At 34.3% G+C, this 72089-nt stretch overlaps 3 protein-coding genes and 1 long non-coding RNA gene across 4 annotated transcripts in view; 3 read left to right on the forward strand and 1 right to left on the reverse strand.

Annotated features, from left to right (window-relative positions):
* The window catches only part of LOC128885681 (larval cuticle protein A3A-like), a 3572-nt gene extending 1117 nt beyond the window's left edge, over positions 1-2455 (forward strand). Inside the window, exon 2 of the mRNA XM_054139866.1 lies at positions 1810-2455. Within this exon, the coding sequence (XP_053995841.1) occupies positions 1810-2400 (591 nt within the window). The 3' untranslated portion in view covers positions 2401-2455. The remainder of the gene's footprint in view (positions 1-1809) is intronic.
* Positions 2456-4168: 1713 nt separating this feature from the next.
* LOC128885695 (uncharacterized) lies at positions 4169-4853 on the forward strand. Its single transcript, XR_008459643.1, has 2 exons — positions 4169-4357; positions 4442-4853. It is a non-coding gene; the product is annotated as an uncharacterized LOC128885695 (long non-coding RNA).
* A 1700-nt stretch (positions 4854-6553) lies between these two features.
* LOC128885660 (structural maintenance of chromosomes protein 6) lies at positions 6554-12570 on the reverse strand. The gene is made up of 20 exons (XM_054139820.1): positions 12401-12570; positions 12166-12295; positions 11897-12089; positions 11646-11798; positions 11311-11555; positions 11117-11236; positions 10901-11031; positions 10385-10585; positions 10104-10300; positions 9857-10003; positions 9599-9783; positions 9214-9524; positions 8890-9109; positions 8645-8815; positions 8395-8582; positions 8006-8171; positions 7744-7857; positions 7466-7663; positions 7253-7386; positions 6554-7145 (listed from the first exon to the last, which is right to left on the reverse strand). The coding sequence occupies exons 2-20, from the start codon at positions 12271-12273 to the stop codon at positions 7118-7120; spliced, it is 3210 nt and encodes a 1069-aa protein (XP_053995795.1). The 5' UTR covers positions 12274-12295; positions 12401-12570; the 3' UTR covers positions 6554-7117.
* Positions 12571-26707: 14137 nt separating this feature from the next.
* LOC128885674 (hepatocyte nuclear factor 3-beta-like) lies at positions 26708-56005 on the forward strand. Its single transcript, XM_054139851.1, has 3 exons — positions 26708-26964; positions 44147-44624; positions 55127-56005. The coding sequence occupies exons 2-3, from the start codon at positions 44406-44408 to the stop codon at positions 56003-56005; spliced, it is 1098 nt and encodes a 365-aa protein (XP_053995826.1). The 5' UTR covers positions 26708-26964; positions 44147-44405.
* Positions 56006-72089: the final 16084 nt, after the last annotated feature.

Genomic DNA, 72089 nt, shown 5'->3' on the forward strand with positions numbered 1-72089 from the left:
CAGTCGTAGCAGGTTTAGTGTCAATATTTATACATAATAATATTTCATGTAACGATGGAAGCGTATAATAGATAACAAAGTTATAACGGATAGATAACTACCGGTTGATAAAGTGTTAAATACGTTACCAACGGAGTGTTAACCCTTAAATATTCGTCAAATTCGTTTCTTTCCATTCATAAATAGTACTGTTGTCTTATTTTTCTCCTACTAATAGTGCGTTTAATTACAATTAAAAAATAGTAAATCTACATTATCGCGCAGTGTATTCCAATAGTAGTCTGCTAAAGTTATTCGCGCGTGTCTACTTAACCTATTAACACGACCCATCAAATTTGACTACTTTGTATCGAACCTCAAAAAAAGTTAATTAATCTGTCATTTTGCATTTCTGAATTCAATAATGCGATAATCCATATCGCGTAAACCCGTATTAGGTGGTAAATTTTTGAATTACATTATTACCCAACTGGAATCTACGCTTTCTAAACTAAAATCGAGATTATATCAACGATAATTCGATATTCATTTGTTCAAAGTTGTCGATATATCGTCATCCAGTCCCATCTAAACATAACCTAGAAAACTTAAGCGTATACGTAATAACTAGACTGCAGACCTTTATGCAAAATAAAATCTTCGCGAACGTGCCTACAAAAAATGAACCTAAATAGGAATTTATTTTATTCTTCAAATATTATAACCCGAACTTCACTTTCAATCTTTTTTATATTCTCGTATATTGTATATACAGGGTGTCCCAAAAAGGTTAGCGATCATTGAAAGGGATGGTTCGGGAGGTGATTTGAAACAACTCTTTCCTTAGCGAAAATGTTGTACGAGGCTTCGTTGCGGATATATTAACGGAAAACACTGACCAATCAGAGCGCGACTATGCCGATGGAGCGTAGGCTACGCGCACTCTGATTGGTCGGGCTTTTCTGTTAATATCTCCTTAACGAAGCCTTGGATAACATTTTCGCTAAGGAAAAAGTTGTAAAATCACCTCCACTCTGTATATACAGGGTGTCCTAAAAATGTTGTAACACCTTGAAAGGGGTGGTTCGGGAAGTGATTTGAAACAACTTTTTCCTTAGCGAAAACGTTGTCCGAGGTTTCGTTGAGGAGATATTAACGGAAAACAGTGACCAATCAGAGCGCGAGTATGCCGGTGGAGCGCCAGCAGTAGGCGTGGCTACGCGCTATGCGGCCGCGCTCATACGCTCCTGCGAGCGCTCCAACGGTATACGCGCGCTCTGATTGGTCGGGGTTTTCCGTTACTATCTCCTTAACGAAGCCTCGGACAACATTTTCGCTAAGGAAAAAGTTGTTTCAAATCACCTCCCGAACCACCCTTTTCAAGGACCTCCAACATTTTTGGGACACCCTGTATATCGTTATCCAGTGCCATCTGAATATAACCTAGAAAACTTGAGCGTATACCTAATAACTAGACTGCGGACCTTTACGCAAAATAAAATCTTCGCGAACGTGCCTACAAAACTTGAACCTAAACAAGAATATATTTTATTCTTCAAATATTATTACATGAACTTTACTTTCGATCTTTTTTATATTCTTGCATATTGTTTTCATTTTTGTAGGTTCTTGCACATTCAAATTTCTTATAAATGCATAAAAATCCGCAGTCTACTAATAACGAATCAACGTTATTATTAGTGTAGAACCAGGGGCAAAGCAATTCCATTTAACGGAACGAAACAGAGTTCACAGAGTTAAACAGAGTTTTCCCGTTTGCATTTTGTCATTTTGTATATTTTTAACGAAGAACAACAATTGTGTCCATAGTTCGTCGCCTTCGCCGCCCTCGTAGCAGCAGCCAATGCTGGAGTGCTGGCTCCAGCACCGCTGGCCTACGCTCCCGCCGCTCCGCTGACTTACACCGCGGCAGCTCCATTGGCAGTCGCACCTGTGGCGAAGACGCTCGCCGTCGCCCCCGTGGCCAAGGCAGTGGACGCCGACTTCGACCCCCATCCTCAGTACAGCTATGCCTACGACGTCCGCGACAGCCTGACCGGTGACGACAAGAGCCAACAGGAAACCCGCGACGGAGACATCGTCCAAGGCAGCTACTCCCTCCTCGAGTCCGACGGAACCAGGCGCATCGTCGACTACGTCGCCGACCCAGTCAACGGATTCAACGCCGTAGTCCGTAAAGAACCAGCCGCCGCTTCCATCGTCGCTGCTGCTCCAGTAGCTAAAATCGCTGCTCCAGTTGCCTACGCGGCACCCATCGCCAAGTACGCCGCTGCTCCGGTCGCCTACGCAGCACCCATTGCAAAGTACGCCGCTGCTCCGGTCGCCTATGCTGCACCAGTCGCCAAAATCGCCGCTTCGCCCTTCGCCTATGCTGCCCCAGCCCAAGCTTACCTCCACTGAACCGATCTGTCATCCATAGGAATAATGCTCCACGAATAAAGTCATTTTTTAGCAATTACATGGAACGATTGTACTTTGTTTACTTTAATCGTGTTTATCCTTAATCCATGTTTTCATAGAATACGTAATTTTTTCATTTTTCCGTGATGTTTGATGAAATCGTGAATGAGAAGTGAAATATTTTTCACTCGATTGAAAAAAGTGTCGTTAATATTTTATTTACCGGGAGCCTATTTATAGGCTTTTCAATTGCAGTATTTAGCTATTCGAATTTATTTACTGTGTTGATGGTTGTTTACTTACAATGATCAGTGTTTGGAAACAGACTTAGCTTTCAATATACCCAGTAACGGTATAGAGGAATTATTGTTAGCCTAGATTGGCATATGCAACTGTAGAAAATTCTTTTTTGAATTAATACGTTGATCGCCACGTCACCCATATATGGGTGACAATGCTTTTCACTGAAAAACTACGAAAATTAATTCTAAAAGTTAAGTGTCACAGAAAATGAATTTAAATAAAATACTTGAACTTTGATGAAGTTACAAAACTAAATACCACAATAAATGTTTCATTACGCAGTTTCCAATAGTCTGTAAACAAAGTTTAATCACAGTAGAAATTTTCAAGAGTATTAGTCTGGCAGTGAACGTGTTAAAGACTGTTTCTTTATAGCCCGGAGGATAAAGTGTTAAGAGTAGTTATTTGTATGGTCTCGCGATTGATAGAAATAAGAGCAAATGACACCGAGATAGGTTTAGGCTGATCGCACACGGGCGCAACCGATTTGAAATTAGTGTTAGGCCGATCGTACACGGGCGCAACCGATCAGTTTCAAACCACTCTGAAACTAGTTGCATGCAACCGTGGATCTAGGTAAAACAAAGATAGTGGAGTAGGTAAAACAAAGAGCGCAAACGGTTTGGAACACTAATTTCGAATCGGTTGCGCCCGTGTGCGTTCGCCCTTACAAACTGTTTGCACTCTTTCTTTTACCTACTCCGCTATTTTTGTTTTACCTAGATCCACGGTCGCATGCAACTACAGTTTCAGAGTGATTTGAAACTAATCAGTTGCGGCCCGTGTGCGAACTGCCTTAGTGTTAATCATGAAGACTGTATAAGGAGTCCTAACCGTGTAGTGTAGAAGTGTATCGAAATCCTAAGTTTGAAGTTATGAATATTTCTACCACTCGCGGCGCAAGTGAGCACAGACTACGATATACATTTGTATACAATTTATCTACAGATAATCTTCAGATTGCCCTGCACTTGACCGGCTGTCCATTTGTTACTGAAAAATACATAAATACTATAAATCACTTCAGATGATTTTGGAATACCTATGTAGATAATATATACACATATGGCATACATACAGGGTGTCCCAAAAATGTTGTAACACCTTGAAAGGGGAGATTCAGGAGGTGATTTGAAACAACTTTTTCCTTAGCGAAAATATTGTCCGAAGCTTCGTTGAGGAGATATTAAGCGAAAATCTCGACCAATCAGAGCGTGAGTATGCCGGTGGAGCGCCAGCAGTAGGCGTGGCTCCGCGCTATGCGGCCGCGCTCATACGCTCCTGCGAGCGCTCCAACGGTATACGCGCGCTCTGATTGGTCGGGGTTTTCCGTTACTATCTCCTTAACGAAGCCTCGGACAACATTTTCGCTAAGGAAAAAGTTGTTTCAAATCACCTCCCAAACCATCCTTTTCAAAGACCTCCAACATTTTTGGGACACCCTGTATACACAAAGTTGGCAATACTGCGCATGTCCAATATGGCGTAGTTGACAATGGCACTTCACACTTGATTACTTTCGTATTCTGTTTCTTGTTTTACATATTATTCTTCTCTTGACATCTTGTACTCTGACATAGTCACCAGAAGTCAGGATAAATATTGGTTATTTTTTAACCGACTTCGAAAAGGAGCAGCTTACTCAATTCGATATGTATATTTTTTTCGCATTGTAATCGCCATTGTTTTACACTCCTTTCAACAGGCTCAACAGTTATGCGCATTGAAAATTTTATAGAGAGCTTCCTGTGAAAACGAAATTATGAAATTGAGCGTCTCTAACCCCGAGCTGAAGAATCAAATCATTTCGATGTTCTCTTAGAAGGAATAAGACGCTTGTTCCGTAGAAGTTGAGACTAATGATGTATTCTACTTAGTCTTAAAATTTAAAAAAGAAAAAGAGTCAAAACGACTGACAAAATTATTGTTTCTCATATTCCACGTGATTCGCAAAGATACGGAAGGGTTGAAAAATTTTTGTGAAGAATCACATAAAAAAGCATAGAGAAAGAACATGCTCCTAACATGTTTTTTGTATTTATAACGAGTTCCTCTAGAAATACTATTCTAACGCTACGCAATGTTTATTTCTGATTCTTTAACTTTGTCTACAATAAGAAATAAAGTAATAAATGTAATAGTAGAAAGAACACGCTCCTAACATGTTTTTTGTATTTATAGCGAGTTCCTACAGAAATACTATTCTAATGCTACGCAATGTTTATTTCTGATTCTTTAACTTTGTCTATAATATGAAGTAAAGTAATAGATGTAATTGTTATATTAAAACATACGAGTGTAATTAATAACATTATAAACTTTATTTCTTTAATTTATAATGTTTCTTATAGAATAAATCTCAAACGAAATAATGTCTAACTTTGATGTTACTCTTAGTTAAAGAGGCCGCTTTTTATTAACAATTCACGAACAGGCGTCGCGTTCTTCAATACTTTCTCCGCTATAAAGTGCCGGTGTCGCCAGTTACACAATACAACCACGCCTCGTACGCATCACGCGTAATGCGAGTCGTTGCGTTAATCGGAAACTCCGGGCAAACCAGATTCGTGCAATGGAACAAACCTTGATCCACTTACAATCCAGTATACACTCCTTCGTAACTGCGGTTATATCTTTACTGTTCATAATTGATTGTAAGGTCGTAGATGATGTACACACGTTCAAGAAAAGTTTAATCGACATTCACCATTACAAAACTTGAACATTTTTACGACTTTCTATGAGTTATCAAAAGTAAAATAATAATTACACACATACAGATAGTAAACGTAGATTCGTTTTATATTTTCTATATATGTATGTTGTATGAGTTCTTAGGATTTATTAGGAAAATAATTTGTATTCGACATTTATATTTTATAAGAAAAATAGAAGTTGCACAATCTTTATTTAAAGACGGTATCGTTATAAATATATTATTCTTACTTACAAGGGAACATATCCAACTGTCCGTCTCCGATTTTGATGAAACTTGGTGGGTACATTAAGCAGGTGAAAATAAGGGATACGTATTTTTTAATAGCTGCCCCCCAATCGCAAGTTTAGGGGTTGAAATCACCCCATGAAGTTTCAGCAGAAAAATGAAATCTTCTTAGGGAAAAGATTCATGGTTTCATGAGGTAAAACAAAAAGTGGTCACAGATTTTGTAAAATGTAATTTGTTTATAACAAAAAATTTTTTATTACATTATTTTAAGAGATACAAAAATTTATATAACGACAAAAATGAACGGAAATTTCTTTCCGAATCCATTGATATATAATACGATACATTTGCCTCCTACAGTTTTGTAAATTTTTGTATAATATTGTACGTGGCTATTAATATGAGATACATATTTGTTAAAAATTACACGATTATTTAAAATTAACAATAATAATGTTAATTATATTTCTATGCATTGCAGTATGATATTGTTAGGAAATAATTTATTGCAAAGTATACAAATATCGTAAGGGCATAAAATATCAATTTGTGGTAATACGGTTTTGTGGAAATGCTGCCATCATTACTTGTGCGTGGTGTCAGAATTTTTTTATTAATAGATATTAATTTTCAAGCATCAAATTATTTCCTAACAATATCATACTGCAATGCATAGAAATATAATTAGCATTGTTATTGTTAATTTTAAATGATCGTGTAATTTATAATAAATATGTATCTCATACTGATAGCCACCCGTATGTCTATACATGAACATACGCATTTCACGTGCGGCCGCTGCTCGGTGGGCTTGCGCGGCCAGCGTACAATATTATACGAAAATTTACAAAACTGTAGGAGGAAAATGTATCGTATTATATATCAATGGATTCGGAAAAAAATTTTTTTGTTATAAACAAATTACATTTTACAAAATCTGTGACCACTTTTTGTTTTACCTCATGAAACCATGAATCTTTTCCCTAAGAAGATTTCTTATATCTATTGTAGTTTTCGAGATAGCATTTTTCTGCTGAAACTTCATGGGGTGATTTCAACCCCTAAACTTGCGATTGGGGGGCAGCTATTAAAAAATACGTATCCCTTATTTTCACCTGCTTAATGTACCCACCAAGTTTCATCAATATCGGAGACGGACAGTTGGATATGTTCCCTTTTTAGAAAAATATACTTTACACGCCTCTCATACGCGTTATACTCTGACCAATATAGTACATATCTCCTACGAATCGACCAAGAATAGTTTTTTGTCAAATTACTAATGTTACTATTTATGAAATTTAATACTCATGAATAACACTTTTTAGTGTTATTACCATTACACTAACATAAATATATTATTTTTACTCGACGTTACTCATAAACTCTCCATTTTCTACCGAATCTTAAGAAAAATAGTGGACGCTGTCTTAGAAAATATATTAACCTAAATTATATTTGTTGGCCCTAACTCCCCCTTTCTGGCGGTGCTAGTCTGAAAAATGCCATGCACAGTATTTCATTAGAAGTATTTATTAGAAATTACTGTGATATTGACTAAATTTTTAAATTATAATTTCATTTGAAATAAACTATACTTACTGATGAATTGTCACATAGTCTTCTGCAAGGACATTAGACGTATCTAAAGGAGTTAAAAACGTGAACTGACTCTCCGGATGTGTTTTGGTATGATCCAAAAGAATATTCATTATAATCTGTCGGTTTACTTTATCCTAATTAAAATTAGTCATTAGTCGTAAAATACATTTTATATTCGTGGAAATAAATTTTAACTTTGTAAAAAATATGTACCATGAATACATCAAATTCGTCAAGGAAATAAAAAGGCAAACCGACACAATCCCAAAGTGCTAAAATAAAAGCAACGGTCGCATAAGACCTTTCACCGCCTGATAACGATTTTGCATCATTGCTTGACTTTTTGCTGTTTCTGTTTGGGTTCACTTCAAGTTCAAGTATTTTTCTCCCGTGGTCAATATTTATAGTACCCTAAGCAAAATATTTCATGTGAAATAATAGTATGTAAATATAAATATTTGTTTCGATCGAGTAAAGTCGATAATACATACTGTTTTGTCTCGTACAGCGAGTAGGTTTGAAAATGAATCTTGTATCCTTATCCCGTAAGTTTGTTTCAATTCAAGAAACAATTTTTTTCGTTGTTGTAATCGCTGACGATGTTGCTGTAACATAAGTATGTAAATCTGAATAAACATTTCAACGGTTATTTAAGTAGTAAAACATCGGATGATTCGCATACTTCGATTACTTTAAATATCATTATAGTGTTTACGGATAGTAAAATATATATAATGAGATTTTATAACTTACTTGATAGCTCTTGTCAATTTTAGAAGCTAAGTGCAAATCTTTACCATATCTCGCTTCCTTCTCTTTTAAGTCTTTCCGTAATTGTTCTATAGAACCGAAAAGTCGCTCTATTTCGTGAATTTTTCCTTTCAAATCTTTGGATAATCTTTCAAGTTCTTTGGCCGACCTGTAAAAACAATTTAACTTTATCCTGTTTACGTAATACACATTTAAACAAGTAATACAATACATTTTTTAAGAACATACTTTAGGTATCATCTATAAGTACAAAACTTATGTAAGACGAAATATTTTAAATTAGAATAATGTGGCAATCGAGTGTAATGAAAAAGCGCTTTAAATATTCAATTTATGTTTGCAATTATGTTTGTTACACTTAAATTAATAACCTTGTTGTTTCTATTCTATCACATTGATTTGTAGCTTTGGACACAGCATTTTCAGTGACTCTTTGCTGCATTTCAAATTCCGCTGTTGCAGTTTGCAGAGCTTGGCGAATTGCCTGTAATCTTCTTGCAGCGTGTCGACTTTGTGCGTGTATCGCTTCCTTTTCATCTTGCAAGCTTTTAATACTTTCCTATACAAGAAACAGAAATATATAAGCACAAAACAAAAACAAAGTTTAACGTTAAAAAATACCTTCAGTGGGTTAATTTTTGTATCTAGATTTCGACACAATTCTCTCTGATGTTTCATTTCTGTCTCTAAACTGTCTATCTTCTTTTGAAGTTCGAGAACAGTTTCATTCAAACGGGATTCTTCACATTTTTCTTTATCTAATTTCGTTTCCAACTCATTTAATTCGTTTTTCTATTCAAAGAAATATATATATACATAGATTTTTTATATACATGAACTTTAATAGTTTTGGATGCCACACTTACAAATACAGTAACGGATATAGCTTCGTTAGCTTCAATTTTATCCTTTAAGTCATTAATTTGGACTTTATATCGATTATGAGTATCATAAAGCTTTGTGATTTCTCCATTGACGGATTGTAACTCTAAATTCATACGATTTTCTTTTTCAGATGCCGTCTTGCATGATTGCATGGCTGCAGTTTTCTCAATCTCCATACTATGAAGCTCTTCTTCTAATGCGCTAATAAAAAAAAAATAGAACATGAGTTTTATGACATTAAAAAACTCTTCTAGAAAAAGAAAAAGAAAAAAAAGAAAAAAAAAAAAAGAAAGAAATAATCATACTTAATTGCATCGGTAACAGAAACTTGGAGAAATCTAGCTCTTAAACCGCGTGGTCCACCGTAACTTCTATAATGGGGGTCTGGATAGAATGTATCCCCTTGTTGAGTGAAAGCTCTTCTGCAATTCGGGGGAACTTTTGAAGCGTTACACATAATATCAGCTGCTTCCTTGCTAGTTGGAATCAGCAAAACGCATTCAACTTCGCGCTGATCGATTAGACAATTGGCAACAACGGGATCTGATATCTCCATTGCGTTTAAGAGATTAGAATAATGTGGTGATCGAGCGCAATAAGCATGAACATCGTGAACCTAGAAATACGAGGAATATACCATTACGCAATGCACTATAATATAATACAAATAGTACAACCCAATTGTCTTACTCTATCATAGAATTTGCTACATATTATCTGCGGGCTCCTTTCATTTAAATAAATCTCACTCATGATTGCATTTAATACTTTGGCATCTCCACTATTATCTACGCAAAATGTACTAAAAGTGCTAGAACCTAAATAATTTTCAATAGCAGCAGACCATGCTGAATCTTTCACTTTTATATACGCTCCTAGATACAGATAAGAATATATAGTACATTTCACAAAATTATCAGTATGAAGAGAAATAAATTGATTTCATACCAAGCGGACCACGAGGCTTCTTACTAAAATGTCCATTATTACATGCCTCTTCAATTCTTCTAAGTAGACGTGGTATATTTCGTCCAAATACAGTCAATGCATTATCAGAATGTAGTTTCCGTGCATTTACTTCCCGTTTGATTTTTTCTTAAACAAAGATAAATTATTTAATATTATTAAATTACATCCGTTAAATGTGAATACATTACAATGTTTAATTACTACATAAGCAATTGAATATACTCACGCATATGGTTTTCGCATTCGTTAATTTTCATTTTGGAAGTTCGAATTTCATTTACCAATCGCATTTTATCAGTTTCCAAGTGTGTTTGATGAGTTCGTTTTGTTCGCAATAGTGCCTCAATTTCGTTCAACTTATGTTCAAAAGTTGTTAACTGCTGCTTTATCTTATTTCTTTCAACTTGTTCTGCATTGTCACCGCTAATATATATATTGTAACAAATATATAGTTATATTACTTGGTTACTTACATACAAATTATGCAAACAAGAATTTGTAGCGAACCTTTCTAGTTTGTGTACTTCTTTTCGAATCATACTTATATCATCTTCCAATCTCTTAATTTTACTTTGAGCAGAACGCCACTCTCTTGCTTTGATAGAATGTGCATCTTTATTTATGCTATATTCTTGTTTTATTTTATTATATGTTTCAAAACTACCGGCAGCTTCCTGTTCCACACCTTTAATTTCCTGTTCTAATTTTCTATTTAAACAATCAATAATAATATTTATTATACTTACGCTAGAGTGAAAAGAATGTAGTGAATCACCTAATGTTTCCAGTACTCTCTTTAAGACAAATTTAGGTATCTTTTACAATCCATATATTTAACAAAAAACACACAATGTAGCAGCGTGGATTCATTTCATACCACATATTTCTTTAAAGAAAACATTTCTGGTCTTACTTTACATTATTGCAAAAATAAAACGGATGTGTACAATTTCAGTTTTAGGTGACTCACTCATACATATACATATACAAGTATTAATGGTAATACTTATTAATAATTCGTACAGAATGTTTGTATTTATTTCTTCATCTTTTGATTCTGCAGATGATTCCGTGTCCTGAAGTTCTTTAGCATGATTCTCACATTTTTTAAGAGTATCTTCGATTGTGCGTAACTTGATTTCTTCTGTTATGGCCTTTATGGTAAAATGTAAAATTTACGCTATAAGAAGAACGATGTATTGTGTCATAAGATGTCCATACATGAAATTTGTTACTTACAACTGCCCAAACTAATTCCATTTCAAGATCATTTACTTCATGGCGTAACGTATCAATTTCTTCTGCTCTCTTTATATTTGTTTTAAGTTGCTCTACTTGTTTTCTTTCCTCAGATAAAATCTATACAAATTTTTATTGACATGTACAAAATAAAGTAATCACTATAAAAAAACAAAATTATAACGTAAACATACTTCGTTATAATGTTTCAATTTTTCATATTCTTGCTCGCATGTTAATGCAGCCTCTTTGTAATTATTACCAATTACATCTAAAAGAGTTGCTTTCATAAACAACTCATACTTTTCTTCTGGCTTTGAGGATATCAAAAATGTTCTTGATATGTCTTGATTGAGGATAGAAATAGGATTATCTATTTGAATATTCATTGTTCTTAGTATGTTATCAAGTTCACTTCGCTTTGTTGAAATTATTTCTCCTATTAAACATTAATCCATACATATTTATCTCAAATATTTTAAAACACATGTACAACTTAAATTAAAATGTAGTAATAAAAGATGAAAACCTTTCCAATTCTTAATTTTGTACGACGATGAATTTCCAATATTGCGAATAACTGTTATCGATTCTCCATAGATATCTGGTTTGTATGCCATGGGTCCTTTATTAAATAATGATACTTCAACCATTGCCGAATTTTTTCCTTTCTTTATGAAACCTGTATAAGAAAGAATTGTATTACAAAATGTATGAAAACTTGTATTGTGTAATATGTTACCTCTGTAAGTAACCTTGCATTGTATAATATGTTTATACCTTTTACAGATATTCCACGACTAGTGATGTTTGCCCTAGCACCAAGACCGACCGTTAAAGCTGTTAATATTGCACTTTTACCACTTCCATTACGGCCGACAATGAAATTTACATTTGGATTTAATATTACTTCCATGGCATCGTGACACATAAAATTTCTCATTAGAATTTTTTCTATTTTACCTGCCTTACACTGAAATACAATACATAATGACATATCAATCAATGACAAGCTTTCACTACTTCAATAATTGTAACTGATCGCTTACCCCTTTCGAAAAGACAAAAGAATTTTCCTTCCCTCTCGACCGTTTCGATTGAAATTCCACTGCATCTCCGGACAGCCTTTTTCTTCTATTCTTCGTATCGTTCTCCATAATTTCCAAAAACAGTCACGATCTACTCACATACAAATTGTATATTCATTCAAATAACCGCGCAATGTTAACCGGTGCGAACACCATTCTTTCCCGAAAATATTTATTCGATTTTATTATGAATTACCTCGAATCATTAGATAAGATTTATAGTTAACAATAGATCAAAGTTCAACAACTTTATCAATAATTAACTTTATCTATAGATGATTTTTTCAAGCTCATCATACACTGCAATAGTTATTTATTAGAAACACATGCTGATCTTTCCCGCCAGAGTTACATTTTATTGATGTTCTCTGACCACTGTATACAAAACATATAGACTTCTTGGTAACTATACTTTTATTTTCCATGTTAACCAATAGTATTACAGTATCGTGAAAAGGAGAAATACATTATCCAATCACAGGATAGAATTCGAAAAAATTCGGTATATGAGGGTACATGCTCATAGACGTCTCTATGGGTACTTTTCAACAGAGACGGGCAAAACCCTAGACTTCGAATAAATCTGAAGTTTGCCGATATGTTTGTCTCTTTTCCTTCTTTGGAAAATGTTCTAAAGAGGAAAGAAGATAGACATATCGGCAAACTTCAGATTTATTCGAGGCCTAGGGTTTTGGCCATTACTGCTTTTCAATTGCAATATCCTTAGACAGTTTCATATACACGGTGACAAAAGTTCAGTTTCAATTGTCGCAATCTTCGAGTATATACAGGGTGTCCCAAAAATGTTGTAACACCTTGAAAGGGGAGATTCAGGAGGTGATTTGAAACAACTTTTTCCTTAGTGAAAATGTTGTCCGAAGCTTCGTTGAGGAGATATTAAGCGAAAATCCTGACCAATCAGAGCGCGAGTATGCCGGTTGAGCGTAGGCTACGCACTAGGCGGTCGCGCTCATACGCTACCGCGAGCGCTCCATCGGCATACTCGCGCTCTGATTGGTCAGTGTTTTCCGTTAATATCTCCTCAACGAAGCCTCGGACAATATTTTCGCTAAGGAAAACGTTGTTTTAAATCACCTCCCGAATCACCCCTTTCACGGTGTTATAACATTTTTGAGACACCCTGTAGTTTTCAATTGCAATATCCCTAGACACTTTCATTCGCACAGACTACGATATATACATCGATATATATATCAGCCTCCCGAGTGGACGAAATATTCATAACTTCAAGTTCGGGATTTTGATAACAGTTTTCTAGTAACTTTCGTATGGAGTTGGATCTCCTTATACAGTCTTCATAGTAGCAGTTTATGCTCGGTCTATGTTTTCATATGTCTATGACATAAATAAACGCGTTGCGACATCTAACGATTAAAGTGGAAACTAATTCACTACAAACTTGGGCGTTTCGCCGTTCATGGCGCTGATTATGTGTTTTAAAATTAGATATGTTACAATAATTCTTGGATTATTTATTTATACATGGTAGATACTCTTATGTAGACGAAAATTCGACATTTCGTAGGTACTGTTGCTGAATGCGTATGCATCTTCTATAGAATATCACCGTGAATGTACCTATGTACTTCGACAATTAGCGTAGTTCTGTGCAAAGCTAATGCTTCGATGATATTCGACTATGCCAAACCACTGAGGTCTGAGGATTACCATATTGATTTAATTCAACCTCTCTAATTATCCCATTCTAACTTCAATCACATGCTTTGCAAGGATGATTATTCTCCTGTATTTCATTTTAACAATGCCATACAAGGGCAAGTAGCTCATCATTTTCCAATTTCAAAAATAATTTATAACTTTTTAACGGTCTGACCGATTTCCACCAATAAAATATATGTTGTAGATACAATAAGGCATATTTATTTAAAAAATTAGAAAAGTTATCCCACGATGAAAATATTACAACAAAAATATCCGTCTACAATTTTTTAAATACACATCTACTTCTGGCACAGTCGCCATATTTTTCTTGAATCTAACATACTCGAAATATACAGGGTGTTCCGTAACTTGTACAAGCAAAAAGTGTGCGATGCTATTTCACGATAAGCATATATTTGTTTTCGAGTCTAATATACTCGAAATATATACAAATTAATTTCCAGTCTAGTCTATCTCAACAAGTTAAGGTTTCTTTGCATGTATACAGCCCTGGATCCGTGCTTTTTAGCATCTTGACCAAACTCTTGTGCGAGAGAAAGTCGATAGCACGGACAAGGCCTCTCGCGAACCGTCGATCCGGTTCTCTGGAGCGTGACACCAGCTTCGCAAACACCTCGCAACCACGTTCAGCTTAACCACGCCCTGCGGCGTGACCGTCACGCCCACAGGCCAATAGCATGTGGACCCCTGACGCTCTTCACTCGTTCGACCGTTATGGAAGGGGCAGAGGCCAGAAGGAGAAAGGTTGTCGGGTGGTTGCTCGTTGAACGAGGGACAGCGGAGTTATTGAATTCGTTGTATTGGCCGCTGGAGATGGTAAAAAGAAGAACGGGCAAACAGATCTGTGGGTAAACGACTCGTAAGTATGGGTGGCGTTGCGCGATATATATTTACATATTCAACAAGCGCAGGGACGAAGAAACGCATCAGGGGAACTCGAAACCTGAAAATTTTGGTATTTTGTATCCGTAGGATTAAGTTGATGGATGTCGATGATATTATATTATATTTGTAAGGAAGAGTGAGGTGATTTGAAATAGTAGTATTGCTTGTACGTGAATTAATTGTTTATGAGTGAATTTGCACAGATGGGTGAAATCCTAGGCTTTGAATAAATCTGAAGTTTGCTGATATGTTTGTCTCGTTTGGACATTTTCCACTAGAAGGAAACGAGACAAACACATCGGCAAACTTCAGATTTATTCGAATCCTAGGATTTTGCCCATCACTGCATTTAACGATATATTTTCTATAGCTTGTCTAGTTATTTTTGTAATATATAGGTATATATGACAGAATTGTTCTGTCATTGTAGATGCTATGCCAACCTCCAAAAAGTGTATGTAAATAAGAATTTATTTCACCCTGAAAATATTACAATACGAACTTTACTTTCAATATTTTGTATACAATCATTGTACACTGTGTGCATTTTATTGTTCCTTGCATATCTGTGAGTCTCAAAAATGCACACAGTATACTATACAAAATATTGCAAATAAAGTTCGTATTATAATATTTTAAGGGTGAAATAAATTCTTGTTTAGATTCAATTTTTGTAGGTTGGCAAAGCATCTACAATGACACAGAACAATTCTGCCATATGTACCTATATATTACAAAAATAACTAGACAAGCTATATAAAATATATAGTTATATTCTGTGAGCCACTCAATGGCGACCCTGCTGATGACTGTCCATGTCTACGCATCATCGCGTCTGCCATTATCACGTGCCATCATTCCTACATCCTGCCTGGCCTGTAGGATGTTCCTATTAACTACCATGCTACCAGCAAAAATTCAATAAATAAAAACTAAAAATCCCTATTTTCGATCTAGATCAATAACCAGGTCTATCTGTAATATGGATTTTCAATCTTTATGCATATATTTATCGTCCATTTCGACGTCTAGTTTCGAAAGACTGCAGTGTGCCTATTGTTACTGTACGACTAACACAAACAGAGTTTGACATGTAATATTTTTTCGGAACATAACGTTACGTAAAAATAACATTGATAAGTACCGTACTAATATTTTCAGGGTGAAATAAATTCTTGTTTACGTTCAATTTTTGTAGGTAGGCATAGCGTCTACAATGACAGAACACTTCTGCCATATATGCCTATATATTATAAAAATAACTAGACAAGCTATATAAAATATATAGTTGTATGCACAGATGAAGAAAACCCTAGGCTTCGAATAAATCTGAAGTTTGCCGATGTGTTTGTCTCGTTTCCTTCTTTTGAACATTTTCCAAAGAAGGAAACGAGACAAACATATCAGCAAACTTCAGATATATTCGAAGCTTAAGGTTTTACCCATCTCTGAATAAGTAGACTGCGGACTTTATGGATGTAAACACGATGTTGGTACGCCGTTTAGTTAGGGTCCGTGTGAGCACTGTTGTCAACTTAGAGGTTTTGTCCCCAGATTTAGGGGGAAAACGTATGAATGGGGTTTTTTTAGGAACTCAAATATTTTAGGGGGATTTTTGGGGAACAAATTCTTTAGAAGAATTTTTTTAGGGGTTTTTTTAATGTCAACATCATTCGTTAAGGTAGTTTTTCCCCGTTGATATTTTGAGTTAATTGACCATCTGGTTTAGGAGATATATGATTAATCAAAATACGAAAATATGTAAACTAGATAGTCAATTACCTCAAGGTTTCATAGAACTATTTCTTGGCAATGGCACACAAGTAAATATGACTATATTTTTACACATAACGACACTCATTTATATTCAACTAAATTTTAAATGAAGTATCTTTATTTATGAAAAACTGTAATAAATAACTAAATAAAACATTTTAGGGGGAAACAAAAATTTAGAGATTTTTTAACTTGTGTCAAGGGCAATTGTTCTCTACTGGTTGGCAACAGTGCGTGTGAGGCGTATGGTTGGTAGCCGTGAGACATAATCACAAGCAAGAAAATCAAAAGAAAACAGATTCGGGGGATAGAAGCGGCTTCTGTAAATTTTGGAAATTTTGATCACCCTAAATTGTATTTTTATAATTTTGGTATTTGGTGTTTTCCTGACGTAATTAGTAATTTAAAAAACCAATTTCATAGGTAATATCATTTCATTGTATATTTCCATGTTAGTACCATAACCTAATGTAAATAAATTTCATAGGAATATTGGTTTGAAGTTTTATTACAGGAAGAACCAACTTACATGTATTTATGATACAAACGAATATGACAAACATATGGTAAATATAATCAAAAGGTATGCTCACTTATGCAAAACGAAATAACAATATTGTTATATTAATTGTAGAATATATTTTGCATGCATGATGTATACAGGGTGTCCCAAAAGTCGGGGAGGAGCCGGAAATGGAGGGTAGCTGAGACGATTCTGAACAACAATTTCCTTTGCAAAAATGTCGGATGGGGCTTCGTTAAGGAGATATTAAGAGAAAACCCCGACCAATCAGAGCGCGCGTAGACCGTTCGAGCGGCCGCGGTAGCGAAGGCTACGTGCTAGGCGGCAGCGTCAATGTCCTTCGATCAGAGATGGGCAAAACCCTCGACTTCGAATAAATCTGACGTTTGCTGATATGTTTGTCTCGTTTCCTCTTTTACAAATTTTCCAAGGTATGTTTTCTATATTACTATATGTTGTAAATGCATAAAATAAATTGTCTATTGATAAGCAACCATGGAATAAAATATAGAAAGAGATCATAAGAGCTATAAATATGAACAATCAAATCTACTTAGAAACATGACTTAATAGTGATTCAATGTACTTATTATTATGTGGATATTGTGATAAACATAATAATATCAAAATGAGAAATAACTGTATATTTAATGTACGTGTCAGCCAGTTCTTATTTTGATTGTATCATAAATATCACAATGTATATACAATTTAACAATTTCTGTTCTTTCGTTAGTTTAGTATTAAATTGTATTGTATATTTCTGGGTACTACTGCTACACAATGTACATAATTTCAATGCTTTCAATACTTTCAATATTTTTAATATTCCTCCATTATCAGCATTTTAACATGATACTTTAAATATTTTCAAACTTTCAACAGTGTCATTATTTCCAACATTTGGGCAATCTGAATATGTTTCTTGTTTTGACAAGAATATTTCAACAAAAATCGTTTTTCGTTTGAACATTTTGAGATGACAACAATCAGCACAGTTTATCAAATTGTTTGACGAATTGCATTTGTGTCCATCATTTACACCTTGGAGGATGTTTTCGTCAAAATAAAACTTTATATTTAAGGATCAATGATAAATAATGAAGTTTTTGATATCACGGTTACAATTTGATTAAAATTTTACAAGTTTTACCATGTAGAACGAAATTTAATAAAGGAATAAACGTAAAGAAAAGCAATATTCTCATAAACCACAATGAAATGATACAATATAATACTAAATACTATTTATTCTACAAATAAGCCACTATTTTTCCTTTTCCATTATCATACTTTTAATTCACCTTATGATAAATGAATTCGATCAATTGTCCATACAAAAAGCCATCAAATTTACACGATACTTACACATTAAATTTACACAAAATTCAAAGAAACCAACTCTGCATAAATCACAGATAAATCAGCGTACAGTTGTAATTCTTCTCGCTGCACCGCATCGATACAAATAAAATCACTCCAAAAGCCATGCATAAATCTCCAAAGAACGACACTCTTTCCCAAAACGTAAATACAATACTTGCCCCTCTTAGTTTTAAGAACCCAATAATTTCAATAAATCCAACACGTTACTTTCCGCCGTTCTCTTCCGTCGTCCCCGTCGCCTATCGATCAATCGAAAAATCCATCACGGGCTACTTGCTACCGTTTCGTAAGACAGGGGACCGTGAAACCATGCGAGTTGCTTCGGAGCGCCGCATTCCATCGTTTCCATCCCTCGTTGCGTTTTCCCTCATCTTCTTCTAGCGCTGCGAACTTTTTACGTATGGATAACCCCAGCCAGCGGCGCAAAGTTGGGGGAGCACTGCTGAGCAGGCAGAAATCCCGTCAGCCAACGGGGAGGGCGCGCTCGCGAGCGTGTGCGCGGCCTGAGGCGATGGGCGTGGCCTCAACGCCGGCGCAGCGAAACAACGCGCGGCCACGCCCGTCGAGTAGGGGGAAACGAGAAGGGAGAAGCCTCGTTGGTCGCCGGCCACGCCCACGCCGATGGAAATGGAAGAACACCGTTCGAGTGGATGGAGGCGAGTTCTGCGAGTGGAAATAATTAGCGGCGAACAATAAGGAGGCTGGTACGTTCGACACGATTCGAGACCGTGCCTCGACGAGGGTGGAAATATATACATAGTTGTGTCGCAACTTTGCCCAGGGGGTGGGAGAAGCGAATGTATGTTTTTCCGTCCGTTGGGACGGATTAGTTGAATCACGGGGTAGAGTATGCGCGCGATACAAGGAATTTGAGTGACTGGGAACTATGGCGTACGCTTTCGATTCGATAATTGTTTAGGAATTATTCGTTTCGTTGATTGTTTACTTTTATACAAGGTGTTACGGAAACTTTTATAGAAATTCAGTTAGGGTGTCTTTCGAGGAGAAAAGGAAGGAAATTTTTACGTAAATGTGAATTCATGGATACTGTGTTATAATGTTATTAGTGAAGTATTCGGGTGAATTTATAACGGTTGTGTCGTTTGTAAAGTACTGAGTAAATAATGAGTTCGTAGTGTTTATCTATTTTGTACCTGTTAATAGAAACTGATTCTAATGCAAACAAATAATATTGTGTTTTTCAAAATATAGTAATAACAATTGCCATAAATGAATTGCGAAGAATGACTTATCGTTTTGAAATATGACTAACACTAATTAGAAAACACACTAGATCATTTCTATCACTCTCAATAAATGATTAGATTATATTTTCTATTAATAGATAAAATCTGGTAATGTAAACAAACAATACTGATTTATCCAAGATATTTTAACAAAATAATAACAAAATCAATAAAGATAAAGGAGTTAAGTTGAAAAGAATCACTTTGAAATAAGATTAATAATTAATAGAAAATACATGGATAACTTTCATAAATGTCCATAAATATTCCATCAGATTGTAGTCAACATATTTTCAACTTTGCACCGTAGTAGCGATAAGTCCAATTAATTATAAAATTATTATATTTATTATTTATTATTATACCTAATTCTTTATACGAAAATCCATTGCTTTATTTTTATCAATAATTTTTAACAATTTTTATTAACAGCAGCCTGGTTTGAATATTGCAAAAATTATGCGGTACAAAAATAAAATGACATAAGGTTCATGACATATTATATCACGAGTTGATTCGATTATTTATTCGCGTCAAAACACTGTAAGGAGCGAGCGAGAAAAATGGGAGGCACTTTCCCAGAGACCTAACATGAAATATAAGCCTAATCAAACAAGGAAGTTATTAATGATGATGCGAGGGGAGGTTGATGACGAGGAAGAACGTAAGAGGAGGAGTAAAGGATGCCGGAGTAGATCATTTTGACAAGTCCATAAGCTCACCTTACACGATTTACTATTTTTTATATTCACAGACATTCTAATAATTTTAATATTTCCGACATTCGATGTTAATATTTTCAACAACAAAGTTTGTTAGGTTGAAAATTGAAAATATTATTACGTAATATGTTGCCATTTGGTATTGCAGTGTTGATAATGTTGAAAAGTTGAAGATGTCGAAATGGTTGAAATGTTGAAAATATTAAAAATATTGTAATGGTAAAAGTATTGGAAATATCGCAATGGTAGAGAGCAACGTTGAAATACGCTAAACCTATTGGAAATATCGTAATGGTAGGAAACAATGTTGAAATATACTAAACGTATTGGGAATATGTTGTCGTGGAATGTTGATAATAGTGGAAGATTGCAAATATCGAAGGTATAGAAATATTAGATAGTTGAAGACGTTAGAACATTTGTTATGTTGAAAATTGAAAATATTATTGCATAATATGTTGTCATTTGGTATTGCAGTGTTGATAATGTTGAAATGTTGAAGATATTGAAATTATTAATATGTTGAAAATATTGTAATGGTATGTAAGAATGTCGTGGGATGTTGATAATAGTGCAATGTTGAACATATTGAAGGTATTGAAACATTAGGTAGTTGAAGACGTTAGAACCTTAGTTTGTTAAGTTGAAAATTGAAAATATTATTACATAATATGTTTGTCAATTAGTAATGCAGTGTTAATAATAGTGAAATGTTGAAAACATGGAATGTCCGATATTCAATATTCATAATATTTTCAACCTTGCGATAGTTTTATACTTTAAACTTTGCAACTCTTCAATATCATAAAAGCCTTTCAAGAATTCTAATAATTTTATTCTTGTTACATTCAACATTGCCCAATTATTGTTATTATATTTAACACTGCAACATTTTAATACATTATACGTTGAAGTATTTTAATATATTCAATGATTTCAACATTCCAATATTATCAGCACTGCAATACTAAATGACAATATATCATGTAATAATATTTTCAATTTTCAACTTAACAAACTTTAATGTTCCAACATCTGCAACTATCTAATATTTCAATACCTTCGATGTGTTCAACATTGCACTGTTATCAACATGGCAAGACAACGTATTTCCAAAGCTTTTAGCACATTTCAACATTGTGCCCTATCATTATAATATTTTGAAAATGTTAACATTATCAACACTGAAATTCCAAATGACAACATATTATTTAATCATATTCTCAATTTTCAACTTAACAAACTTTAATATTCTAAGGTCTTCAATTATCTAATATTTCAATACCCTCGATATGTTCAACATTTAACTATTATAAACATTCCACGACAACATATTTCCAAATCGTTTAGCATATTTCGACATTCTTACATACCATTGCAATATTTTCAACATTTCAACATTATCAACACTGCAATACCAAATGACAACATATTAATAATATTTTCAATATTTACACCATGATAATACTCGCAGTATTTTTAACGATTTCAAATAATATTAGGTGGTGAATATATGTAGATTAGTAGAATTGTAATTCCATAGGAAAAGTGTACAAACCGACTATATATTTCTGTATTCTGTCCTCCTTACATTCTTGCCCTTCTATCAGTAGTCAATTACCATTTTCATAATAAACGAACATTAAATTTTCTTTGAAAATGTACAGAATTATTTGCTTCGCCTACTTTAATACCCGTACAAATAAAACTGTTCCTATTACTTCTCATTTTGCATAATAAACCAAGTATGTACATATCAGCCTAAGGGAACTTAGGAACACGGGAACGTGTTAGATGGCGTATATAGATTAGTAGAATAGTAATTCTATAGAAAATGCGTCTATATCGCCTATGCAGCTGCATTCTGTCCCCCTCCTTGCAGTCTTTCCTTTCTATTGGTAGTCGATTAGCCTTCGATCGAGGGAAACGTATAATTTAGTATCGTCGAGACCCTTGATCAGTGTTTCGAAGTAACTCAAGCGAAGTGTAAAGCTTTGTAAAGTACCGCGCGTTATTATGTCACACAATCGAGTCTAAAGTATACATTAAACCGTGTAACGAGCGTCCGCGCACACGAGCGACACGTCTATTTAGTTATTTATTTATGAAAACATGATCCGAGACGTGAGAGAACAGACATTCAATACCTTGAACAGCGTGGTACACTGTGCTGATTTACGTCATCTAAAAATGTTGAAACGGTGTAAACGGTGCTGAGTGCGTTGAAAATGTTGCAAGTATTGTCACGGTAGAAATGTGGAAAATATTAGAAGTATGTTGTCGTTAGGTATTGCAGTGTTCATAATATTGGATGTTGAAATTATTGGATGTATTAAAATACTGCAAGCTGTACGGTATTAAAATGTTCCAGTGTTAAATATGTAAAATTTGTATAAAAAGTTGATCGAATTCATTTATCATAAGGTCAATAAATAGTATTTAGTATTATATTGTATCATTTCATTGTGGTTTATGAGAATATTGCTTTTCTTTATGTTGATAATAATGCAATGTTGAACACATCGAAGGTATTGAAATATTAGATAGTTGAAGACATTAGAACATTAAAGTTTGTTAAGTTGAAAATTGAAAATACTATTGCATAATATGTCGTTATTCGGTATTGCAGTGTTGATAATATTGAAATGTTGAAAATATTGCGATAGTAGGGAACAATGTTGAAATATGCTAAAAGTATTAGAAATATATTGTCTTGGAATGTTGATAATAGTGCAATGTTGAACACAGCAAAGTAAATCTATAAAATCGAATTATTAAATAAATACCAGCCGTTACTAAAGTTGAAGAATGAACCAAAGATGATACTGGTGCAGGAGCAGTTATAGCTGCAGGTAATCAAGAAGAAAACGGCAATTGAGTTCTTTTAGTCAAAGCTGCCAAAATTAATATCAAACTAATTATATTTAAATTAAAAAGATACAATATTAAATTCCACGAACCATAAATTGAACATAAACAAATATAACGTTCAATGGTGTCATCAGTATACAGGGTGAGTCCGAAGAAACAGAACACCTAAATATCTTCGTTACATTTGGTTGTACAAAAAACTTCTTAGGATAAAGTTACACTATTTAAAGGGCCACATGTAACGGTCTAAGGCAAAAAATTTTCAAAGACTTTTTTTTATAAAATTTTAAGGTTATCGATGTTTTTTTAAATGGAATGATATATTTTCGTTAACGTAATGTTATAGCTGACAAAATAACGAATTTATCCATGTACTGCAATATAACCTACAAATGACCTTCAACCCAGAAAAATGGAATAAATAAAATTCAACGTGTAAGATTGGAAATCTTAGGAAACATTAGAATTAGAAATCAGAGAGCAAGAACGTCTTCAGACTGATCAGCAGTTGTAAACACGAATGTGTACAAACACATAGATAAAGGTATATCATAAATGTCTTCCTGTCAACACCGAATCTGTTATTATGTTGTGTATTGCGATACATTTGAATGTATAGCAGCTCAAGTTAATATTAATTTGGATATTCAAAATATTATGAACATTTCGCGTAACAGGAATAAAGCAAATGAATCTTACACGTTGAATTTTATTTATTCCATTTTTCTGGGTTGAAGGTCATTTGTAGGTCATATTGTAGTACATGGATGAATTCGTTATTTTGTCAGCTACAACATTACGTTAACAAAAATATAGCATTCCATTTAAAAAAACATCGATGACCTTGAAATTTTATAAAAAAAAGACCTTGAAAAGTTTTTCCCTTAGACCGTTACATTAGACCTTCAAATAGTGTAACTTTGTTCTAAGAAGTTTTTTTGTATAACGAAATGTAACGGAGATATTTAGGTGTTCTGTTTCTTCGGACTCACCCTGTATAAATATTAACCCTTTGCACTCGAGGCCTTTTCTTCTGGTGTCTAACAGCAACTCGAGATGCTTTCTTACTTAGCATTCTATTGCCACGAATGCTAAGATTATATCGACTTCTGGAATGAGATCTCTAATTTGAGATTTGAGAATCAGGTCACCTTTGCCTCAACGACAATCATTTTATTGGCACTTCGAGTCTCAAAGAAATTAAACCTAAAGAAAACCTAGTGATAACTGAGAGTCCCTTTTCGAGTGCAAAGGGTTAATCAAAACTAATAGATAAAATAATAGATAAATAAAGATTCTAATAGATAAAGTAAAGATTGAATAGTACACATCTAATCCTCTACGAACCGAATTTCTTTTTCTGGAGACATCTTGCAAAGCATTAATTTTCATATTTCAGGTTAATAGTTGTGCTAATCGTCAGCAATATTGTCATTGATTATCAAGTACATACATATTACATAATTAATCCTTTCGATCCAACTTCTTTCTATGTGGATCATATTCGTTTCTCTATTACAAATTAACTGTATTAATTGTATAAGCAGAAATGTATTAAATGTATTAAATGAAAGTATTCATTGTATTAAAGTAGAGTGAATTTGTACAAGCACAGATGAAAATCTATTTTGTTTCAACTACGAGGGTCGAAAAGGTTAAGACGTATACGTCATCTTGATTTAAATTTACATTAAATAATTATTATTATTATAATTTCATTTCATTTCATTAAAATAATATAAGCACACAGACGCTATACAAGCTAGTTTTAAGTTAATCTATGTAAAAAAGGCGCATTAAGATGTTATGCAATATGTTAATATGTTCGTGTAACGTATACGCTATATAAACCATATTCGGTTTAAAAGCAATAAATAAATAAAAAAAAAAGAAAATACGTCATCTTGGTAAATGACTAAAATTATTTGGTAAAATGTCGATATATTAACATTTGACTTGAAAGTAACACAGACCACAGAGGTTTAAATAAAAATGTACTATTTAACGTAGTAAAAATTGTAATTAAATCGTTAAATGTAGTAAAAATTAGTAAGACGTCCTGTCCTTCGCAGATAGGACATCTAGATGTAATACAAATTTATTATTTAACGTAGTAAAAATTGTAGTTAAATGTAGTAAAAATTAGTAAGACATCCTTCGCAAACAGGACATCTAGATGTAATAAAAATGTATTATTTAACGTAGTAAAAATTGTAGTTAAATATAATAAAAGTTAGTAAGAAGTCTTTCGCAGATAGAACATCTAGATGTAATAAAAATCATTACTAAATGTATTAAAAATTGATAAGACACCCTACGTTCTAATCTTCGCATTCAGAAGTCAACACGTCAACTCGTGGGACTAACAATTCGAAACGGCTCGTTTCGCTCGCGGGACGACTCACCGGGGAATCGCCACCCATTCGAATGGGGTCCATCTCGCTCGGGAAAGTGCCCCAGCCATGGTGCAATGGCGAGCGTTTTTTGCGTCTTATCGCGAACCGCCGGATCATCGACGAGAATTACCAACAGGTTAAAGTCGTCGACTTTACTCGAGCGAGACCAGCGTTAACAAAGCGACGACGCAACGACGACGAGCAGAAACGGAGTGGCGAGCGCGCGCCAGGAGGAACAGAGGTGGAGAACGGCCGTTGGAGAGGTTAGGCGCCGCCCACGAGTTGGAGGGGAGGCGTGGACCCACCCACTTCACGACGCAGCGCTCCCCCTCGGTGGGCGAGGCGTCAGGCGGCCAATAGGCCCTCCCAGAGCGCCGTGGGTGGGGGCTAGCGGGCGCATCGGGAGTGTGGGTACCGTTTGAGCGCAGTGTCCCTGGAGACGCGACGCTGGTTGCTTGATTTTCTTCTACTCTTCCGGTTTTTCACTCGGTTTCCGGCCGCGTGCGTCCCCGTCGCGGTGCTTCCGGTCGCCGGGGCCATTGTCGAGGTTCATACTATACTCCGCGATACCGCGGAGAGTTCAAAACCGGAATCCAAAGGATTTTGGAAACTGAATTTTCGGAGAAGCAGTCAATTTCTTTTCCTCGTTTCGCCTTGCGCCAGGACTGTGGTTAATCGAGGATAGCGTGCAGTGTTGGTGAGACAATTCGGAGAAGGATTCTACGCGAAAGACGATGTCCACGCTTGGTTTTCGATTAGATTAAAATTCTAGCGCATGGCGGAAACTCCAAGGAAAGTTCACGCGCGAATATCCAAGGATAATTTCCACGGATAAATTCTTCAAGGGTTTACCAGTCGAGGATATGATATTTTCTGGAGAGTACAAGGCGAGGAACGAACGTTTTCAGGAGAGGAGCTCTAGATTGTCTTAGAACGTTTCAAAAGTCTGGTTTCGTTGTTCTTCAGGAAAGATACTGTTCGTGGTTGATTCGAGGTTCTGCGGGGTACCTTCGAATTGTGGTTTGTGAAAGTAGAAAGTTCAGACAGTAGGAGCTTTGGGATCTGTGCAAAAGTGAGTACGAGTCTTCCAACGTGTAGACTTTGAGGAAGAAGAGTTCTTTGAGGCTCTTTGAGAAAGAGAAGAGGACTTTCAGTGACTCCTTGCAAGGATATCGTCGCTGAGCGATTTCTGTCGTCTTTGTGGGGACCGAGTTGGAAGATTTTCGATTGATAGAGGATAATGGCAGCAGGTATGTGTACAGGTTCTTAAGTAACTCTAGAAACATTATTTATGAAACGACGAGATTGTTTCTATGAATTTATTTTGGAAAGAACGACGTTCTTGGCTCCCGATTGGTCTATATTCGAAACAAAAATAACAGAATTAGGGTTAATAGGGAGGAAACAATAACATAAAGGGTGGTTTTCTTAAGGAAGACCAGAAACATTATTTATTAAAAGACGAGATTGTTTCCATGAATTTATTTTGGAAAGAACGATGTTCTTGGCTCTTGATTGGTCTATACTCCAGGGAAAACAACAGAATTGTGACTAATAGGGAGGAAACAATAACATAAGGGGTGGTTTTCTTAAGGAATATCAGAAACACTATTCATGAAATGAAGAGATTGTTCCTATGAATTAATTTTGGAAAGAACGATGTTCTTGACACTTGATTGGTCTATACTCCAGGAAAAACAACACAATTGTGACTAATAGGGAGGAAACAATAACATAAGGTGTGGTTTTCTTAAGGAATATCAGAAACACTATTTATTAAAAGACGAGGTTGTTCCCATGAATTTACTTTGGAAAGAACGATGTTCATGGCTCTTGATTGGTCTATATTCGAGCAAAAATAATAGAATTGGGGCTAATAGGGAGAAAACAGTAGCATGAGGGAGGGAGAGGTTCTTAAGTTACAGTAGAACCATTATGAATGAAGAGACTGGATTGTTTCTATGAATTAAGTTTGAGATAGTAAAACACCGGTATATTTAGTTGTGATTGGTGTATACTCCAGGAAAAACAATGAAAAATCGTACGATTTTTCTTTCTAAATAAATAATGTAAGGATATTTATTTCGGGGCTCGGCGAAAACTGTCAAAATTCAAAGACAATACACAATATAACAGACAAAATCAAATTGCAATACAAAATGAATAACTAATCAATAAATTACTAACACAAATTGATAAACATAGCTGACAATTATAAAACATACAAACATACCTAGTGATTTAAATATAAACATTCATCCAACATTCATATTACGATACATTACAATAGTAAGCTTCCTTTGGAAAAACACAGAATGAATTTGTACACCTAATACAGTAGTATGAGGCTAGGAAATTTTATTGATATAAGGCGGTGATTCCGTGAACAAATTAACACTTTGCACTCGAAGTCTTTTTTTCTGGTATCTACCAGCAACTCGAAATGTTTCTTAGCATTCTATTGCCATCAATTCTAAGTTATCTAGATTTGAGAATAAGGTCACCTTTACTTCGCCGACAATCATTTTATTGACACTTCGAGCTCTAAAGAAATTAAACCTAATGAAACATTAGGTATTGTAGATTTGATGCGTGAAACCTAATGGTGACTGAGAGTCACCTCTCGAGTGCAGAGGGTTAAAACTCTTTGAAGCACAAACAGGGTGCAACGATATCTCTAAATCGGATCAATTAGGAAATTCAGTTTGAAAAATCATTATTTCAACAATAAATAAAGAAAGTAGCAGTTACTATAGACATTAGTCTAAGAGACCTCATGAAAACGAAGGACGTGATTCCCCGAACAAATTAAAATTCTTTGAAGTACAAACAGGGTGCAACGATATCTCTAAATTGGATAAATTACGAAATTCAGGTTGGAAAATCATTATTTCAATAATAAATAAAGAAAGTAGCAGTTACTATAGACATTAGTCTAAGAGACCTCATGAAAACAAAGGACGTGATTCCCTAAACAAATTAAAACTCTTTGAAGGTGCAACGATATCTGTATATCGGATCAACTGGGAAACACACGTTGAAAAATCATTACCGTAACAATAAATAAGGAAAGTGAAAAATACCACACACCATCCTTATCATCGACAACTTATCGTAACACGATACAACCGACAATTTTCTACGATAGCAGACTACTGTCGCCTTTAATTATCGTACTGCAAAGCGAAACGTTTAGACCATAGGTGAAAGAAAACCTGTTTGCACTTACAAACTTGCTTATGACAGTGTCGAGAAGCAGAAAATTATTGTCAGATACTGGAAATTTTACGGGGAACTCACACCTTTTTGTTGCGTAACATTGCAGGTGTCAAACGATCACGTTAATTCCGAATATTTATCTTTCTTTCGTTAAAGGAAGTCTATTTTTTCGAATGTTAGGTGCGACAGACATTCTCGTTGATTTGTGAAGTGGAGATTTTTTGCAGTACTATTCGCTATGTAACGTGGCAAGATAAGCAAATGACAGTAATGATAATACTAAAAAGGAACAACAGGAAGAATTTAACCATTAGGTGCTTTATAGAGTCAGAGGACAGTGAAATTAACGTTGGTCTTGAACAAGAGCGCTGATTATTTAAAACATCTCATTTTTATTATGTAGAAACATTTACCAATGTTATTAAATATCTTGGATACCTAACTAAATATTAAACTTTCCATAAACAATCATTATTATAATTTGATGCGTGTAAATACCGAAGTGTCCAAAACTGTGATATCTACACTCGCTCTTCCTCAATGTTTCTTTTAATACTTAGATTATAATAGATAATGAGTTAAACATTTGTGTTCCAGTTATCCATACGCTGTAGAGTAACATAATATTTAATACATTCTTGTTGTATATAGCGCTTGAGAATGAAAACTGTATCAGTGTCCGAAACGTTCTGTGACCAACTATAAGCCTGTAACGAAATAGTAATTGTTTGACAGAGAAGGAAGTTTTTCTTTGAAACAATTTTGTGCATTTTTTCTCAAGCTATCTACAGCGTGTATAACGAATAAAACAATTTTACGTTTTGATATGTAGTACTTACTTGTATTCATGAAAATAGATATTCGGTTAACTGGAGCTCGGTAAATTAATATTGCACACCTAAATGTTTAAAGGAGTCTCAAAGTGATCCAAACATCTCCAAACGATGGTGGTGGTTGTTACCTGCATGATGTAACTTGGTATTAAATGTAAACAAATGATTAATCCAGTGTCTACTCCTAAAACGACGGAGTAACACCGAATTATGTGTTCCGTGTCGACTGAACGTGTTTGGATATGTTTGAATGTCGAAGTAGGAATTAATCTCGAGTTTCCACTCTTCAAGCGATGTAGATGGTTGTTATTTGAACGATACAGTGATGTGTTCCATGTAAACGAATAATTAATCGAATGATTACTCTCCAGACGATGAATGATGCGTTTCTTGGCGTTTGAACGTGTTTGAATGTTGAAGAAGAGGCGAATCTTAAGCTTCTACTCTCTAAACGATGCAGGTGTTTGTTAGCCGTATCATGTAATTTGGTGTTGAATGTAAACGAATGAATTGTTTTCTTGAAAAGCAAAACAGTATTGTCGAATGGTGCGTTGTGTATCGTTTGAACGCGTTTGAACGCGTTTAAATATTAAAGACTAGATTTGGAGCCTCTCCAAATAATGAAGGTGGTTTTTATCCATTCTAAAGGAATGAATAATCTAATGTCCACTTCAAAAACGATTGAATATCGCCGAACGGTGTGCTTAGTATTGTTTGAACGTATTTGAATGTGGATAAAGAGACGAATATTGAGTTTCTACTCTCTAAACGATGCAGGTGTTTGTAGCCGTGTGATGTATTAGGACCTTGAATAAGTTCTCGCTGTTTTTTCAAAGATGACAGTAGCAGTACTCCGTTCGTGGAATTTCGAATGGTAACACGCATGCAAGGCAGTAGTGTATCTAACCTTAAATTTCTGTGTATGGTAGTTAGTGTAAACAAAGTAATTTTTTCTTAGTTCTGAAAATATCTATTTTTGTGCCAAATAAAGTGTATTTGCGGGGAATTTTATTGCACTACTTTATTCAAAAGAAATCTGCAGCTGAAAGCACATAGAATTCTTGTTGAGACTTATGCTGACAATGCTTTGTTGGACATGTAGAGACTGGTTTCGACGCTTCAAAAATAATGATTTTGAACTTGAGGATAAAGAACGTTCTGGCGCACCGAAAACATTTGAAGACGAAAAGTTGGAGGAATTACTCGATCAAGATCGATGTCAGACCCTAGCAGAACTTGGAAAAACATTACAAGTAGATGAGTCAACTGTTTCAAAACGTTTAAAAGTTTTAGGAATGATCCAGAAGCAAGGACATTGGGTACCGTATGAATTGAAGCCGAGAGACGTCGAACGGCGTTTTCTCACGTGTGAACTACTGCTTCAACGGTAGAAAAGAAAAGGTTTTTTGCACCGCATCGTGACTAGCGATGAAAAGTGGATACACTACGATAATCCAAAGCGTAGAAAATCGTGGGGTAAGCCCGGCCATGCATCAACATCGTCTGCAAAACCAAATATTCATGGTTCGAAGCTTCTTCTCTGTATTTGGTGGGATCAGCAGAATGTAATTTATTATGAACTGCTCAAACCGAATGAGATTATCACGGGAGAGCGCTATCGACTTCAATTGATGCGTTTAAGTCGAGCCTTAAAAGAAGAATGGCCACTATACGAGCAGAGACACGACAAAGTGATTTTGCTACATGACAACGTTCGGTCTCATGTTGCAAAACCAGTGAAAACCTACCTGGAAACGCTTCAATGGGAAGTTCTACCCCACCCGCCGTATTCACCTAACATAGCCCCTCTGATTTTCACCTATTCCGTTCGATGGCACATGGCCTAGCTGACCAGCGCTTTCATTCTTATGAAGAAGCTAAAAAATGGATCGATTCTTGGATAGCCTCAAAAGACATGTCGTTTCTCCGACGCGGAATTCATATACTACCAAAAAGATGGGAGGAAGTGGTCGCTAGTGATGGCCAATACTTTGAATGAAATGTTTTTGTTCCTTATAATTAAAATACAGCTTTTATTTTGTAAAAGAAACAGCGAGAACTTATTCAAGGTTTCTAATACTTTGGTGTTGAATGTGAACGAATGAATTGTTTTCTTGAAAAGCAAAACAGTATCACCGAATGATGCGTTGTGTATTGTTTGAACGCGTTTGAATGTTACGGAAGGAGTAAATTTTGAGCCCCTTCAAACAATGGAGATGGTTGTTATCCAATGTAAAGAAATGAATAATCTAATGTCCACTTCTAAACCGATTAAATATCACCGAACGATGCATTTAGTGTTGTTTGAACGTGTTTGCCAATTAAAGAAGGATTGAATCTTGAGTCTCACTCCCTAGGCGAGGGAGCATTGACTGAATGTTTCTTGACGCTTGTCAATGAACGACTGATGATCGTTCCAAGTCACACCATCCCTCTCGCAACCTTTGACGGGTCACTCGCGAAAGTGGAGGGGTGGTACCTGGTATACGTGAGAAGTTCGATGGCCCAGCGGCAGAAGATACCAAAGGAAATTTGGAACCAAGAATGGATCAACGCGTCACCAACGAAATTACACCAAATTCGAAAATCAACCAGTAATACTGTTCCTACTCTACCAACCAGAAAACTGCAAACGACACTAACAAGATTCAGAATTGGCTATACAGATCTGACGCACAGCTTCGTAATAACTAAACCGTACCCACCATCTTGCAACTTTTGTAATAAACTTCTCACAGTAAAACGTACATATACATAGTTGAAGAATGTCCAGAAATGCAACAGAATTGAATAGAGTTAAAACTTTTAAATATTAAGTGCAGAAATTAATTCCGTGCCTCTATATTCAATCATTTATAACTGTAGTATAAGTAAAGATATTACTCGTTACTTTGCTACTTTTGAATCCTTAACCTTATTTACATTAGAGCGCATCTATATATGTAACCTAAGTTTTAACCTGACGGAAATTACAATTTATCTATGTGATGTTCATTAGTTAACAAATTTTGCTTGTGGTCTTTCTGTGGATGGGATTCGGCACAACTGGTGGAACGTGTATACACATATTTTATAATAAAGATATATATATTAAACATCAAAATTATATTGCGCACAAAACATAATGGGCAGGGACTGACTCGTCCTCACACTGATGACAGTCCAACTTATTCTCTATATATTCTTATACTAAATGAAAATAACCCTACACTTTCAACAGATTATAAGTAGACCTACTCAACAATTATTAGTAATAGAAATTAATTTCGTGACATTAAATTCGATTATTTGTAATTCATTTTATATAAAAATATTCACCCTTCGTTTTGTTTCGTTAAAAAATAACGAAACACGCAGATTGTTTCAACGTCTAGTTTTCTAACTAATATATGCTCCCTTGGAATGTATGACCGTGGGAAGATTAAAAGTTATACGATTCTTCTTTACAAATAAATGATGTGTTTACCTTAGAAAGTCAGAAATAATTTCTACATCTAATACTATACAGGCAAATCTTAACAACAATAATGAATTCCTCAAATTGATAAAGATGTTAATTAAATATAATATATTGGATAAATTGTAATTATATTTTTACCATTCGCACGGCCACTAATAACCTTGTAGTTGATGTGATCTTAAATAAAATAACTACAAAAAGGAAGACGGTGGTTTCATTGAAGTTAATTGTCCTTCATGAACTCTGAATTTATGGCACTTCCACTATCCAGATCGAAACGGGAACTACAGATTCTAAAGCCATTGTTTGGATCAAAAGACTCGAAATACTCTAATCCTTAAAAATAGCCTTTCCTCGCACGCATAATAGAAACGAAACAACAATTCTCACGTGTCGTGTTTCTTGAGACGGAACAATAGGAACATTGTGCAAAAGTTTCTATAATTAAAAATTTCTATTGTTATATAAAAGTTTTTATATATCAAAACGTCTGTAATAGTATCACTACGATTGTATAACTTTATGCGTTATTTATTTCATTTTATTTATCATTAAGTACGAAATGATTCTGCAATTAAATGATCTTTTTTAACTCTGGGTCCTAAATTAAAATATGTTACGAGTGAACTGTAGATGTTTATTATGCAAATTCATATTTTTATCGATTCATATAAAGAACTGAGATTTAAATGAAAGCACGTTTTGTCTTCTAAACGCTATAAAATATACATTATTGTTGATATTACGCATAAGTTTGCTTTTGTACACGTTCTCATGGTTTTCCTAATATTTTCATTCTCCACAAATGCATATCTAAATATCCGCAGTCTAATTATGAGATAAATGATTAAGGGTCTGCTTTGCACCCTCAAAATTAGAATTGCAAACATTTCTCAGATCTTTGTGCCAAATAATACATGTATTAATAGGAAGCAAAACTCAGTGTTGCGTACTTTGATAGTATATACTCCTTGGGATTGTGGGAAGGTGGAACAAATTTGGACACTTTTTGTGATTAATATATTTAATAATTGATTAGAATATTAAGACATCATTAATGCCACGGACATGCTTTTTAACTTGATTCATTTTAAGCTTTTTTCCTCACACGCATACCAACTTAACTCTCACAGGGATAACGAAACTTAATCATTCTTATAAAACGAACAAAGTATAATACAATTTTGTGACTACATTGTACGATGCAGAAATCCAACTTTGGAACTCCGTTTTATTAAATATTCAAAACGTTGCTCATGTTGCTGCACGCAGAGCTAATTGTAAGTTACAGTTAGTCAAGCAAATGGTTAGTATGAATTCAATTCCATTAATATTGAAAACAATATGGATTCTTTTACTAGATAGTCCATTGAAGTAAATTGAAAGTGGATGTCTCGCTTCTAATATAGATTTCTCACATCTATATAATTGAAACACGTTCAATCGATACGGAACGCAGCATTCGGTGTAACTCCGTCGTTTTGGGAATGGACACTGGATTATTCATTTCTTTACATTGGATAACAGCCACTTTCATTATTCGAAGAGACTCAAAATTTACTCCGTCTTTAACATTCAAACACGTTCAAACGTTACACAACGCATCATTCGGTGATACTGTATTGCTTTTCAAGAAAACAATTCATTCGTTTACATTCAATACCAAATTACATGATACGGCTAACAAACACCTGCATCATTTAGAGAGTAGAAGCTCAAGATTCATCTCGTCTTCAACATTCAAACACGTTCAACCGACCAGAAACGCATCATTCATTGTCTTGAGAGTAATCACTCGATTAATTATTCGTTTACATGGAACACATCGTTATATCATCCAAATAACTACCATCTACATTGTTTGTAGAGTAGAAACTCAAGATTAGTTCCTACTTCGACATTCAAACTAAACATTCTTTTACTAGATAGTACATTGAAGTAAATTGAAAGTAGATGTCTCGTTTCTACATAATATAGATTTCTCACAAGCTACATAAATACCTTCAGTATAGTCAAGCATACTGTTAATATGAATTCAATTGCATTACGTTGAAAACAACATGGATTCTTTTACTAGATAGTACATTGAAGTAAATTGAATGTGGATGTCTCACTTCTAATATAGATTTCTCGCATGCTACATAAATATCTTCAGTATGGTCAAGCAAATGGTCAGTATGAATTTAATTGAATTTCGTAGAAAACAATATGAATCTAATTTTTTTACTACATATAATCAACTGAAGTAAATTAAAAGTGGATGTCTCGTGTCTAATATCCAATCAGTGTAAGAAGTATTCGCACAGCAACCAATTTAAAATAAAATTAATAAGAAAATAAATAAGAGGTTAGCATTAACAATAATAAACATTAATTTACGCAAGTTCTACTCTAAAAATATGTAGAAATGTTTGTTTATTATTTCTTTCTCTAAAATTTATTAATAAAATAAATATATGATGTTTTATTTTGAATTGGTTCCAGTACAAATACTTATTACACCGACTGTATATTTTTCGCATGCTATTAGATAGACCGAAAAGTAATGTCGTTTCTTTTACATTAAATTCAAACTTTCTAATACATTTCTATCTTTAATTTATTATATAATCGCCCTCATTGTCACCAGCCTTTTGTCACCTAGTGTGCAAATTTTTAATGCCAGAAAAATCAATGAGCTGATAAATGATAAACAAGTATTTAAGATGGCAAAAACGACATTACTTTCCAGTCTACCTAATACATAGGTACCTTTTGTATAATGTGATATGCGTATCACAAAAAGAACTATCCGCGACACACAAAAATGACTTATATCGTACAAAACGACCCATGTCACCGTTAAAATATTAAACACCCCATTCGTATCCCATAAATATCACCCGAATTACCAAAGTACACATCGTAGAAAGGTTTCTCAGAGATTGAATGAGGCTCGGGTCCTATAGGTTTAGGAAGTCCTGAATACATTAAAAACCGAGTTCTCTATCGTGGACTTTTACGTTCCGCCATCGAATGATATTGAAACATATTGCAAATCAAACGAAATTGAAGGGATGTTTCTATTTTATTGCTTCATAAATACAAATATTCAATGCCTGCGATTTTTATCAACATTAACGAAAACCGCCTTCACCCGATGAATATATTTTATTTTAAAAAATGTATTTCAAATTTCTTAATAAATGATTAATCAATTTCTTATGTTGTTTTATATTTCTTACGTTTTTTAACAACATCTCAATATTTAAAATTTATTACCACTTTTTATATTGGTGTTTTCAGATTTAATTATTCGAATAATATAATAAAAATGTTTTCTGTTAATTTTTAAGATGTTTATTAAACAAATGAAACTCGTTTTAATATTTTTATATACGATCTCTATTAATTGAATCATTTTAAGGAGTTTTTATATTCTCACAATAAAAATCCAACTACTTTAAATATTCAATAAAAGTTACATATTGGTCCTAACGGCACTTTTATTAATTCTGAGGTTATTATCATTTTAAACAGTTTTTATTTTATTTATATTTATTTTAAATATTCAATAACAACGACCTAACCCAGACCTACTACTCTAAATATCATTTTTATTAAATCTATAGTTATGACTTTCTTTTCTTCTTAAAATTGGTCTTGAACAGATTTTTAATAGCTGTATCCTACCACATATCCACAGAAAAGAAGAAACTTAAGTAACTAATTAGTTGTTCACGTTTTGGCGCCATGGATCCTGTTTTAATAAATACCGTTGGTATAATTACAAATATACTCAAAATCTTGATATACAATTACAAATATGATATATGATTACAAATATGCTGAAAATCTTGACATACAATTACAAATATGATATACAATTAAAAATATGCTGAAAATTTTGATATAAAACGATTACTGGAGATCTTACAAATTCAAGGAACCATGAAATCGAGACCCTCCCTTAATCCTTTGACTGCGAAATGCGTATACAGGGTGGGGTATTTTAAACAGGTCACCTAAATAACTCGCTTGTTTTTTAAGATAGGAGAAAATGCATTAGATCAAACTTACTTGGTATCGGAAAGCTCATAATCTGGTATTACCAATTCTTCTGCAGATGGATGCGTCAAGGAGATATGAAGAACAATTCTGTTTTTTTAAATGGAATGGTATGGTTTCCTACTTACAGTCTGGTAGAGTGTTTCAAGACGAATAGAGAGTCGATTAGAGAGTCAATCAAAAAAGACTTGCCATGTAACAGCTCCACCATCGTCATTTTGTTTACAAAATCTAAATAAAAATTATTTTTGTATTACTCAATGTATGTATAATAAACTTCAGCAAATAGATCTTATATTGAGTGAATAGTTTTCAAAAAAGAAATTATTCAATATAGCTACACTCCGGAACAAAAAGATAGCACATCTTATATTTTCCCATATTTTGTGTTAAAAGCTGATTAAGACACATATTTTCTTTTACTGATAACTCAGAGCATATCTGTGTATATAATTTACGATATATCGTCCATAATATATACTTCTACAGGATTCTAACACAAAAAACGTAAATATTATTGTTCGCAAGCGGGACAAAATGATAGCACGTGTAGTAAATCTACGCTTTCCAGTTACACTGAAGTTCGCAAATTGCGAACATTAACCCCGAAACATAGTTAATAAAGTCTGTGATATTATTTCGTGTTGTATATTTGTTCAAAAAAGGCGAACTATTATGTAAAAATGGTTCGCGGATAGAGACTGAACGCGTGTGAAATTGACACTATAATAAAATTGAAAGAATGAACAATATGCAGTGACAAAAATAGCAAGAATTATGAATAGAAGTCGAAAAGTAATAATGAACTTCTTGGAAAATCCGGAAAATTATGGTAAAAAGAAGAGTTCTGAATGTCCGCGAAGTCTAAATGCCCGGGAACGACGTGCAATACTAAGAGCAGCATCAAATTCTAAGATGACTATAAGGCAAATAGCTCAAAGTGTTGGTGGAGACACTAATATAAAGAATGTGAGACGTGTTTTACAAAACTGCAAATACATAACACGAAGAAAATTGAAGAAAAAACCTTGGTTAACTGTGCAACGTAAGATGAATCGATTACACTTTGCGGAAAAGAATATTCATATGCGAAAGAAATGGCGAAGAATAATATTTACTGATGAAGAGAGGTTTAACTTACATGGACCTGATGGTCTGAGTTACTATTTTCACGATATGCGAAAAGAGAAACAGTTTCTGAGTCGTCGGTAAATGGAAGGTGGTGGTGTGATGATTTGGTGCGGTATCGGGTACTATGGTAAAATGAAAATCAAATTTATAATTAGACAAATGAATAGCAAAATGTACTTGGAAATGATTAAGGAACAAATAAACACTTACGCCACCAGAATTTCTGGAGAGAAGTTTATTTTTCAGCAGGATAATGCCGCAGTACACACTGGAAAAGTAGTAAAAGAATACTTTTCTCGAGAAAAAATTCGCGTTTTGGATTGGCCAGCAAGGTCACCCGACCTTAACATTATTGAAAATTGTTGGGGAAATCTTGCCCGAGCTATATATGGAAATGACAGACAATTTGGAAATATTGCCAAATTAAAAAAAAGTATTCAAGATGAGTGGGAGCAATTAAAACAAAAAACTGTTAAAAAACTCCATAAATCTTTGCCAAAGAGAATGATGGCTGTTATTAAATGTAAAGGAGGAGCCATAACATATTAAGCATTAAATATCATTCGTTGATTTATTGTTATACACAATTTTAAGTTAAATGTCCTATCATTTTGTCCCACTATATTTCCTTAACAGTTCTTTCTTTTTTTAATAAAATTGTATAGACTGGCGAAATTGAATCCAATTTTATTTGTGTATGTTTATAGAGGTATTTTGCAAGAATGTATAAAAACAAAACCTTAAAACCTTAATAATATTAATTTTAATGTGTGCTATCTTTTTGTCCCGGAGTGTATGACTTTCACGCATTCAAAGTGGCATATACAGATGTAAGAAGTTAATCCGAATTATTCTGAAAATGATGTCTATATTCAACCGACACACGGTCGCACGCGTTGATTTATTTCGAAACACGAATTATGCACGCGACCCATAGGATGACAAACGCATGTTTCTTTCGTGGCTTCCGAAACACGCGTAAGCATGAACACCATGGAGGTCCGACGGTCGTTTCGATGCGGCCAGTGACAGCTAGTGATTGGATTAAGCACTTAACAAGTAGCTTGGCTGCTCATCGTGTACATTCAAACCCTCCGTGAATACTATTCACGTTGCGCCAAAAGTTCTCCGCATTTATTTACTGAATAATTAATGTAAACTTTTGACAAATATAAACTTTGTATTGGTAATAGCAAAACAAACAAGATAAGGAGATGGGACTAGATATTTGTACTTTCTCTAACAATTTTGAGTACCGTTTAGAGTATAGCTTTGTAATATTACGCGAAAAACCAACTATCAAACTTGACATGCAAGTATATAAGAAGACGAGCTTGCTCTGTAGTAGATACAAATGAAATTTGCCAGGCAGTGTCATCAGCATTGCATCGATTTAGACTATGTATCCATGTTCATGGCCGCCATTTTGAACACCTGTAATGGCAGGAAGCAAATAGACGTCCAAGTATTCGAAAAGTACTCTGAGACAATTTATTAACTTCCCGATTTATAGGGAATCCATGTCTCAAGGTCATTGGAGTAATTTTAGCCTATTTTTAACCAATTTTTCGTGTGCGTGCGTGCGTATGTATGTACGTATGAAAACAAATTTTTCATTAACGTTTTCTAAAAAACGTGTATGTTTATGTGTATGAATCTAACTTAGAGCTGATTATATTTTTATTCTAATTCGGTCCAATAGTTTTTTAGTTTTTTTAAGAAAACTTAACTCAATAACGCAATCTAGATGGGAGAATATAAATTTATGAGTGAATAACTAAACGGAAATAAATAATATATATACATATATTATTATTATTGTTATATTTATGCGTATATAGTACATGTATATATACATACAGGGTGCTTCAAAAGTATGGAAACAGTTAAATATTTCCAAAATGGAACATTTGTGAGAAAAATGGTTTAGATAAATGTTTTAGGGTTTCAAAAATTCTATTGAACGATCGTGTCCGTTTGACCTTCAAAGGACCGGTCAAAGTCACGTCAAGGTCAACATGATTTTTTTAATGGAACACCTCATTTTTTATCATGCACTGTGAATGCTGACTATAAGACCTTTTCAAGACACTAGTTTCAAACATTTGTTTTATTCACGATAGACGGTGCTGTAATCAGAAATCGGGAAGTTCCTTGTGTGGCTCGTAAAGGGTCGCACACAAAATAAACATGAATAGCTATACATATGAATTAATCGAGTAAGAACAACCCTACTCGTTTTCTATTGCAGTTAACTTTGGGTGACCTCGAATGACATTCATAATAGGTAATTGTATTCGTCTTGAAACACTCTACCAGACTGTAAGTAGGAAACCATACCATTCCATTTAAAAAAACAGAATTGATTTTCATATCTCCTTGACGCATTCACCTACAGAAAAATTGGTAATATCAGAGCCTCCTGATACCAAGTAAGTTTGGTCTAATGCATTTTCTTCTATCTTCAAAAAGGAGCAAGTTATTCAGGTGACTTGTTTAAAATGCCCCAGCCTGTATATAGCAATCAAGAAGGGAGAACACAAGCAGACATTTGGAAGTAGATAGAACCAACCCTTACATTAATTTCTATGTATTAACCCCGCTATATTTGTTTGTTGAGTTTATAGTGCTTAGCTGGGAAAAGCTACTGACTATTCGCTCCGTTTATTTGCTATTGCACTTATTTTATTCCTTATCTTTTCGCCCTAGGCTTTTTCCATACTTCATATTTGTGTTAGTCAGCCATAACCCAACCATGAAAAATCTGGGTGAACCTCTGAGGATTCGAACCCAGGCTCTCAGCGTAGTAGTCGGCTACGCTACGCACTGCTTTACTGTCCGCTCCAACTCCGCTATATTTATGAACCTAATTCAAATTTATTTTCTTTAACACCTTACCTTCGGAATTAACTCTAGTTTTTCACTGGAAAGTTCTGTCCATATATGGCCAATATTGCAGTATCCATGTTAGGGGTACGTTCACAATCAGTCCTCAACCTCGAAAAAGCAGAAAATGAAATTTTCTTAACACTTTACCGACAGGTAGCGTTTGGACCTATATGTACTTAAATTCAATAATATTGTTTATTTTCATAACATTAGTGTTATATTATATTATATTATATTTATACAATATTTCATAATCCACATATTAATGGAAGCATACAATGTAATAAATAAGAAAGTATTGTTTGCCATGGAAAAGAGACGATTAATAAGGTTAATTAACACCTTACCGACCGGTAGCGGTTCAACATTCTATGCCCTTCTCACCGGCTCACAGTGCGGAGTAAGTGGACAAAATTCAATATTAGTATATATCACAATGTGAGGCAGATTTCTATTGTAGAAAATGTGTGTTAGCGTGGAAATTGTTATAAATAATCATGTATCAATCATTTGTATCCATAATACAATATACAACAATAATATATCAACAATTTTTATTATTTTTAATTGGTTTTTAGTATTTTTTGGTTTGTAACTATTGAAAAGGTGATATGAATGTAAGCATAGATGGAGATTGTTGGAAGAGCGTAAATGTGGATATAGAGGAGTGAAAGATGAACACTTAGGTTTATGTCTGAGCGATAGCGGTCCTGAAGATGTGGTATGGTTTGTCGTTCAAAGAATTGATCTTTAAGAATGTATTTGCTACAGAGAAGGGATAGTATAAACAATTAGAGAAATAGGAATTAGTATCATAGGGTGTAGAATCAGATACAAGCGAGTTTTCAGAGAGAGCGTTTCATAGAGTTTCCAAGTAAGAAAAAGTTAAAACGGCAGATAGTGTAAAAAGTACAACCTGTGATCACATATTATTATATAAAGTGAAAAGTAGTGGTGGAACATTGTTTTTTAAAAATATAATAGAGAAAGGACTGTCAGACGTGATTTATTAGGAGCAAAATATTCTTTCTTGTCCAATTATTATAACTAGTCTAACTAGTGAATATATTTATATAAATTGTGTATAATGGAAGGCACCAACGAAGGTATATACATTTTCTTTTATATTTATTGAAAATAGATTTATTTTTTCTATCGATGTTCAATGACTGAAGTGACATTTATCTCTTACGAGTACCTAAATCTTTAAATAAACATACAGACCAAACGGCAAAAAATATCCTGAGTTCTCAACTTATTTGTATACATTATTTGTTATATTTTAAGAAATTTCTAAGTTTTTTTGCAAATACTTGCAACGTTCGGTTTTACATAATTTTTAATAAGGGACCGTACTGTTGGTGTACGGTCACAATTGGAAGATAAAAATTCTGATTCAATTGATTTATGGATTTCTATAAAAATTATTTCTGACATTCTCGGTCAAAACGAAGCATATTTTGTTAAAAAACATATGGGTGCCACTTCTATTATTTATGAGAAAAAAATTCCTAAAGAATTCGAAATATGGACTACTAAAGCGAAAATTTTACAATATTACATCATTTCTCTGTATGATAATCATAAACTCACACATACCGTTGGATTCAGAATAAAAAAACGCTTTTACTGATCTAGAAATAAATCAAAAATTTCGAGGGGGGGGGGGGGTGTAATTTAAAAAAAAAATTCGTTTTTTTTTTTTAAATTTGTTGGTATTCGTTTATAGGCCTCTAAAAATAGTGTAATGTTTACTTGAACATTTTTTTGATATCTCTAATCGTTTCCGAGCAAAAGTAAAAGGGGCGGCTCGGACAAAAGGGTTAATTTCTCCCTTAAAACGCGTAAGTCGCACGTACTGTAGATGGTGTAATTCATAGGAAGGTCCCACAAATAAGTATACAAAGTTTCATCAAAATCGGGGTTTGTTAATTTTTTGTTAAATTTGATAATTTCGTTGTGAATTTATTAATGTTTATGGTTAATTTTAATTTTTTTTTGTGAATAAATAGCAATATATTTACATTAGTAATGAAATTTTGATTTTTGTCCACAATTTTGCAATTTGTCCTCACTGTGCGGCCGCTCGGCAACAGATTTTCCCTGGCACCGGGAATTGTATAAAAATACGAGAGCTTACAGAGCAAAGCAACTTGTATCTCAATTCAAAGTAACAAATACTTGCTAGTTACCATAGCAGTTACCGGTCGGTAAGCGTTGGGGACAAAAAGTCGATTAATCGACTACCGGTCGGTAAAGTATTAAGATCAATTAGAGTCATTCCACGTCAATTACAGTCATAATAAACAATCTATAATATTGTAATATTCGCGCCTCCTAAACCCAACAATAAGGAGTCAAAACCAGAACACGAAACGTAGGTTATGGGATTGGTCGCGTAGGTAAAGCGGTCGACTGTAGATCCGAGAATCGTGGGTTCGAATCCTCGTTCCTTATTTTTCGTTTAGACTCCTACAATATTTGCACGCCTGTCACTTATATGTATACATATAACCAACACACGGAGATCACCATATTAGGGGTACGTCCACAATCAACTCTCAAACCTTTGGAAAACAAAAAAAAAATATACGTGTAACCTCCTCCTTTTCGAAGTTGATTAAGAAGTAAATTTTCGTCGATATGTGTAACGCCGCTCAATACCAGAGTTCCTTCACTAATGCGAAAGCATCAATCCCTATGTCATAATTTCGATAAATACCTCCGAAAGCTCTCGAGCGCAATTACTCATGATTAGAGTAGCGACGCGTCGCAGCGTCGTTATCGTCATGAAAAATCGCGCCACGTGTGTCAGCGGCTCGACGATAAAACTGTTAAACGAATTGTTTCCAGAATTCGCCACGTGAGCTGAGCATCACCAAGGACGTTCGCTGCGCGACGATGACTGATGGTCGAGAGTAACGTCGACTTGGCGGCGTCTCGTTAGCTGTCCGACGCGGCGCGTTACAGTTCTCGAACATCGAGGACGAAGGGGAAATGTGATGAAAGGATGTGACGGGAAACAATGCTCGATGAGAAGAAACGGCGATGACGATCTGAAGAGATACCTGTCTGTCTGTGAAGATCGCTGGGAGGAGCAGAGGTGGGAAATATGCCTCGACCGTCGAGGGACACTTACGGCGATCAGAAGCCGCCCTATTCCTACATTTCCCTAACCGCGATGGCCATCTGGTCGTCCAGGGACAAGATGCTGCCTCTGGCCGAGATCTACAAGTTCATCGCGGATCGGTTCCCCTACTATCGCAAGGACACGCGTAGATGGCAGAACTCGCTCAGGCACAATTTGTCTTTCAACGACTGCTTTATTAAGGTTGGTAGCTTTCTTCGCTTCTTGTCGGTATGAGACACAAAGGATGGGTGTTTGTTAGGATAGGTATGCTTGTTGAGTATACAGTATGTCCTCAAATGTTAGAAGTCCTTGAAAATGGTGGTTCGGGGGATGATTTGGAACAACTTTTTCCTTAGCGAAAATGTTGTCCGAGGCTTCGTTAAAGAGATATTAACGGAAAACGCAGACGAATCAGAGTGCGAGGATGCCGGTGGACCGCCCACGGTAGGCGTGGCTACGCCCTAGGCGACTGCGCTCATACGCTACAGCGGGCGGTCCACCGGCATACTCGCGCTCTGATTGGTCCGGGGTTTTCTGTTAATATCTTTTTAACGAAGCCTCGGACAACATTTTCGCTAAGGAAAAAGTTGTTTCAAATCACCTCCTGAACCATCTCTTTCAAGACCTTCAACATTTTTGGGACACCCTGTATAGTTGCAAATGGGATCATCAGGAATACATGCGCCATTAAATGTGAAAAGATTGATCGCACTTGGCGAAATTCCTTGACGATCTACATCAGAGAATAGGAATTTTCCAGCAACAATGGTTTTAAACAATGAAAGTGTCCATAAATTTGTGCAAATTGGAACATCAGGAGAAAAATACAAAAACAAACTAAAATTGGAATTTTTGTAGCTTTACTCAATTGTTCATAACTCCGGTATTTATCCATAGATTTTTTTCAACAAAAGCTTGTTTTCTTCGTAAAAGTGCGATCTATACGTAAACAATAAGAAACTGGAGATAATTTGACAATTTCTATTTTTCCATGGCGATGGAAGAAATATTCGTGTTCTATTTTAGCCAAAAAAATCAAAGTTTCTCATATACATATATTGGTCCGTAACACTTAAACTATTGAACTGATTTGAAAACAATATTATAAGCAATTGTTGGAAATTCGATTACCTTAAATATGGCATCTCGCACGACCCACTCGGACGTTTCTAACTCGAGATATGACCTAAAATGTGAAGGTATCCCAGAAAAAAATCGAAAAAGAATTCAAAAAATCATATAAAAAAAACCTATTCATAGAAAAAATTTTCATTGCGATTTTCGACTTTAGCAGGCCAAAATACATAAAAAAAAATTGTGGTATTGAATGTACATTTTGGCTGTGAAATAGTGTTATAGTTTAAAGAACTACGTAAAAATTTTTTTTAAATTGAATGATATTATTAAATAAAGTAAATAATTGTATTATAGTTGAGAAGGAGGGATACAAATTTATTTATCAATAAGATAAATAATCCCATTATAATTTAAACGATTGAAGTTTCTTTAAATTAAGTTAAATTATTAAACGAAGTATATAATTGTAGTACAATTGAAAGAAACGAATAGAAATCATACTTCTTTAAATTAAATATAATTCTTTTAACCAGTTAAATAATATTATTATAAATTGAAGAACTAGGTACAAATTTTTGTGAAAAAAATGATTAAATAAATATTCTCAGGTTTGGTATAAGCGATACTTTGAATACCATAACGGAAGAAGACAAGCGCGTTGAAAATCGCATTTCTAAAGTGTAAATATTTGAAGACCGTGTGTCCGCGACTTTCTCGTGATAATTAAATTTTTTGCCAGTTAATAAGCGTTCCAACGACCGTAACCATAATCTGATGGCGTCAGGTCGAATGAATATGGCGGATGGCTAATTGCTTCCCAAACCATGTTACGGAGTTCCTTTCCCCGTTCGCGATTACCGCGTGTGATCGAGCGCTGTTATGGCGGAAGGTAGTTTGGACAGTAAGCTTGACTTACATTCAAGTCGGATTAATGAAATACAAAATGGCGGATTTAATATGGTAACCAAAGCGGTTAACTTGAAATTATTGAACGTTATGTGTATTTTACGAGCAATTTTTATCGTAGATACTTGAATAGCATGATTTTATAAATATTTAGATAGTTTCCAAGTTGAAATACATGAGTATGACCTCGACAAAATACAAAATGGCGATTCCAATGTTGTGGACATAGTGATAAGTTTAAAATTAATAGTTGAACAAATTTGTATGTATTTTACATGTAGGTTTTAACGTACTTGATCTGTATGATTTTCTAATTATTTAGGTAGCTTCAAAGTTAAAATTTACAGATATGATCTCGAAAAAATATGAAATGGTGAATCCAATATGGTTGGACATAGCGGTTAATTTGAAATTAAGAACGTTACGTTTCTACAAGCAATTTTTAATCAACTTCGAAAAGTAGGAGGTTATTCAATTCGACATATATATTTACTTTTTTTTTTAACATTCTTTTGAACCGTATGTATTATACAGATATTTAGACAATTTCCAAAATAAAAATTCACGTGTGTTTATGATCTCGACAAAACACAATTGAATTTCATCTTTTACCGTTTCTATCCAAACATAATAATTAAATGGAAATTGAACTTGTAATCGAATAAAAATATCCTTCTATCTTATATCCCTAACTTTGAATTTTTTTAAACTTTTCATTTGTAGTCTATCATTTTACCAATTTATCGCTTAGCAAATGACTAAAACCTATTTTAAAACGCTTTTTTGGCACGTTTAACCTCACTTTTCTCGAAACCATACTGGTGCCATTTTGCAACCAAATTTAAATTCTGAAAAGCTCTATTTATGTTCAATTGTTCGCTCTAAGGAGACTCATTGCCATTGAAATTATTCTTTTCCGCTTAGTAACCGCAGCCTCAAGCATAGATAAATAAAGTGTAGACATGATTAATGGATCTTAATTGTACTCGGTAATTTGAATTACTATACGCGCGCATTGTATAATAATAGCAAGCGTGCAACCGTGTAGAAATGTATTAGTGCATTTCCTGTGTTAATATTTTTTTGATTACAAAGAGTATGTATGGGGCAAATTTTACTACATTTTACACGAATTCTGTTTTATTTAATTTTATATAATGTAGGGACACTTTTATGTAATTTAGGGACTACTCCTTCAAACTATAGTAGAATCATTTATATTATTCAATCATTTTATTTAATTTAAGTACATTTTTATGTTCTTTGAAGTTAGAATAAAATTATCCACATATTTTAATAATTCTATTCAATTTAGAGAAATGTTTATCCACTTCTTCAATTTATAATTAGATTACTTACCTGGTTAAGCAATTATATTTAATTTGAGTAGATTTTTATCCGCCCCTTTCAATTATAATACAATTATTAACATTCAGTAGCAGCACTTTTTAGTAATTTTTAGAAGGTCTACGAATACGGGAATTAATTTTTAAATTTAATTTCACGAAGATAAGTTTAGATGCAATAACACAAAATTGAAGAATCGAAATATAAATAAAATAATTTTTGGAAAACAAATATAACCGACTTCGAAAAAATATTAAAACTGCACTAAAGAGTATGAAATATTTTATAGTTAATTTATATGAATACTCACCAGTTTTAGATACAATTGCTTAAAAGTATGAAATAATTTCTATTTCCTTTATATTAGACTATGTTAAATATAATTTTGCCGCAACAATTGTTAAAAACATTAAGAAATTTATGAAACTTTCAAATGGTAACGTCGTGAAACCATCTGTCATTATATGTGGAATGTTTCATCGCAATTGGTTAATTCCTCGCAGAGTTACATCAAAGAACAGGAATTTTGCAGTAAAAATTGTTAGAAACATTAAGAAATTTATAAAACTTTCAAATGGGAACATCATGAAATCAGCTGTCATTAAATGTGGAAAGTTTCATCTCGATCAGTCAATTCCTCACAGAGTTACATCATATAATAGGAATTTTGCAGTAACAATTGTTATAAACATTTAAAAAGTCCATACATTTTTCTAAATTCGAACATCATGAAATTATGTGTCATTAAATGCGGAAGGCTCGATCGTGATCGGTTAAGTTCGTGCCAAGTTACATAAAAAAATAGGAATTTTGCAGTAACAATTGTTATAAACATTTAAAAAGTCCATACATTTTTGTAAATGTTATCATCGCGAAAACCTATGCGACAGCAAAATGTGAGGGTTTTCATCGATTTCATCGATATCAAACCCAACATACGTGAAATAGTACTTTTTTTTGCGATAAAAGTGATACAAAATGATAAAAAATAAACCAAGGTCAAATGTTTTTTTTATTGGACCAAGTGGCAGCGATGCTCTACTAGATGCGCAGAAAGTTTCAAACTGATTGGTCCATCCGTTTCGGAGTAAGAAGCAGTACAACACTTTTCGGTCTTTTGCAAAAAAAAAAAAAACAGATAGAAAATGAGAAATCACAAAATGTCTTGATAACGGGATCACCTAGGAGACATACTCTACCAGATGGAAGAGGTTTCATTCCGATTGATGAAGTTATCTCGGCGTAATCGGTGAATAAACATTTAAAAAATATATATATGTATATACAGTGGGTGTAGAATGTATTCGTACATCAATCAATTTCACAAAAAACTTTTGTGCGAAATTGTAGTTTATTAGGTCCGTTTTTTTAGAATCAATGATATTCTACATATTCTCGGAAATCCCTAGTATATAGTTCAAACAACAATTACTAGTTTATATAATTTGCGAAATTAACAAGAAAATACGAAAAATTGGTAGAAGTATAGAAGCAATAAGTATTCGCGTGGTTCTTATGACGAACAATTTACAGTAGAATTTGTAACATAAGCAAATCAGTTTATTGCTTCGTGGGAATTGGAAAACATTAAATTTCCAGTAAAAAAGACTTAAAAAATGCTCTAATAAAGGAATGAAAGATCCTATCCCGAATAACATCGACATTTATGATAGTTAATTTAATGCCTAGAAGAGTTACAGTAATTATAAAATCAAAAGGAAATCACACGTAGTATTAATTATTTATAAATTAATGTAAATTTCGCTTTTTTTTTTAAATGAAATTTTAAAAATTTAACACATACGAATACTTATTGCTTCTGTATTTCTATCGATTTATTATTTTTTCTTGTTGATTTTTTACTTATACAAAATACCTAATCTTTTCGTACCGTATCTATTCTAGAGATTTCCAAGAATATGTAGATTATCATTGTTTATAAAAAAAGAAGTTAATAAATTACAATTTCACATAGTTTTTTTGGAAATTGATCGGTGTACGGAATACTTTGTACACCCACTGTATGTAAACAATAGATTTTAATTATTTCTTGTAAATATAGAAATTACCGAAGCCACAAAAGTATTTGAACACAGAACAATGAGTTCCAAGAATCAATGAAAACACAGTTTTTCGGTCACTAAATGTAAACATTGATTGTATACACGTCGAATTGAGTAATCTCCTCCTTTTCGAAGTCTGTTAATAATAGTCATTTGTTTAAGACAGTCTAATACTGTCCTTTGTTTACAAGAAAACGTACAAGTTCTTCGTATTAATATTCGTATCTGTTATGTTACTGTAGGACAAAATAAAGAAGCTTATAACATTTAGCGAACTAATAGCGACTTAATATTCATACAAGCGCACGATATAATATTTATTGTATTTTTACTGTTAAACGAGCTTCCCTCGCATGAATTTACAATAAGTATTTACTTACTAAAATGAAGCTTGTAGAAGCTTGTTCAGGAAAGATACGATCGTGTACTAATTGCATTGAATTACTAATTACAAACGAAACTTTGTAGTCGACCATGTAGATCCTATCTACCTATGCATCCGTTTTATTTATTCCTACTTAAAAGTGAAAGTGGAAATGTCGCGTACCTCTTTCCTTCGGGAAAATAAAAATCGACAGTTTTCGAATAACATTTTAATAAAGAATTTTAATAATTTTTCTGCAATCATTTCTACAAAGTCGCGAATCGGTCCCCTGCGGTGTTTGGGTTAGTTTTGATCGTTTATCGAACAAACATTGCGAACAAAAGTTTAGTGGAACGATATAACAAATTTATTCACTTTTGATTTATTCTTTATATGTAGAATATTTCATAAAAATATTCTATAAAAATATTATGTAATATTTTTATGAATTATATATTAGAGGGACCAGAAAGTAATGTCGTTTCTGCAGATGTCAATACTTGTTTATCATTTATCAGGTCATTGTGTACCAATTGATTTTTATTGATCTGAGTCTGAAAATTTGCACTCTAAATAGGAAAAGGTTGTTGGTAAAGAGTGCGAACATAATTGACTAAAAATAAAAACTTGTTATGAATTTATTTGTTAGAATTTAATGTAAAAGAACCGACGTTACTTTCTGGTCCCCTTAATATATATTAAGAATATAAGAAAGAATTAATCAAAGATAAAAAATAAAAAAGAAGAAATATAACGATGTGGAATAATTTAAGAAGTAAGATGATCGTCACGTTTATCACAAAGTAAGATAATTACCACTAACTATGCGATCATTAAACTGTCGATTTTATAAATTTGTGATACAAGCAAATATGCTAAACATAATAAAAAGAAAAACCGAATATTATTGATATTATAATAGTCGTTAGAATATATTCTACCTGCATTAGAAATATTTTTTCTACACTTTCTATATTATTATAGATAAATGTACAAAATCTAGTCTAGCGATGATGTACAATTCTAATCATACTAAACGGTATATTTACGCAAAAGAAAATATTAATAATATTATATTAGTTGATAGAATGTATTCTACATACACTACGAATATTTTTTGTATACTTTCTATATTAGTATAAATAAATCTAGAAAATCCACAGTCTAGTGATGAACACTATCTGGTACAATGCTAAATAGAATCAAAGGGTACATTTATGCAAAAGATAATTTTAATAATATTATATTAGTTGATAGAATGTATTTTACAGACAATACGAATATTTTTTGTGTACTTTTTATATTAGTATAAATAAATCTAGAAAATCCACAGTCTAGTGATGACGTACAATGCTAAACAAAATCAAAGGATATATTTATGCAGAAGGAAATATTAAGAATATTATAAAAATATATTAATAATAATATTACAAATTTTATTTTTAGATGAGCTTTACAGAAAAAAATACAAACAAATATTTAAAGTGTTTCTTAATCGAGATTTTTGAATTTTAAGTATTCAATAGTGTTTTTAAAACTGTGTGCATCCTTCGATTTTCTTGACGATTTTATATTTTGAACTTCTATCATTAGTTGATAGAATATTATTTGATAAATAAAAATCTACATTCATTACGAATATTTTTTGTATACTTTCGACAGTTTCGCACGCCATAAATAAAATCTAAAGTATCGGTCTTTCACATTGTCGAGTTCAACTTCTTCAAAGTACAATGCAAGATTGGAAAACCAGGAGAAAACTATATTTAACAAACAGTTAAAGAAAAATAAGGCATCTCCGTGACGCTTCAATGAGGTGATCGAGTTGCTCGCCGATTCAGGTCGTGGCAGGTGCAAAACAGATGGCCAAGAACTAGAACAGAGAGTGAGAGGCGCGACGGCGCTCTGTAACGCTAATCAAAGAATCTCCGTTTTATGGTTTCGCACTTGATTCATCTTCCGTTTTACGATCATGTTATGTACTCGATTAGTGAACAATTCTTATTGAAAACAACTAAATGTAACACAAAAGAATAGCAATTAGTAGAATTGTGAATGTTTAGGCAAATTCATGTAAAAGAAATACGATCGCATTTCTTTTAAAACTCATTTTGAATGAGGGGCACATTGCGCATGTCCGGAGAACAAAACGGCGGACGGAGACAGAGTTGATAAAAGGAGAAAAGAAAGAAAAGCCATGTCGATTGCAAAACAAGCAACAATTGTTAAAAACATTAAGAAATTTGTAAAACTTTCATTATATGTGGAATGTTTCATTGCAATCAGTTAATTCCTCGCAGAGTTACATCAAGGAACAGGAATTTTGGAGTAAAAATTGTTAGAAACATTAAGAAATTTACTAAACTTTCAAATGGGAACATCATGAAATCAGCTGTCATTAAATGTGGAAAGTTTCATCTCGATCAGTCAATTCCTCATAGAGTTACATCATATAATAGGAATTTTGCAGTAACAATTGTTATAAACATTTAAAAAGTCCATAAATTTTTGCAAATGTTATCATCGCGAAAACCTATGAAACAGCAAAATGTAAGGGGTTTCATCGATTTCATCAATATTAAACTATTTTTACATGGTGATGGAAGAAATTTTTGTGTTCTATTTCAGCCGAAAAAATCAATGTTTTACATATATATTGGCTCGTAATACTTAAACTGTTGAACCGATTGGAAAACAATGTAAGGATCAATTGTTGGAAACTCGATTATCTTTAATATGGCATCTCGCGCGATCCAATCGGACGGTTGTAACTCGAGATATAGCCTAAAATGTAAAGGTATCTCAGAAAACATCGAAAAAAAATTCAAAAATACATATAAAAAAACCTTATCCATAGAACAATTTTTCATTACAATTTTCCAGTTTACCAGGCCAAAATACATAAGAAAATAATCGTGAATTTTTTAAGAATAGTACCTATCTGGCGAGCGCTCAGGGTGGCCAGACCCCTTTAAACATTATAAACAATAAAATGAAGATAACAAACGTACTTTTATTGTTTATAAAGTTTTGAGGCCGAAATTGGAAAATCAGGCCTTGGAGTCGCATCCGCCAAAGTGTAACGAATACATTAAAACCAGAATTATTAGAAAAGATTGCTTCTTTGCTTCAATATCCTGGAAAAAAAATCATGCTAGCCTAATCGCCCTGTCCTCGTCTCTCCTGCAATTGTCGCTGAAATTAACTCGAAGTTTGGCTCTGGCTCCTGCGTACCCTTAAAAGCCGATAACACTGTCCAACACGATTTTTTTTTCGCGATATCCATTAGGTGATTCTTATAGGGTTCCTCGTCCTAAATACAAATCTAAAAGTGAAATTGCTCCAACACCCTTAGTTTTCGAAAAATACGAGTTTTTGTAAAAACAGTCGATTTTGAGAGAAAACGTAGTACTACTTGAAAACTACGAATGCTAGAAATTCTATTTAGTCTTAAAAGATAGAGGAGTGTTTTCTGAATATGAAGACACATTCCTTTAGAATTATCTGCTCTTTTGAATGCCTATAAATGAACATCGAAGTTCAAAAAGGTGATGATGCGTGAATTTTTCACGAAATACTTTTGTAGTTTAATGAAAAGTTATTCACCTAGGTCGAATTTACACTACGTTATCGGATTCTGCAAACATTTCTGAAGAGAAAACCACCCGCGGCAAATATTGGAACGGTTTCTAATCCATACGGTTTGACAAAACGTCAACTCGAAACGCATGAACGGTGTTTTGCCGCTGCACAGCCATTGCTCGCTATGTTTCGGTCAGTCAGGGCCGTCGCTGCGGGATTCGCCTAATCGGTGCCATGGGCTATCGGTTTTTGTATTACATTTAGATGTTTCAGATACGTAATTCTTCATTTTTAATATTTCATTTATACTGCAACTCAACAAAACGAAGACAATTTTCCACTGTTTAAATGTTAATCATTAATTTCTCGTTTTCCTATCTTCAATTATTCGACTTTTGTTAATTTGATATTGAGCAAACTTTATTTAAATATAAATTGAATTATTTAACAATTAATTCAATCTATAATTGTATATTTTGTTGTTAATTTTTAATGAAAACTGCTACCTAACAAATTTCTCTTTAGAGCAGAGGTTATCCCCAAACACTAACTTAAATAAAAAGAGATTAAATATCGAAAAGTAGAAACATTAAGCTTTAAAATGGTTTTATATTCGTCAATGTGGGGTGAATTTTAACGAAGTTACGAAAATTTGATTATTATTAACTATTATTGATTATTATTATTATTTGATTATTATTATTATATTAATTTGGTTATTATTAACGGCCCTGATTCACCGATGTAAAGCGAGCGAAGCCTGCGCGCCGGTAAACCGAATTCGTGCGTTCTAAATTAATATTTTCTGGATCTGTCCGAACTAGAAAACGTTCCAACATTTGCCGCAGGTGGTTTTCTCTTCAGAAATGTATGTAAAAACCTATAATGCATAGTAAATTCGCCCTAGACGAATAACTTTTCATTAAAATACAAAAGTATTTCGTGAAAAGTACTCGCGTCGGCAACTTTTTGAACTTCGGTGTTCATTTACAGGCATTCAAAAGAGCAGATAATTCTAAAGGAATATGTCTTCATATTCAGGAAACACTCCTCTATCTTTTAAGACTAAATAGAACTTTCTAGCGTTCGTAGTTTTCAACTAGTACTATGTTTTCTCTCATAATCGATCGTATTTACAAAATCTCGAATTTCTCGAAAACTAAGGGTGATGGAGCAATTTCACTTTCAGATTTGTATTTAAGACGAGGAACCGTATAAGAATCATCTAGTGGATATCGCGGAATTTAAAAAAAAGTTTAAATTTGTTGGACAGTGTAATTATACACTTCGCGAACGATGCACTTTTACTAAACTATGAAAAAAAACACACACACACAAATCAGCCATAAAATTCCTGGTTTTAGGTACCACGCGGACCACACCGTCCCGGGAAAGGTGCCTACTGGGCGTTGCATCCAGCGGCCCTCTCGATGTTCGAGAACGGTTCCCTCCTGCGTCGTCGAAAGCGTTTCAAGCTCCACAAGCCCGACAAAGAACTGCTAAAATCCGAACTCCAAGCGCTGGCGTCGGCGATGCCGCCACCTCACTCGGAATCCTCCCCCGTTTTGTCGATAAACCCGAGCGTCCAGACGAGCAGCCTGACCGTAGCGAATCTCCATCGTCTTCGCGATGACCTGCTCCGCTGGGAGCTCCAGGAGCGCCGTTTGACCATGACTTCCGGCGGCAACGCGTCACCAGGGTTCCCCGGACCGGAAGCCGGCTCCAGCTACTACCTTCTGTCGCCAGAGGTCAGACAGAGACTGGCTGGAACCGACGACATCCTCCGCGGCTATGAGAGCAACCTTCTTCAAGCGGGCAACTGGAGTTTCCCGGGATTCCAGGTCTCGCCGTACGTTTCCCAGCTGTCCTACTTCCAGACGGAGATACCCGAGGGCAGGCAGATCTGTCCGGGAGCAACGGAGACCGGCATCGCGGACAAGACCGAGTCCGGACCGTTTCTAAGCGTCGGCAGAGGCTCCAGCGTTGAGGTAGTGGACGGAAAGATCGGCTCCTCCGTCGGCCTGGAGGCTGGGATCTCCAGTCAGACGAACGTCCAACCGGAACAGAAGAAGAAGAAGAAACCCTTCACCATCGAGAACATCATCGCTCCTGACGACGAGCAGATGACCAGGAACCTGGAGGACGGCAAAAGAAGCCATCTTCTTGCGCCCCGACCGCTCTACGCCGGTGGCTTCTCCTTCGGTCTCTCCGCGACCAAGGTACCTTACGAAACCGCGACTTGAATCTTTCCCAAGAACAGTGCACGTATCTGCTGTCTGTGGATAAGAATACGCGAACGGGGATTCGTAACTTGCGCGCGTAAGTGCTCGTGGTCCAACGGTGCGGGATCGGAGTGAACGATCGTGACGTCGAATCGAATCATTCGTTGCTGGCGGAACACCATCCGACTGGTGCCAGATGACTTTTCTTTTGGTGAGACTATTTGGATGTATGTACAGTTTTTGGCGAGATTCTTTTGGTATTTTCTCAGTGGTTATTTTGGGAAAATTGAGAAGAATTTTTGTAAGTTTTGGTTTATCTTACAGGGTGTACCAAAAATGTTGGAGGTCCTTGAATGGGGTGCTTCGGGAGGTGATTTGAAATAAGTTTTTCCTTAGCGAAAATGTTGTCAGAGGCTTCGTTAAGGAGATGTTGACGGAAAACGCCGACTAGTCAGAGCGCAAGTATGATGATGGAGTGATTGTGGGAGCGTAGGGTACACGCTCAGCGGCCGTAGTAGCATAAGCTACGCGCTAGATAGCCGCAGTAGCATAGCCTACGCTCTAGACAGTCGCGGTAGCATAGGGTACGCGCTAGATAGCCGCAGTAGCATAGGCTACGCGCTCAGCGGCCGCAGTAGCATAGACTACGCGTTCAGCGGCCACAGTAGCATAGCCTACGCTCTAGACAGCCGCAGTAGCATAGCCTATGCTCTAGACAGCCGCAGTAGCATAGCCTACGCGCTAGACGGCCGCGCTCTGATTGGTCAGTATTTTCTGTCAATATCTCCTCAACGAAGCCTCGGACAACATTTTCGCTAAGGAAAAAGTTGTTCCAAATCACCTTCTGAACCACCTTTTTCAAGGACCTCCAACATTTTTGTACACCCTGTATATTAGGCTATCCCAAAAGTTTCTTTCAAGAGTTGTCCATAAGGGAAGTTCGGTGAATTTGAATTTTTACGGAAGTGAAGTTTGTAAAAACAATCATCGCAGTTCCATCGCTGCTACTTTCATTTTGAAGAAAAAAGTCATTTTCAAGTGGGAACACTTCTTGTAATTCTGGTTATTCATATTTTTGTTAACACATTCAGGACCGCTCACGAGTTTTCTCGTGTTTTCTACACGCAGTCTCTAAATGTGCGGTCCTTAATGTGTTAATATCTCTGAAACCGTAAGAGGTATCGAACAGATTTTGAACAGTAAATTTTACAGTTTTTAACGTTCTATAAAATCATAGTAAGAAATAAATAAATAAAACTTATTTTTAATCCTTTGCACTCGAAAGGTGACTCTCAGCCATCATTAGGTTTGACGCAGTAAATCAACCAGCAATAATGCTTGTTTTAGCTTTAATTATTTTGGAACGCGAAGTGTCAATACAACTATCATCGATGAGGTAAAGGTGAATTGACTTTTAAATCTCAAATTAGTTTAATCTAAGCTCAGCATTCGTGGGAATAGAATGCTAAGGAAGCACCTCGAGTTGCTGATAGATACCAGAAAAAAAGCCTCGAGTGTAAAGGGTTAATAATATTTTCTCCACCATAAATCTTTACACCACATGCATAAAAATACATAGTAATTGCAATTTTGCGGACATTTGTATACTGTTCAACTTCCGTCCAACCAATTTCCTTGTGTTATCAAATTCAAATTACCGTGCAATGTATGTTTCGGTCAGAATTCTTTATTAAAATTTTTAAAAATCGTAACTCTTGATTGAACAAACGGATTTCAATTATGAAAACGTGGAATTGCGTATCGTTAGATGAAGAATTTATAAAAAAATATATAAAACCGTCGAAGATTCTACTTTTTAATATTTTTAGAAGCAAAAATATATAAAATGGTACCCAAAAAAAATCTTAAAAAATTCGTAGCTCTCTTAATAATGAACATTTTGGTTTGAAACTTTTTTTTATTGTGGGTCTCGTGGGATGCTACAAACAACATATAGAAAGTTTTTCTCTAAAGTGGAAACCTAATTTAAAAAAAATGAAAGAATGATGTTTTAAAGAACTTGTAAGGGTTGTGTTTACCGATTTCGGCAGATTTCAAAATCTGTAGTTGCCGATGCAAAATTATTTTCCACTTTCTCGGTTAAAATGAAGCATATTTTGTTAATTAACGTATAGGAATAACTTTTGTTATTTTAAAGAAAAAAAATCTTCAATGAGAGGAGAAAGTGGTTTTAAAAAACAAGTGACACTTTAAAGAAATATTTCAGACAAAAATTGTACATTTCGATGTACATATAAGATATAAAATTGTTTTAAGTATATTTTTTTCCAGAAACGAATGTTATTCGAAGCAGTCGACCAAAATCGACGTATAACCCTTTGCAAATTCTTAAAAAAATCATTCTTTCATTTTTAAACAATTTGGGTTTCTCTTTAGAAAAAAACTTCCTACACGTTTTTTGTAAGGTTTCGTGAGATCTACAAAGAAAAAAAGTTTCAATCGAAAATGTTCATTATTAAACGGGCTACGAAGGTTTGAAAATTAAGGAACTTCTTTTGAATTTGGACGTAAAAAAAGACTAAAAAATAAACTCATTTGATACTTTTATATCTATTAAAAATTCTTCACCTAAAGATATGCAATTTCTTGTTTAGATAATCGACATCCGTTTACCCAATCCAGACCCAATCCAAATTTTTCAAGTTTTAGTTGGGACTTCATAAATATAATATTCAAAACATAGGTATGTATTACTTACTAATAAAACGAGAGAAACTTTTGGGACAACCTAATAATAATGCCCGTGAATTTTTAGCAAGAATTATTACGGTGTACATAACGTGACAATTATAAACGTGATTTTCCTAAATGCAGCGCCGGCATTTGTACTTTAGCGTACTTCATGTTATTCTTTAAAAAAAATCTAAACAACTTTTGCTTAAACTATTTTTTTCTATATCAACCCGTTTCCGAGTTACAACATAATCGTTAATTCTCTACCAGTAATTCACATATTGATAATTTGGCTATAACTCAAAAACAAATAAAGATAGAAAAAAATGTTTCACAACAAAAGTTTCTCGATTTTCAATAAAGAATAAGGTAATGTAAATCAAACTTTCTCAAAATTACAGATGGCGCCACTGTAGCTGGAAAGATCATTTTACAAACGAATGTTCCTTTCTCCAGGATGAACTTTCTTGCTAAAAATTTATCTCTAGCTACAAAGAATGGTTTCTACTTGACATACATGAATTTTAGTCAAATATTTTCGAGAACTTTAGCTGTACTCAAAGTTTCGTTGAAATCTCGAACAGTTGGGTGGTGTTCCTCGTCAATGGTTTCTTTTTCACGAGAGAAGGATAACGAATGAGGCTTCCGGTGAATAATTATAATTAGAGAGTTACAGTCTCGTTCGGAACTTGGTTGACCTGACAATTCTGTAATTGAACCTCGATGGCTAATTTACTTCGTGAAAGGAATGATCGAGTGCATCGAAAGAAAACTGGGAAACACATCTTGGCTGCAGTAAATGAGTTTACATTTAACTTTGAACATTTAAGTTGTTTGAACATGGTTTAGATTTGACAGAAAATCGGATAGTTGTGTGTACAACTCTGTTAAAAATTTGAATTCAATTAAAATAAAAATTTCCTAATAATAGGAAATATTTGATTTCAGATAAAGCTATCATTAGTTATCATGACCATCGGCTTATTTTTGAATATTTCTTTATGAAAAATTTATGAAATATTGTTAAAATGTTACTCTTTCGAAGAACATAGTTAAAATAATATAACTCGTTCAGATTTTGACTCTCGAAACCCATGTAACCCATTAACGTAGAGGACAGACATTTTTGAAAACTGTACTATTTCTACAGCCAAGATGTTTCATGTGGTGAATAATACAAACCGAATATCCCCGTTTTAGAAGAAAAGAAAATTTTTCTATGTCAACGAGTGAGTAATTGACTTATATTGATTTGGTGTGTGGGTGTACATAAAAGTTATTCAGTATTTATCTATGAACGTAGATCGAACACTCGAGTTCGTTTTTAGATACGTATAAATATATATATATTCTTCGAATTGTTCACTTTTACTTTAAATCGTGATCGAGTATTTGAAATGAAAAAAGTCGATCGTATTTCAGCGTTGACCGACAGGAGCAACTGAAAATATTTATTCAGTTCCGAAAGAAAATTCTATCGGACACATACTTTTCCTAGTAAAAAAATTAAATAATTTTCACGTGTAACATTTTTTTATAATTTATAATTGGCTGTAACTGGAAAAGGAAAAGAGATAAAAAAAAATGTTTCATATGAAAGTTGTTTGTTTTTTTGTTGACAATAACATGAGCTAACCCAAATCTCTATAAAGCAACATACTTTTTTCCTGGTAAAAAAACTAAATAATTTTCACGTGTAACATTTTTTTTAAATGTCTACTTGCTCTCGAGTTACATTTAATTATCAATATGCGGAGTACAAGTCGATTTTCAGCGCCATCTGTAAGGTCACAAGAATTTGGCTTATGCCGTGTTATTTCCCCTGAAAAACTAAGCAAATTTCATAGGAAACATTTTTTCCTATCTTTAACTGTTCTCAAGTTATAGCCAAATTATCAATATGCGAGGTATAGGTGGAGAATTTATAATTGGCTGTAACTCGAAAGCGAATAGAGATAGAAAAAAATGTTTCATATGAAAAATGTTTGTTTTTTTGTTGACAATAACATGAGCTAACCCAAATCTCTGTAAAACAACAAGCGGCCCCACTATGAATATTTTATAATGATAAATTAATGATACGAAAAAATTACTGCACGTAGATTTTATTTAATAATGATTTCTGTTACACGATTCACATTTCACACGTTAGAGATGGATCGAAATTAATTGGTTGCTCAAGGCCATCGAGGCATCATCCCCACCAAATTCTCCCCGAATGATTTTTACCTATACAATTTCAATTGCTCTTGTCGATCAACTCCAGACCAAGGTCAGTCTTCAATTACCATGAAAGCAACCAATGAAAGTCTTTGCATCGGGATAAAGGACAACCAACTAATCGAATGAAATTAAAATAAATTTCCAAAAATTCACCCTTCCATGGTCGATCGCACTACGATGCTAAGAAGACAGTCGTTTCCTGTCTCTTAGTTTAGTAACATATTTAACGATCCAAAACATGGACATTTTTCCTGTATCGTTGTCTCGTATGCTATACAGTTTTATAGCGAGGGAGAGTTACTTGAATGGATAATTGAAACGGGAAATTAATATGTAATCGAATAGGGAGTGAATGGAGACTGTCGAGCTACTCGGAGCAGGAAAGAGCGGAAAAGTGGAATCTCTATCGTCCGAACCAATAGGTAGACATGATTTGTTTGATTTTGTTTATGAGACTAATCAGACAAACAAGCAAAGTACGATATTGGAATTTGCATACTGCTAATTTATATAGTTTATAATTTATAAAATTATGAATTTAATATATATAACATATAAATATATATGAAATAATTCCTAGTATCTCTAATTTATTTTAACACAAACATGACTTTTATTTATATTATATATTATATAATTCAAAAAATTTATAATTTGTAAAATTAGCAATATGTACAGCAAAATAAAAACATGTCAACTGTATTTCTTATATTTCACTTTGTGAACAATGTAACAATAACGATGATATATTAACGTGACCTTATAGATTTCGATAAATGGAGCAAAAAAAAAGTGATACAATTTTATTTTAAAATCAATATTTATCTGATTGCTCAACAATTTGTTAGAAGAGTTGACTGTCAGAGTTGACACCCATTTTTGTATCATAAATATTTACCTTAAATGTAAATTACACAAGATTTGTTTTTCTATAAGTTTATGCAAGAATTTCATTGATATACAAGATGTCCCAAAAATGTTGGAGGTCATTGGAAGGAGTGATTCGGGAGGTGATTTCAAACAACTTTTTCCTTTGCGAAAATGATGTCCGAGGCTTCGTTAAAAAGTTGTTTCAAATCACTCCCCGAACCCCCTGCAATGACCTCCAACACGTTTAGAACGCCCAGTATACAAAACTTAATATTTCTACATTTAATTTGTTATTAATTAAACAACCTTTCACGTTCTAATGCAAAGTTTCTTTCACAAGTCATATCACAATTTTTCAGTAATAAATAAATTAATCCTTTCCTCGAAGGAATTAACTAATCAAAGTGTGAATCGCTATATAAAGCATGCGTCTACCTTCCATTTCTCTAGAATATTCTGGCGTTCGGATAATAGAGGTTCCACCGTGCTCAAAGAGATTCAAGAACATGTATAAAGTATCGAAAAGGAAAGTTTCACCTAAAAGCAGGTCCGGTGACGGAGAAACGGTGTTAGAGTATTTAAAATTATTTAATACGCTTAGGAGTACTCGAATACACTGACAAGTGATAAGCAACTAGACCATACCTGATAATACTTAAAGATACTCAAGGAAATCGCGAGATACGTAAAGATACTTTAAACGTATTATTAGTGCTACTTGCGAGGAATTGCGAGCGTTCCCGGGGAATTACGTCCTGGGAATAAGTAAATGGTTCCCTGAGTTAGACGAGTGCGCTTTGAAATGTCGCGTCGTGGTGTACGTAGAAGTATGTACTTGAAAACGCTTGGAAAGGAATGCTAATGTATCGGACACGTGAGAATCGACAAGTTGTAACTCTTATACTTATAGCTACTATTAGTCACACTCTATCGTCCCTTATACATAGCAGCGAACGTTGAGTCGACGTCAGTTAACTGCTCGAGGTCGCTGAGAAATTGCGCCCTTTCCCCCACCGAGATGCCAGGTTCCCCCACCTTTCCTTCGCCACGCCTCATTCTTTACTTTGAGGTTAGTTTTAACCTTTTCAGTGCTAAATCAATTAGCTGTAAGGAAAGCATAAACTTCTTTTATGCTGAAGAATAGTTCCCCCTCCTCCCTCACTAAGATGCCAGTTTCCCCTACCTTCCCTTCGCCACGCCTCATTCTTTACTTTAAGGTTACTTTCAACTTTTTCAGTGCTAAATTAATTAATTGTATGAACAGCATACACTTTTCTTAAGGCTGAGAAATAGCCCACACCCTCAAGATGCCAGTTTCCCCCTCCATTCTTTCACCACGCCTTCGCCACTCCTCATTCTTCACTTTAAGGTTACTTTCAACTTTTTCAGTGCTAAATTAATTAATTGTATGAACAGCATACACTTTTCTTAAGGCTGAGAAATAGCCCACACCCTCAAGATGCCAGTTTCCCCCTCCTTTCCTTCGCCACGCCTTCGCCCCGCCACATTCTTTATTTTAATCTTGCTTTTAACCATTTCACTGCTGAATTGTATTTAATAAGAAGAAACTCATACGTTATGTTTATAAATGCAGTTACTGACGAAAGTATCCCTAATTTATTTCAATATAAGTTTGACTTGTAAACAGATTTTCTTTTGACGTTCCAAAAAACACCGTGCATTAAAGAGTTATGTTTTTTTAATTCTATCGAAGAACTTTTTGTGTCCAGTATTACTTCCAATGATTTTCCATGGATGTTACGACTAATAGATGAGGAATAAGAATACCCTACAAGAAATTTCTCTAGTAGAGAAAAGATAAAAGTATTATGCTAACCAGGCGTCCAATGCATCATTGTCGCGGACACGCCCACAGGCCGAAAGGGGCGGGACCGATGTTGCATTAATCGGTGGGGAGCGTGACCTCGAGTCGTTAACTGAATTTGATCCGACTCTAGTTAACCTATAAGATTCTCCAAAGCTATTAATGAAGCAACTATCCTACGAGTTCGTTAATAAATAAGAAAAATTGTTAAAATAATCGACTGAAAATTGATTCCTCGTTCTAATTTAAAATTGTACAAGATATTGTCTACTTCATTCTTCTGGAGGACAGTATTTCTTTGTTTTGTGTTTACAGGTTAGAACTGAAAATGTCTAACCGAATTTTTAACAACTCTCGATAACAAATTTCATAAAATCGGTCTCTATAATTTCGAATACTCGAAGAGTGGGAAAGATGATGAGAAAGTGGTCGAATAACCTTACAATTTTTGGAGTGAAAGAAAAGACAAAACTTTATAAAATTAATGCATAAATAAACGCCTTAAATTGTCAACTTTTTGGGACAGTGCATAATAAAAAGAAAAATATGTAGAAAGAGAGTTCGTCCTCGCTAATTCGAAGGTGATTTATCATAATTACAAAAGTAGGGGCGAGAATAAACAAATTACTCATTTCAGTGTTGTTGAGTGCAAACTCCTTTGAATATTAATTTAGTTTCGCAACTGGGTCTGGTTATTGTAAACGATAAAATTATTAAACCGGACAATTTTGTGAAACGTGTCTATATTAATTAACTAATATATTATTAATGTATACACTGCATATTTATGTGTATATATTATAGTATGATATAAATATACATATATACAATGCATAAATGTATACAATTACAATTTTATAATTATGAATAATAAATAGTAATAAATTTAATACAAGAATTAATAACGAATTCGAATTCAATTACTAGGTAGGATAAATTTGTTTATTCCTGACCTTACACAATAATGAAAATTGTGAAAAAACAATATGACAATTAGATCAAAGATGTTCTCATCTTTGAGTCATTATATTGTCGCACATTTTGGACATTTTATGTTCGATTAGAAAAGTTATAGAAGCTGATCGCTCGATAGGTTCAATGGATACTATGCATCCTTAAAGCATCGCTCTAAAATGCTGTTTGAAAACAAACACTTTCCTATTTTACGAGCTGTAACTATGTAAGTACGAACTATTCCCCCAGGTGAAGATTTTTCTCGAACGACGAATTTTTATATCTGCTTGCATGACATTTTTTTTTTTCGTTTAAAGGATCAGCGGCGAATCCATTCAAGGAAAACGTTCTACGAATGATGTATAAATAATCTGCAAGCGCAATATAATTGTAATGTACGCGATCGTACTCTCACGAAGACGCTCGTAAATGTAAACATTGCTTCGTGGTTAAATAAATTATTGTATATATACCTGAACGAATATTCTCTCTGTTCCCTTCTCCCTTTTATTATTAATTTTATTTCTTTTATTTATTAATCGAATCTCCTTTTTAAAAAAGTAATTCTTTGACGTCATTCTCTGTTTTTAATTAATTTACGTGCTCTACCACAACGACAGTTTCTCAATTAAATTGTTAGAAGAATGGAAATAAAAGAAACGGGCTCTGAAGAAATATTTTTTAAACGATGTTTAGATGTATTAAAATCTTGATTGATTGAGTTTTCTTCCAAAATGTGTCGTTTTCGAATTTTTGTTAATAGTGTAATTTGGAGTAATAATTATTATAGCAAATATCTGTTGTCATTTTCTATAAGCTGATAATTTTTTTTTTAGAATTTCCAGCAACAATTATTTTGCGGTCAAAGGTTTAATTAAACTTTGACATGAACAATTATTTACAATGTCTGTATAGAGAGCTTAGTGGATAATAACAATTTTATTAAAAACTATAAAGGAGTTAATAGGATTTATACCAAGATGAAGACATCGTTGAAACTAAAATACAGGGTGTCCCAAAAATGTTGGAGGTCATTGGAGAGGTGGTCCGGGGGGTGATTTGAAACAACTTTTTCCTTAGCGAAAATGTTGTCCGAGGCTTCGTTGAGGACATATTAACGGAAAACACTGACCAATTAAAGCGCGAGTATGCCGATGGAGCGCTCGCGGTAGCGTACGGGCGCAGCCGCCTAGCGCGTAGTCCACGCCTACCGCGGACACTCCCACCAGCATCCTCGCGATCTGATTGGCCGAGCTTTATCTGTTAATATCTTCTCAACGAAGCCTCGGACAACATTTTCATAAAGGGAAAAGTTGTTTTAAACCATTCTTTGAACCTCTTCCAATGACCTCCAACACTTTTGGAAGACCCTGTATGCATGCAAAATAGTAAATGATTTTTTTTTATTTTTAACGCAAATATTTTCAAACTGAACCTTTTGAAATGGAAAAAGAATTTCCCTGCTTGAGACACCCAAGAAATAAATTTTTGTTATGTTTATTGTAATTCATACAAAATTAAGTTGTTTTTATTTACATGTCTCGACTGAACTTTTCATCAATTGGATATAAACGATTATTTAGAGAAACTCATTTTCCAGATTAAATGTTTGCAAAGTTTTTGTACTATAATAAATCATTCATATTACACTGTAACATCATATTAATTATTTATATTATTAATAAATTGTATAACACTGCCTAAGAAAATTTTACATAATTTTACATTAACATTAATTTTAAAAATTAAAATTCCTATCTAAAATTAAAATCCTTTCTCTCACTCCTTTAAAAAAAAAATGAGTAATAATTGCAAGTAACAAATAGAAGATACACAACCATTCATTCGCTCTTCGTACAGTAAAAATCAGAGAATCACAAACTGAAATAACTTCCATCAACGAAATCAAAATTTACCTTTTCAACGAAATAAACATGACGAATAAATTGCTGCACGTTAATTTTATTCGTTGTCTATCGTTCGAATAAAAACTAAAGAGACGACCTAATATTATTTTCGTAAAGGGGAATCGAGATAGGAGATAATTAATACGGAATAACTGAGCAGAACTATTGAAGAACTGGAACAAAGGTGGTGATGGTGGGGGGAGGAGGAGGTAGGGAAAAGGGAAAGAAAAAAGAAATTCTCCCTTTATGGCGTTTAATGGGATTCTTCGCACTTCGACCGAGGCTCCGACAAAGGGCCAATTTTGGTTTGGGCCATAGGTCCACCTACCAAATTAGAAACCCTCGAATGATTTATCGGCCAGGGATATTAAATTAGAAGGAATTTCGAACACGAAAGTAGCAAGCTCGTACTTTCTCGCTTAATAGCAATAATTGCCAGCTGTAGCGAAACATTGGAAGCATTTTAATACCTTATTTACACTCCGATGTATGCGCAATTTCTTTCTGTATGAAAAATCGAAATTTCCATCGCGAGAATATAATGTATCTATCTTGTATTTACGTAAGTTTCGATAGAATGCAATCATACAAATTTTCGAGTTTTACATACTTTTTGTGAAAGTGAAAAGTGAAACATTTTAAAAGGAAACTTTAGGCAAAACTTGTTCCGTTATTAGTTTTATGGGTGTTAGCGAATGAGTTACTTTTTAACATGTTTGAGATTGCATAGTTGGCAAATATTGTAAATTGGAATAAATTGTCAAAGAATACACACATACCATCAGTTGGAAAAATTGTAAGTAGAATATTTGTCTAAGCGAACTAGACAGTTGAATTGCTCCGAAATAAAGCATTCTTTCGAAATTATTTAAAAAAGAAACAAGTGTAAATCATTACATTTCCCTACAGATTATATTTGTGTATATAATATACAATGTACAGGGTGTTCCATCTGACTCTTGCATCTTAAATATTTAACGTGTCTTTTGTGATACAAATAAAAAAAAAGAAAAAACATAATGGTATAATCTTTAATACATTTTTATTGTTCCTTGTGACTTTACTAATAATATAAAGCTTGAAAATGGAAATTGTATCAGTATTCAAAATATCTTGAAACGAACTATAAATTTGTAACGAAATAGTAATAGTATGGCGCCATTGGAGCACAGTCTTTTCTTTGAAAAAGTTTTTTGCGTTTTTTCTCAAACTATCTACAGTGTGTGTATGGTAGTTGATAAAAAGACAAATTCAAACGTGTGTAATACGTTAACCTTAAGATGACGTCGTGAGGAGTTACAAAATTATATCATTTTCCAAAACATTTTGTGACCAACTATAAGCTTGTAATGAAATAGTAATTGTTTGACAAGGTAGGAAGTCTTTTCTTTGAAAGAATATCTTGCAGTTCTTCTCAAGCTATCAATAGCGTGTGTAACAAATAAAACAATTTTACGTTTTGATATGTAGTACTTACTTGTATTCATGAAAATAGATACTCGGTTAACTGGGGCTCGGTAAATTAATACTGCACACATGAATATTTAACGGAGTCTTAAGACGATCAAACGTCTCCAAACGATAGTGGCGGTTGTTACCCGAATGATGTAACTTCGTGTTAAATGTGAACAAATGATTAATCCAGTATCTACTCCAAAAACGACAGAATGATGAATGATGTGTTCCGTGTGGATTGCACGTGTTTGGATATGTTTGAATGTCGAAGTAGGAATTAATCTCGAGTTTCTACTCTTCAAACAATGTAGATGGTTGTTATATGAACGATACAATGATGTATTCCATGTAAACGAATAATTAATCGAGTGATTACTCTCAAGACGATGAATGGTGGGTTTAGTGTTGTTTGACCGTGTTTGCCAAATTAAAGAAGAAATGAACCGTGAGTCTCACTCCCTAGACGAGGGAGCATCGACTGAATGTTTCTTGACGCTTGTCAATGAACGACTGATGATCGTTCCAAATCACACCATCCCTCTCGCAACCTTTGACGGGTCACTCGCGAAAGTGGAGGGGTGGTACTTGGTATACGTGAGAAGTTCGATGGCCCAGCGGCAGAAGATACCAAAGGAAATCTGGAACCAAGAATGGATCAACGCGTCACCAATGAAATTACACCAAATTCGAAAATCAACCAGTAATACTGTTCCTACACTACTAACCAGAAAACTGCAAACGACACTAACAAGATTCAGAATTGGCTATACAGATCTGACGCACAGCTTCGTAATAACTAAACCGTACCCACCATCTTGCAACTTTTGTAATAAACTTCTCACAGTGAAACGTACATATACGTAGTTGAAAAATGTCCATAAATGCAACAGGATTGAATAGAGTTAAAACTTTTAAATATTAAGTGCAAAAATTAATTCCGTGTCTCTATATTCAATCATTTATAACTGTAGTATAAGTAAAGATATTACTCGTTACTTTGCTACTTTTGAATCCTTAACCTTATTTTCATTAGAGCGCATCTATATATGTAACCTAAGTCTTAACCTGACGGCCATTACAATTTAGCTATGTGATGTTCATTAGCTAACAAATTTTGCTTGTGGTCTTTCTGTGGATGTGATTCGGCACAGCTGGTGGAACGAGTATACACATATTTTATAATAAAGATATATATATTAAACATCAAAATTATATTGCGCACAAAACATAATGGGCAGGGACTGACTCGTCCTCACACTGATGACAGTCCAACTTATTCTCTATACATTCTTATACCAAATGGAAATAACTCTACCCTTTCAACACATTATCAATGGACCTACTCGACAATTATTATTATCTGTAGAAATTGATTTCATACCATTAGATTCGATTGCTTGTAATTCTGGGTTAAGTAAAAATATTCAGTCTCCATTTTGTCACGTTAAATAAAAACGAAACACGCATATTGTTTCAACGATTAGTTGTTCAATTAATACATGCTCCCTTAAAACCTGCGAGCGTAAGAAGATTAAAAGTTGTGCGGTTCTTCTTTATAAACAATTGACAATTTCATCTTATAAAACCAATTCGTGAAACTAGTAAATATGTTAATTAAATATAATATATTGGATAAATTGTAATTATGTTGTACTAATATTGTAACCATTGACATAGTTACTAATAACCTTGTAGTTACTGTAATCTTAAATAAAGTAACTAAAAAATATGAATACAACCTCAAAAATAATTTAAGTTACTCATTGTAGAATATGTCGTCCGATCGAATAGCAAACGCAGTGCCCAAGAATTATTGACTGGACCATGTACTGGGAGGTGGGCTCCGAACTATGAAAGTGCGACTTTATTGTAGCGCAAACGAACAAAACAAAAAATACTAAAAAGTGAAGAGCGAAACGCGATGGAGAGGAGAGGAAAGCGCGAGAAACAGGCGTGTCCGTGAATTAAGTGGAAAAACGTGTCGATTTCACGCACGGCACCGAATTAAGAGCACAAAAGCCGCGGTTTAAAAGGGGCTTTGTCCTCGCAAATGGGAAACCGTCGGAGACAGGGCATCCAGCGCGGAGGATACGGTTGCTGTTATCAATACGATTACACCGTAATCTCGATACCTGGAAGATTTAATAACGAATCGAAATCGTTGGTGGTCCAACCACCCCTCACGCTACTCCGCCGCTTCTCCTCACTTTTTTCTTTCCTGTATTCAAGACGTCCGGGACGCCATAATCATTCGTGTTCTTTGCTGCGCTCAGGCTCTACCCATTGTTCTATTGGAAAAATATTATTCTGAAAACTTGCGAGGGATCTTCAACTTCAGCTTCTGCGTGACAGGCAATTTTAATTGATTCAACTAAGCAAGAACTAAATTGTTTGCGTCGATTAGTTTCTTGTTGTATCAATGACTGCTGTATCTAATGAATTCATGGCATTCTTGTATTTTATTCTTGGTTGCTAGTAAACAGGGACATTAAGGGCGGTATTTACAGTCGCAACTTATTTCTAAGCTGGCCTTAAGCATTGAGGTGTTCGTCAAATTCACAGTCGCCGAATAAGTTGTTGTATGACAACATAATCTTTGTATTAGGTTTAGTTAAGATAACTCTGTTTTCTTCTCATCCTCCGTCAAACTCCAGCAGCAAACATTCCAAATTTCTTCCTTCGATAACTGATGATTTCATCCTGACTAGTCATTCTGGACCTCGACCTCGCTACCTCTCCTTTGCCGACCACTAAACTTAAGATAATTCCTATCCTTCCATTTTCTATCTTTGCCGAACCTATAAAGCCCACTATTTTTCCCTTTAAATCAGAGATTTGTCCGAACCGTCTCAATACGAGGATCTATAGCCAGTATCATGCATATACCTTTGTTAACTTCGTTCAATTTTCCCTCGATGTTGTACTTGTTAAATAATAACCCATAAAAAAACTACAAGAAAGTAGAAAAAGATGTGAAATCGAAATGAGCTGCCAGATGATTTGCCTAGATTTCCTCGGCCTGGAAGTCAAATGCTTGGCGTGGCCAGTAAGGCATTCTTAAATCATCAATACCCATACTTTCTCTCTCACAGACTTTTAGGTAATTTGTCAATTTAAAACTCCGACAATATTATGAATACACTTTCATTGTATTGGGTTTTAAAATATTTGTAAGGTCATTCATCGACGCCAATACCTTTACTCTCGCAAGCTTTCAGATAATTTGTCCGTTTAAAACTCTGACAATATGAGTACACTTTCATTATTTTGCGTTTTAAAATAATTCTTATTCATCGACACTTTGACCTTGCTTGGCCACGCCAAGCATTTGACATTCAGGCCACGGAAATCTAGGCAAATCATCTAGCAGCTCATTTCGATTTCACATCTTTTTCTACTTTCTTGTAGTCTTTTTATGGGGATCTTCTATTTTTTAATGATAACTCCTTGAGTCCTCCACTTTTTCATGTACTTGGCGTAATTTTTTTACTTTTTTGAAGTTTTTTATAGGATCTCACTTCTTTCTACAAATCATTTATTATATAGAATCTATTTTAAATGTATAAAAATAAAATTGATATTTCTGTAAACTCTGCATAAGAAGTTTAAATTATTATTTGTTTTTTTAATTGGATAGAGTAAAATAAAGGGAGAGGGGAAAGTAAAATTTCTTACATTCGAAAAGCGCGGTCACTCAACTATCGACAAGATCGCTGCGGTAGGCATGATAATTGCCAAAATACCCGCAAGGAGAACCGGCGTCGAGCACGTGCGATCGCGTTCGATTCCTAGCACTCTGTTCCGGGATCCCGAATCGAACACTGTTCCAAACTTTGTTATCGGAAAGTCATAGCGAGCGTTGACCTTTATTCATTTCGTTATATCCATCGCATTTTGTATTATATTATATTATTAATTTACTCCTATAATATTGTAAGTGTATTGACAAGTAAGGGGCCATACCGAACGCTGTACGAGCCGTAATAGATAGCCGTAATCCATCGACAAATACTGTAAGTCAGAAGATTTAATTTTACCTGAATTATATTTCTTTATTCTATTTCTATTTCAATTTTATTCTATCCTTTCTCTCACTTTCCCTCTTACGGGTCATCCAACTCACCCACCCTGAGTGAGTCTTATTTTCCGTTTGTCGATTTGTCGTAAAATCGGCTGG

This window comes from Hylaeus anthracinus, unplaced genomic scaffold (assembly GCF_026225885.1).
Source record: "Hylaeus anthracinus isolate JK02 unplaced genomic scaffold, UHH_iyHylAnth1.0_haploid 11981, whole genome shotgun sequence".
NCBI lineage: Eukaryota > Metazoa > Arthropoda > Insecta > Hymenoptera > Colletidae > Hylaeus > Hylaeus anthracinus.

Bases quoted from the DNA above. Each gene is read 5' to 3' on its own strand.
- LOC128885674 (XM_054139851.1), top strand. From the start codon at position 44,406: ATGCCTCGACCGTCGAGGGACACTTACGGCGATCAGAAGCCGCCCTAT. The intron at 44,625-55,126 runs GTTGGTAGCTTT...TCCTGGTTTTAG, and splicing joins TCAACGACTGCTTTATTAAG to GTACCACGCGGACCACACCG.
- LOC128885660 (XM_054139820.1), bottom strand. From the start codon at position 12,273: ATGGAGAACGATACGAAGAATAGAAGAAAAAGGCTGTCCGGAGATGCA. The intron at 10,586-10,900 runs GTACGAATTATT...TTGTTTAAATAG, and splicing joins GAAATAAATACAAACATTCT to AAAATTAGAACAGGAAATTA. The intron at 9,525-9,598 runs GTAAGACAATTG...TCGTATTTCTAG, and splicing joins GTAGCAAATTCTATGATAGA to GTTCACGATGTTCATGCTTA.